Source organism: Triticum aestivum, chromosome 4A (assembly GCF_018294505.1).
Source record: "Triticum aestivum cultivar Chinese Spring chromosome 4A, IWGSC CS RefSeq v2.1, whole genome shotgun sequence".
Taxonomy (NCBI): domain Eukaryota; kingdom Viridiplantae; phylum Streptophyta; class Magnoliopsida; order Poales; family Poaceae; genus Triticum; species Triticum aestivum.
Window position 1 is genome coordinate 34,480,388 of NC_057803.1, and position 72,089 is coordinate 34,552,476.

The window sequence follows — 72,089 nt, forward strand, 5'->3', positions numbered from 1 at the left end:
TCGGCGCGCGGCTAGGTCCGTTCGAACGACCACTTGATGTCGCGTCGATTGGTGGAGTTGGCACGGACGGACTTGGCCGGAAACGGTGCCGGCGACGAGGTTTGCGGCGGAGCGGCTACAGTGACAATGAAACGGAGCTACGGCATGCTACGGCTTGGGCGAAAAGGGCTAGGCAGCTGTTGCGCGACCTGGTGAAGCTAACGGGCATACACCCATGACCAAAAGGTCACCGGAGCCTCGCTGGTGGCGAGCTCCGCGGTGATGCATTCGGGCGCTCATCGGGGATGGCGCTAGGAGGCACGGGAGGGCACGTGTGCAAGAGCGCTGGGCTCCTAGGAACCCCAGGAGCACAACATTGAGCTCGGGCAAGCGTGTCAAAGGCCACAACCTTGACGGCGAGCCTCGCGGCGGAGCTGCATTCGGGCGGCCGCAGCAATGGTGGCTACGGATACTGGGAGATGCCATGGAGAGGGGATATCGAAGCAGCTGCTCACTGCAGGAGTAGGGAAGCGGACGAGGGAGCCGGAGGGAGCTCGACGGCGACGTACGACGGCGGTGATCCCGGGCGGACGAAGGTTGAAGACGACGGCGTGACGGCGCTGTAGCGCCTCCGAGCTCCCGCGGATGGCACCAGGGGGCAAAGCGGACGACAACGAGGATCTACGTCATGGCGGTGACGTGCGTGGCGGTCGGTGGCCACGTCGGAGCAAGGTGGACAGGGACGGGCGCGTTTGGGAGAGGTGGAGAAGGTGATCTGGGGAGAGCCCAGAGGGGAGTGGAGCGACGGAGGAGAGCGGGGGAGTGGGTGCAGGTAGGAGGGAGGAGGAGGCCCGAGGCATCGGCGTCGTCCTTATCTTGTCTGGGCGTCGCCGGCGAGGAGGTGCGGTGGCGCCTAGACACGCCCCTTCCCCGTGGTCGGAGGAACAGGAAGGGGAGCGACCGAGGAGGGGGGACTGGGCCGCTCTAGCTGGGCCAGCTGGCTCGGGTGGGCCGAGGCCCATGGTGTAGGGGGGCTTTCTCTCTCTCTCTGCTTTTCCTTTTCTTTTACTATTTTTTTTTTAACTTCTCTGCTTTCTTTTATTTCCAAAAAGAAAAACAGTTTTATAATTTATAAAACTTACACCTAAATAGTATAACAATTTAGGACACTGTCACAACAAGTTTGAAACCAAAATAAATTATTTTAGCATTTTTTAACTCAAAAGCATTTAATTTAATTGCTTTAGCCACTGTTTAAAATAGTTTAGGGTACTTAGACATTTTGCAAAAATGTTGGTTCACCACCAATACTATCAAAAGAATATTTGCCACATGATGAACATTTTAGTTTTCATGTTTCAGAAACGTTGAATTTCACTTAACATTTGAGTTTGAATTTGACTGGAATTTGAAATGAGATATTGATCGAAGTGACTAAGCACTGCTTTAGCAAAATGATTTGCTTGATCTCAGGGATTACTGTAGCATCATTACATCGGGGTGTTACAAATCTCCTCCACTACAAGAAATCTCGTCCCGAGATTTAAGAGGTGGAATAAAGAGGAAATTTTTGGTGTTGAAATTCTAACGGATCTTCTCATCCTTGGTTGCTCTTCTCGAAGAAGTTGATCCCTCTTGTTGATGTCTTCATTTCGCTGCATCAGGGCATCATGATGAAGCCATCATCCTTCCTTTAGGATCTTCACCGTACTTACAAAAGGATAAGAGGGGAAAACTCTATAAGGACACATTTTTAACAAGATTGAGCATTGGACGGTTAACTCAGGGGAGGAAGCATAAAGTATCTCTCGAGTTGAATAGTTGAAACACGTCGAGAGAATTATAAGAGGGTACGGAAGTTTCAAACGTGTAAGAAATCGTTCGATGCCTGAAGTAGAGTGTGAAGGGGCTTCAGACCAACGAAATAAGTATTGCGGCTGAAACCAAAATAGATCATCTCTAGGAAGGTGGCTCTTGATCTACATACGAAGCGAAGCATGAGGAATAACCTTGGGAATAGGGTTGTAAAGGAGAGTCAGGTTTCGATCATGTGGAACTGTGGGTTATGGGCCCACCATGTGGATTAAAAGTAGGAAGGGTGCTGACATCTTGCACGGTCATGATAGCAAGGCATGCCAGAGGATAACCTGTCAGTTATGTTGGCAACAACGTTGGTACCAAGAGCGAGGGACGAAGAGAACCATTTCCTGCTTGTTGAAACGAGGCGGACCAATAGGCAAAGTTCTCACCTATCGGTGGTTACCGGAATGTTAACAACAATAGTAACAGGGTCTTACTGATAGAGTTGTACACCGAGGTGCTTACATAAGCAGGGAATTATCACTGCTCAGATGAATCAGCTTATTAGAAAGGTTAAACAAAACAATGAAAAGGAAAATGTGATTATACCCAAGTCTCAAGAGTATATCTTTCCCAAGGAAAGGCAGAGCATGATATACATGACAAGACTCCAAGTAGGTAACCATTTAGGGAAAAGGGCGAGGAAACTCATGATGTTACCCATACAATGGTGTTTGGATAATTTATCAAGAAACATTTAGCATTGTGCTTACAAGGTTCTTGTTGATGTTTGAGTACCACGGTCATGCTTCGGGATAGCATTGACATGGTCATAAGGTAAAGGTGGGACCTTGGGATCACAAAGGATCCATCAGGAATTTCTAAAACATCTCATGCAATTTTATCAGGGAAAAGGTGAGGATGTGGCCGATGGGTTCAGTAGCAACCCATCGGCATGCCAAAAAGGGTGTATTTCCAAAAAATTATATGAACAAGTTAGTGTTGGGGCGGGACAAGAATGTTGTCGATGATTCAAATCATTGAGCGGCAAGGATGGTTTCTATCATCATGAACTCGATTGATATCCTAGAAGAGCTCAAATGTTGATGATGATCATGACACAATCGTCGAGAGATTTCATGAAGATGTAATTGATCAGCGATGACATCAAGTCAAAGAAAGGATGAAGCAAAAGTTTAATGGAACCACTGGTATGACACAAACTCGGAATCAAGCTTGTTGTTCAAGGCAATACGATATGATGAGGAAGATCGACGTAAGCTTAGCTCATCATCGAAAATTGTGCTCCGGGAAGAAGGACCAGGTAGTAGAGTTAAAATTTAGCACGATAATGATATAGCCGATCAGGCTAGGAATGACTTGAAGGATTATTAAACTCGCAAGCAACCAAATTACTTAGAGTTATTGAATTAGGGTGTGGAATCGATTCACTTATTGGTGTTCTCGAGTGACTAATAACTCAGAACCCAAGGAAATATGAAATCGGTGAGAAGCAATACTAGGTGAGAACTCATAGGAGGCAACACAGTTCTTTGTTATTCTCGAGATACCTAGGGGTAATACTCGAAGGAATATCAAAATAGAGGTTGTAGACATGCATTGATCTGCATAAGACAAGTGCTTTAACTTGTCCGAGAAATGGAATCAAGGAGAAAATATGGTTGGAACCACGATTGCAAAGGATCAATTCACAGATACCAGATGATATTACATCAAGAAAATAGTTATTGTTACAAGAAGCTTCCATGATACGGTCTACATCGTGTCCATGGGCATGAACACAAAGTTCAAGGTCGACTCCCGGTTCTTCAATCCTAACCTTTCATTCACTTCTCATCTTCGAAGAAGCTGTAGTGTTAAAAATTTATCTGGCATAACACCAGTAGAGTATGAACCGTAGAAGTTTCCGGGTTCACACAGATTAGAAAAGGCATAGGTTCAATCCATATGGGCATCTTAGGAACATATACCACAAACTTTAGGAGTAATTAAAACAAGCTCGAAAGTAGAGCATGGTTGTCAAAGTAGAGAATACAATTCTCCAAAGTCATAAGACACGATTTACCAAAAGGCATTATGTATCATGGGAAGAACTCACAATGTTATTGCATATGAAGGACGTAGTTGGATAAAATCCAACAAAGGATCTGATGGTCAATAAGGGATCTGATGTGAGCATCAGTACTCAACCAGAAGAAGGAATGCAGGGAGATCAGATTATAGAAACAACAGACTAAATCGAAGCTTAAAGGCAAAGGAATCATGATTTCCAATTCAAGGGATTAGAAGCAAACACTCTGATTAATGATGGATAAGTTGAATAGACTTATGGTTACAATCGATGACATTTTGGTTGGCGAGAACCAGCTCATATCCGGAATGACGTCTGAGCTAGAAGAACAAAGTCTAGTTCAAGTGATGATTGTGAGCATTCATAAATATATCCAATCAAAGGCTCAAAATGACGATGACAAAAGGAGGCTCATGAATATTGCCAGACATATGGAAAGTATCCATAATGCAAGAAGACAACTATTTGCAAAGCAATAGTTGGAGAGGATTATCGGAAGATCGATTAGTATTTCAAAGTATCTTGTGAATCACTTGATCAATTAGGAATGAACAAATCCTCGATAAGTGTGAGGAATTTGTTGGGGAACGTAGTAATTTCAAAAAAAAAATCTTACGCACACGCAAGATCATGGTGATGCATACCAACGAGAGGGGAGAGTGTTGTCTACGTACCCTTGTAGACCGGAAGCGGAAGCGTTATAACAACGCGGTTGATGTAGTCGTACGTCTTCACGGCCCGACCGATCAAGCACCGAAACTACGGCACCTCTGAGTTCTAGCACACTTCAGCTCGATGACGATCCTCGAACTCCGATCCAGCAAAGTATCAGGGAAGAGTTCCGTCAGCACGACAGCATGGTGATGATCTTGATGTTCTACCGTCGCAGGGCTTCGCCTAAGCACCGCTACAATATTATCGAGGAGTATGGTGGAAGGGGGCACCGCACACGGCTAAGAAAACGATCACGAGGATCAACTTGTGTGTCTATGGGGTGCCCCCTGCCCCCGTATATAAAGGAGTCGGGGAGGGGAGGGCTGGCCCTCTCTATGGCGCGCCCTAGGGGAGTCCTACTCCCACCGGGAGTAGGATTCCCCCTTTCCTAGTACAACTAGGAGTCCTTCCAAGTAGTAGGAGTAGGAGACAAGGAAGGGGAAGAGGGAAGAGAAGGAAGGAGGGGGCGTCGCCCCTCCCCTTAGTCCAATTCGGACTAGTCAATGGGGGGGCGCGCGGTCTGCCTCTCCCTCTCCCCTAAAGCCCAATAAGGCCCATATACTTCTTCCCCCGTATTCCCGTAACTCTCCGGTACTCCGAAAAATACCCGAACCTCTCGGAACCTTTCCGATGTCCGAATATAGTCGTCCAATATATCGATCTTTACGTCTCGACCATTTCGAGATTCCTTGTCATGTCCCCGATCTCATCCAGGACTCCGAACTCCTTCGGTACATCAAAACTCATAAACTCATAATACAACTGTCATCGAAACCATAAGCGTGCGGACCCTACGGGTTCGAGAACAATGTAGACATGACCGAGACACGTCTCTGGTCAATAACCAATAGCGGAACCTGGATGCTCATATTGGCTCCTACATATTCTACGAAGATCTTTATCGGTCAGACCGCATAACAACATACGTTGTTCCCTTTGTCATTGGTATGTTACTTGCCCGAGATTCGATCGTCGGTATCTCAATACCTAGTTCAATCTCGTTACCGGCAAGTCTCTTTACTCGTTCCGTAATACATCATCCTACAACTAACTCATTAGTTTCAATGCTTGCAAGGCTTAAGTGATGTGCATTACCGAGAGGGGCCAGAGATACCTCTCTGACAATCGGAGTGACAAATCCTAATCTCGAAATACTCCAACCCAACAAGTACCTTGGAAGACACCTGTAGAGCACCATTATAATCACCCAGTTACGTTGTAACGTTTGGTGGCACACAAAGTGTTCCTTCGGTAAACGGGAGTTGCATAATCTCAGTCATAGGAACATGTATAAGTCATGAAGAAAGCAATAGCAACAAACTAAACAATCAAGTGCTATGCTAACGGAATGGGTCAAGTCAATCACATCATTCTCCTAATGATGTGATCCCGTTAATCAAATGACAACTCATGTCTATGGTTAGGAAACATAACCATCATTGATCAATGAGCTAGTCAAGTAGAGGCATACTAGTGACACTCTGTTTGTCTATGTATTCACACATGTATTATGTTTCCGGTTAATACAATTCTAGCATGAATAATAAACATTTATCATGATATAAGGAAATAAATAATAACTTTATTATTGCCTCTAGGGCATATTTCCTTCAGAATTATCCGTAGATATGTATTCACATGGAAAAGGAGCTGCAAGGCAGCGAGCACAATGGATTCTCGAAACATCAAAGTGTATTAATTTCGATGCAACTTGTAATAACAAGAGCAACGGGAAAATGATGTATGAACGATGGGTTTATGCAGTTATTCATAGGGGTTGACAATGGAAGGGAACTGCAAAAGCGATGAGCACATGTTCTCGGGAGAACATCAGAAAGTATCTTCGAAGTCTTCTGGTGAAGCAGACAATCGTCTGGAATGAAGGGGCTCTCCGGAGGAAGTAGTTATGAGAACCTAAAGTTAGAGTTAGCAAAACCATTTAACCCGAATAGAAGAGAGATCAGAGTCCCAGAGTAAGGACAAGGAATAAAGATCCTAATACCACCCAATGGCGACGTGGGCCCGTAAGACACACAGCCATGTTAGTAAAAGTTTTTCAGTGACTAGACTCAACTTCAGCCAAGGAGTTGGAAAGGGGGATCCTACAGGCAGTCGGCTTTGATACCAACTTGTGACGCCCTTGATTCAATCGTACACTAATCATACACGCAAACGTGTACGATCAAGATCAAGGACTCACGGGAAGATATCACGACACAACTCTAGACACAAATTAAAATAAAACAAGCTTTATATTACAAGCCAGGGGCCTCGAGGGCTCGAATACACAAGAGTCAGCGGAAGCAACAATATTTGAGTACGGACATAAGATAGACAAGTCTGCCTTAAGAAGGCTAGCACAAAGGCAACAACGATCGAAAAGGCAAGGCCTCCTACCCGGGAGCCTCCTAACTACTCCAGGTCGTCAGCGGCCATCACGTAGTAGTAGGCACCCTTGGGGTGGTAGTAGTCATCAGTGGTATCGTCTGGCTCCTGGGATCCATCATCTGGTCGCAACAATCTGGTATGGGAGAAAAGAGGTAGCAAAGAAACCATGAGTACTCATCCAAAGTACTCGCAAGACTTACATGAGATCTAAACTAAGTATGCATCTGTATCAAAGGAATGGGTTGTATCTGTGGACTAAACTGCAGAATGCCAGAAGAGAAGGGGGAAGTCTAGCCTATCAAAGACTAGCATCTTCAAGCATCTTCAAGGATCTTGCAGTATTTTGAAGAGTACAAATCAACATAATGTAAAGTAGTAGTAGTGTCATCAACCTCACCCAGAGATCCTTCCTCGACCCCCTGTGAGAAAGCAATCCCAGAGCCATACTATCAATTTCACATCACAAGTATCTAGTTCTAGTTGTATCCATCAGGATACAACTCCGAGCATCTGTTATCGTAGGACAGGCTATCGATAGATGTTTTCTTCCCTGCATGGGTGCACCAACTTACCCACCAGGCTCGATTAACTCCCTCCGAACACATTCTACTGGGTCATGCCCGGCCTCGGCCAAACGATACGCCGCAACCCGACCTAGGCTTAATAGAGAGGTCAGCACGCCGAACTAAACCAATGCCCCCAGGGGTCTTGGGCCATTGCCCCGGGAACTCCTGCATGTTGCTTGGGCGGCCGGTGAGCAGACATAGCCTCCCTTATACAAGGCGAGGCATTCCAGTCCAACCCGACACGCGCCACTCAGTCGCATGACGTATATTAAGCTTCGGCAGATGCATACGACGCAGAACGCCCATACTATGCCCATGTGATGGTTAGTGCTATCAGGCCAGAGACCCCTCAGGTCAAATATCCAAATCGTAGAGGATTATGAACGCGCGGTAACGAGCAGAGACTCACGATCGATGTGACCCCATCGCCCCGTCTCGAGGACTCGCGGCAAGGGCTAAGAATGCCCGGCCACGCCTCGTAATTATCTCGCGGGCACCTTCCAGGTCAACCCGACTCCACATCACTCGCAATTAAGCTCGCGCGAATACCCCTCAGGGCCGACCCGTCTTTAGTAACATGGTTCAGTGTAAAGTCATAGTAACCATAGTAACCGTGTGTCTGAAATAGCAAGAGGGGAACCTGAGGAATCACCCTCGATTGATCCCGCTCGATGTAACCATCAAGGTGGATTTGGAGGAATCACCCTCGTTGGTCCACACTTGAGGGGTTGCACGACAGAGTCATTATCGGGAGTGGCCAAGGAGGAATCACCCTCGACGACCATGACCGAATAGCTACACTATAGGGTTAACATCAGAAGTGCTGATGAGGTATCACCCTCGGCACTCGATAGTAACTCTGCAGAGTCGTGCAACTAAGGGAGTGGTGATGTGCGATGTCAGGGCCTGGACGTCGATCACGTTGATCGAGTCATCGAACATAAAGCAGGGGCAACTCAGACAAGGTGGGGGTCACTGATGGATCTCTAACCAACCTATACTAAGAAGTTTAGAATAAGCAGGTACGGTATGATAGCAGGTAATGAAAACAGGCTATGCATCAGAGTAGGATCATACCGAAAGCAGTAGCAGTTCTAATGCAAGCATGAGAGGGAAAGAAATGGGCGATATAGAAATGCTCAAGGGGGGTTTGCTTGCCTGGAAGCTTTGTTGTAAAGGAAGAAGGGTCATTGGAGACGTAGTCGATCAGAGGGGCAACATCGGTCTCGGGGTCTATCAAAGAGAAGAGGGGGAAGAAACAGTAAATATAAGCAAGCAGAGCATCACTAAGCATGACAGATAATACGACATGCCGGGTGTGACCTAACGTATGTCTACACGGATAGGTGAAGGGGGAATTCAACCAGGAATGTATTCCCGGTTCCGGATCTGTGTCAGAAAAATGACCGGAGGGGGAATGTTCCATGTTCAGATGGTTAGAGGCATCCGACAGGTAAACTAACTGTGTATTCAGATTCGTCTCATTTTTTTGAGCAACTTTCATGTAGAAAACATTTTCATCCGAGTTATGGTTTAGTTTCTATGAATTTCTAAATTTTAAAACATTTTCTGGAATTATCTAAATTAACAGAAATGGAATTATGACGCTAGCATTACGTGTTGGTGACGTCAGCAGTCAACAGACTCGCTGACCAGGGTCAAACCGGACATGTAGGTCCAGCGGGTCCCACATGTCAGCGACCGTGGCACTAACAGTGGATTAATTTAACTAACAGAACTAATTAGGGGTGTGGGCCCCATTAGTCAGTGACTGATTAGTGATTAAACCTAATTATCAGATTAATTAACATTTTATTTATTTATAAAACCTGTTTAATTTACACTGGTCCCACATGTCAGTGGCACTGGGCTGCCCAGCCAGCACGTTGACTGGGTCAACCCAGTCAACGGGTCCCGCTGGCAGTGACCCAGGGGTGCCCCATGTGTGCCACATTGGCAGTGGCCGGCGGTTGAATGCCGGCGATCGAAAACACGACGGAGGCGCTCGGGACCTCGTCGGAATCATGTTTTATGATGTCGTTTGGCGCGTAGCTAGGTCCATTCGAACGGCCACTCAACGCCGCTTCGATTGGTGGAGGTGGCACGGACGGACTTGGCCAGAAACGGGGACGGCAACGAGGTTTGCTACGAAGCGGCTACGGTGACGATGAAACGGAGCTACGGTGTGCTACGGCTCGAGCGAAAAGGGCTAGGCAGGTGTTGTGCGACGTGGTGAAGCTAACGGGCATACGCCCGTGACCAAAAGGTCACCGGAGCCTCGCCGACGGCGAGCAACGCGGTGATGCGTTCGGGCGCTCATCGGGGACGGCACTAGGATGCACGGGAGGGCGCATGTGCGTGCATGTTGGGCTCCTAGGAACCCCAGGAGCACAACGGTGAGCTCGGGCGAGCGTGTCAAAGGCCACAATGTCGACGGCGAACCTCGCGGCGGAGCTGCATTCGGGCGGTTGTCGGATCACGGGTTCTGGCAAAACCCTCAAGGTTCGAACACTGGGGTGCGCGCGAAGATCTCCCCCCTATCAATCCGCGTCCTAACTTAGCCTAGATCTCACGAACTAACTCAATGAACTTGCTACACAAAGAACATGAGATTTATACTGGTTCGGGCCACCGTTGTGGTGTAATACCCTACTCTAGTGTGGTGGTGGTGGATTGCCTCTTGGGCTGAGGATGAATAGTACAAAGGGAAGAGCGGCCTCCTCAGGTTGAGGTGTTCTTGTGCTTGGTGCACTTGTGTGTCTGAGGATGATCTCAGATTCTTCTCTGCCTATGGTGGTGGCTAGTCCTATTTATAGAGGCCCTGGTCCTCTCCCCAAATATTGAGCGGGAAGGGAGCCAACAATGGTCAATTTGAAAGGGGACAACTAGTACAAGCTATCCTGACAAAAGGTGGTCTTCGCCTGCCAAAGGCTCTGGTGGTGACGCCGCCCTGGGCTCCATGGTGACCTCCGTCTTGCCGTCCTTTTGGTCTTGGTCTCGTTGCACCAATATGGAAACCTTTATTTGATGCCTCGGTACTCCGCGCATGCGCTTGTACCCTTAGCACCAAAGAGGAAACAAGGACGTTGTGCGCGCTGGCGCCCGCCTGGTCTTGATTGTCATGGCTTACGTCATGAGCACCTCGCGAAGTTTGCCCGACCTTGAACTCTCCGCCCCTCACGAGCCGGCCTGAGGAGGCTACTCCTGAGGATGTCTTGTGTCGTCCGCCCCGCGAGACCTGGCCCCTCGCGAGGGTCTTGATTCCTTGTTGATGAAGATGCGTCGTACAGGCCTGCCAGCAAAGCCACGCCATGGGCCGCAGGAAGGCAAGTCTAGGGACCCCCGTTCCCAAAACACCGACAGTAGCCCCGGGCCCAAGGCGCGCTCGGGCTTGGCTTCGAGGCGAAGCCAAGGGTCAAGTGCAGAGCGCCGCAGGCCCCACTAGCATGCGGCCTCGGTCGATGCGTGGCAGTTGATTGGACGTGGGCGTCTTCACTTCCCCATGCTGCCTCAGCAACTGCCGACTGTCAAAAGGCTGGCGTGGACAATGTTTGCCCTCACTGTTTCCTTTCATCTTGCTCAGATCCCTTTTCTTGCTCCCCACTTCCGAAATCTTCAGATCCGCTCCCATCCTTTCCTACATCAGCAACCCATGGCGCCCCGGAGGGTCAAGCCCGCCTCGTCGCCGGTGTCATCCGCGGCGAAGGCTTGGTACGAACCTGCCCTCGACTCGCCCAATGTCTCGGAGAAAAACCTCGCTGCCACGCGCCTGCTTACGGCGGGGGAGAGTAATGAAAGGGGGAAGACGGAGCTCCGGGTTGCCTCCGACGTGCCAGAGCCAGAGGGGAGCGCATTCTTCCCCTTCTTCACGAGCAGTATCGCTGTCGGGTTGGTTCCTCCCTTCTCCAATTTCTTCTATGAGGTCCTCGACCACTACGGGCTGTAGGCGCTGCATCTCCATCCCAACTCCGTCCTTCTCTTGTCCATCTTCGCCTACTACTGTGAGGCGTATCTGGGCGTGATGCTGTCCGTGGCCCTGTTGCGCCACTTCTTCTTCCTCCGTGCCAGCAAGGGAAATATCTCCGGGTGCGCCAATTTCATCACGGCCGGCAAGGCCAACTCGATCTCAAACACCGGGAAGAAGGCCGACAACCCCACGGCCAAATGGGTCATGATGAGCACCAAGCGTGTCCACCCGCGCTTGGCGCTGCCGACGGAGAAGCCCCAGGCTGACAAGGCGTGGTCCTGCGCGAAGCTCACCGATGAGCGGGCAACGTTGGTGCTGGAGAAGATGAAGTCCGATCTGAAGCCCGGCAATGCGAAGGCAGCGATGATTACAGGGGCCATGCTCCTGAGGGAATTTCTGGCGCTACGCGTGGCCCCGCTACAGGACCGTTCGCGCCCCTTGTGGGAACTCGGGAATGAAGAGGACAAGGTTCGCCCGATCTCGGAGGCCTTGTCCGGCGAGGAGCTGGCCGCAGCTCTCCGCTTCCTGGTCAGGGATGATCAGGAGTATCCTCCGAATGTCTTCACTCCCTTGTTCCGCCACAAGGACAGTGCGCTGATCGTGGCCTCCAAGCCGACCTTTGACAGACGGGGTCTGGTTCCGCCGGTGCTCACCGGGGCCCCTGCGGCATTGGTGTCGGTGGAGCTGTCTTCTGGTGTGTCCCATGAGGAATAAGAGGGGGAGGAAGACTCTGAGGTGACCCTCGAAGGTACGGGGAGACCTCCCCCCTGAGTAAGGCTGACATCCTCCACGCCTTCCCTGACGATGACGAGGCCAACACTTCCGAGGAGAAGGAGGAACTGCCCGTGATACCGACGAGGAGCAGGTCGGCACTGGTCCTCCGAGATTCTGATGCTGCTCCGGTGTCGGCTGGAACCGCTTCTGGTTCAACTGCGCTCCTGCTTCAGCTTCTGGAGCAGGTGCGCCCGCGCCCCAGGTCACAACGGTCTCCGGCTTCAAGCTCACCAAGCGGAAGGTGGACTACGTTGTTGTAGACCAGTAAGTGCCCTGCCTTGCCTTATTCCTGCTGCCGATGCTCGTTTCCGACTCTCTTTGCTTGCTGTGTAACCAGGCTGTCGTCTACGGTGAAGAGGAGAAGGGAGAGCGAGGTGGTGCTGCTTGAGTCTGCGTCGCCTCCTACGACTGTGCCCCTCTCCACGGGAAAAGGAGGGGATGGTGCTTATGCTTCTCCAGCCCGGTCATCCTCGTGAGGCCCAGTGGAGCATCCTCGAGAGGAGTCAGCCCTCGAAGCACCACTGGCTGAGGAGGTGCCGGCGTCCGGCGCGGCTGGTGAGGTTCATGAGCCCTGGATCTCCCAGGCTCTGGTGACAACGTCGCCCCCTTCTCCTGCTGTGCCCCTGGCTAGAAGCGCGCGGCCGCCAGGCGAAGGAGGAGGAGATGAAGGCCCGGGAGGATGCCATCAAGGGCCACGGTGCCGAGCTGGGGGAGCTATCGAAGGCGCAGGCAGCGGAGCACAAACGGCTGGAGGAGTTGGAGCGGAAGGCGAGGGCGAAGGAGGCCGATCTTGACGCCAAGGCGAGGGTCCTTGCCTAAGACCACCCGACCTTCTCGACCCTCGAGGAGAGGTCCCGCGTGGCGCTGAAGGCCATGTACGAGAAGGGCTTGGAGAAGCTGCTGGCCAACGGCGAGGATGGCCCTGCTCAGCTGCTTCCCTTCCTGGTGCAGGCGCTCGAGGAGGTCGTGGAAGGCCTCGGTCCTATGGTGGAGGCAGAGGCTCGCGTCCTTTCCTTAGCCGCGCTGACACGGGTCTTCAACCACCTGCACCTTCGCGACCCCAGCGCTCGTCCTGACGAGCTGCTGGAACCTGTAGCTGACAAACACTGCGCGGCTACCGCCGCGGCCATGAATGGTCAACTAGAAGCCTTGCTGAAGAAGTCCGACGCCTTTTCCCCCGCGCCCTCGACCGGTGATGCAGGTGAAATCAATGCTACCCAGGAAGGGGCACCTTTTGGAGGTGCCGGCGGTGTCCAGGGGTGACTTGCGGCTGCTTTCCTGCTTTATTCCTGCAACATGTACCATGCCTCGTGGAGGCGTTAAACTTGCTTTGATATTGCAAGAACAATATGTATTTTGATATTTGCTTTGAGATTTTGCACCTTTCTTCCTATTTGCTTTGTGTTCTGCATCGGCACAGCCCGACCCGCGCATACCTCAACCATCGTTGGGCCGACCGGAAACCAGGACAGACCAAGGGGCGAGGGGCTACGTGACCAGTTAGGCTCCTAAGTCACGATGCTCAGGAGTCCCCCTTGACGCGCAAACAACATGTAGCAAGGATACGCGAGGATATGTTAATGTTCTACGTCGGCAGAGCCCGGCCCCGCGCATACCTCAACCGCCGTTGAGCCGACCACAAACCAGGACGGACCAAGGAGTGAGGGGCTACGTGACTAGTTAGGCTCCTAAGTCATGGTGCTCATGAGTCCCTGTCGGATGTGGGGTTCCGGCAAACCCTTAAGGTTAGAACATTGGGGTGCGCGCGAAGTCTTTCCTTCCCACCGATCTACGCCCTTGCTTGCTAAGATCTCGCGGACGAACTCGACGAACTCGCAACACAGAAAGACACGAGATTTATACTAGTTCGGGCCACCGTTGTGGTGTAATACCCTACTAAACTATGGTGGTGGTGGATTGCCTCTAGGGCAGATGATGAACAGTACAAGGGAAGAACAACCTCCTGAGGTTGAGGTGTTCTTGTGAGTAGGCTCTCGACCGGGTTGGATCAAGCTAAGATGAGATGAGATGAGATGAGATGCGATCAGATGCCCCTACTATGGTGGCTAGCTCTACTTATACAGGCCCTGGTCCTCTTCCCAAATATCAAGCGGGAAGGGAGCCAACAACGATGGGCCAATTTGAAGGGGGACAGCTAGTACAAGCTATCCTGACAAAAGTGGTCATCGCCTGTGAAAAGCTCTGGCGGTGACGCCGTCTTGGGCTCCATGATTACCTCCGTCTTGCCGTCCTCCTGGTCTTGGTCTTGTTGCACCAATATAGGAACCTTTGCCTGATGCCTCAGAACTCTTCGCCTGCGCTGGCCTCCGTAGCACCAAAGAGGAAGCAAGGACGCTGCCGCGCTGGCGCCCGCCTAGTGTCGTGCGTCATGGCTCACGTCACGAGGGCCTCATGAGGTTTGCCCCGCCTTGATATCTCCGCTCCTCGTGAGCCTGCCTAGCTAGGCCACTCTAGAGGAGGCCTTGCGTCGTCTGCCTCGCGAGGCTTGGACCCTCGTGAGGGTCTTGGATGCCTTGTTGATGAAGATGGGCCATACGACCTGCTGGCTTAGCCATGCCGTGGGCCGCAGGCAGGCAAGTCCGGGGACCACCGTTCCCAGAACGCCGACAGTAGCCCCCGGGCCCAAGGTGCGCTCGGACTTGGCTTCGCGGCGAAGCCAAGGGTCAAGTTTGGAGCACTGCGGGCCCCAAAAGCCTGCGGCCTCGGTTGACGCGTGGCGGTTGATTGGACGTGGGCGTCTCCGCTTCCCCATGCTGTTGGAAATATGCCCTAGAGGCAATAATAGAATGGTTATTATTGTATTTCCTTGTTCATGATAATTGTCTATTCTTTATGCTATAATTGTATTAACCGGAAACCGTAATACATGTGTGAATACATAGACCACAACATGTCCCTAGTAAGCCTCTAGTTGACTAGCTCGTTGATCAATAGATGGTCATGGTTTCCTGACCATGGACATTGGATGTCATTGATAACGGGATCACATCATTAGGAGAATGATGTGATGGACAAGACCCAATCCTAAGCCTAGCACAAGATCGTATAGTTCGTCTGCTAAAGCTTTTCTAATGTCAAGTATCATTTCCTTAGACCATGAGATTGTGCAACTCCCGGATATCGTAGGAATGCTTTGGGTGTACCAAACATCACAACGTAACTGGGTGGCTATAAAGGTACACTACGGGTATCTCCGAAAGTGTCTGTTGGGTTGGCACGAATCGAGACTGGGATTTGTCACTCCATGTAAACGGATAGGTATCTCTGGGCCCACTCGGTAGGACATCATCATAATGTGCACAATGTGACCAAGGAGTTGATCACGGGATGATGTGTTACGGAACGAGTAAAGAGACTTGCCGGTAACGAGATTGAACAAGGTATCGGCATACCGACGATCGAATCTCGGGCAAGTACTATACCGGTAGACAAAGGGAATTGTATACGGGATTGACTGAATCCTTGACATCGTGGTTCATCCGATGAGATCATCATGGAACATGTGGGAGCAAACATGGGTATCCAGATCCCGCTGTTGGTTATTGACCAGAGAGATGTCTCGGTCATGTCTGCATGATTCCCGAGCCCGTAGGGTCTACACACTTAATGTTCGATGACGCTAGGGTTATAGGGAAAGTATGTACGCGGTTACCGAATATTGTTCGGAGTCTCGGATGAGATCCTGGACGTCACGACGAGTTCCGGAATGGTCCAGAGGTGAAGATTGATATATTGGACGAAGGGTTTTGGAGTTCGGAAGTGTTCCGGAGGTACCGGGTGATGACCAGCATGATCGAAAGGTGTTTCAGGAGCCCCGACAAGTGTTGGGGGGCTTCATGGGCCAAGGGAAGGGGGAAAACCAGCCCACTAAGGGGTTGTGCACCCCCTCACCTATTCCAACATGACCAGGGGGTTTGGGGCGCCCCATCTAGGGTTCCCACCTCCTGGCTTGGGGGCCAAGTCACCCAAGGGGGAGATCCCATCTGCCCTGGCCGCCACCCCCCTAGGGGAAACCCTAGGGCGCCTCCCCTTGCCCTTGCCCCTATATATAGTAGAGGTTTTAGGGCTGCACAACACGCGAGTCTCTCTCTCTCCCAAGGCGCAGCCCTACTTCTCTCCCTCCTCGTCTCTCGTAGTGCTTGGCGAAGCCCTGCTGGAGTACCGCGCTCCTCCACCACCACCACGCCGTCATGCTGCTGCTGGATGGAGTCTTCCCCAACCTCTCCCTCTCTCCTTGCTGGATCAAGGCATGGGAGACGCCACTGGGCTATACGTGTGTTGAACGCGGAGGCGCCGTTGTTTGGTGCTTAGATCGGAATTGACCGCGATCTGAATCACTGCGTGTACGACTCCACAAACCGCGTTCTTGTAACGCTTCCGGTTAGCGATCTTCAAGGGTATGAAGATGCACTCCCTCTCTCTCGTTGCTAGTATCTCCTAGATTGATCTTGGTGACACGTAGGAAAAATTTTGAATTTCTGCTACAATCCCCAACAGTGGCATCATGAGCTAGGTCTATGCGTAGTTTCTATGCACGAGTAGAACACAAGTTGTTGTGGGCGTCGATTTTGTCAATTTACTTGCCGTTACTAGTCTTATCTTGATTCGGCGGCATCATGGGATGAAGCGGCCTGGACCGACCTGACATGTACACTTACATGAGACAGGTTCCACCGACTGACATGCACTAGTTGCATAAGGTGTCTAGCGGGTGTCTGTCTCTCCCACTTTAGTCGGATCAGATTCGATGAAAAGGGTCCTTATGAAGGGTAAATAGAAATTGGCATATCACGTTGTGGTTTTGGCGTAGGTAAGAAACGTTCTTGCTAGAAACCCATAGCAGCCACGTAAAACATGCAACAACAACTAGATGACGTCTAACTTGCTTTTGCAGGGTTTGCTATGTGATGTGATATGGCCAAAAGGATGTCATGAATGATATATGTGATGTATGAGATTGATCATGTTCTTTTAATAGGAATCACGACTTGCATGTCGATGAGTATGACAACCGGCAGGAGCCATAGGAGTTGTCTTAATTTTTTTATGACATGCGTGTCAATGAAAACGCCATGTAATTACTTTACTTTATTGCTAACCGTTAGCCATGGTAGTAGAAGTAATAGTTGGCGAGGCAACTTCATGAAGACACGATGATGGAGATCATGGTGTCATGCCGGTGATGATGGTGTTCATGCCGCACCTCGAAGATGGAGATCAAAGGCGCAAGATGATATTGGCCATATCATGTCACTTTATGATTTGCATGTGTTGTTTGTCATGTTTACATCTTATTTGCTTAGAACAATGGTAGCATAAATAAGATGATCCCTCGCAATAATTTCAAGAAAGTGTTCCCCTAACTGTGCACCGTTGCTAAGGTTCGTTGTTCCGAATCACCACGTGATGATCGGGTGTGATAGGTTCTAACGTTCGCATACAACGGGTGTAAGCCAGATTTACACACGCAATACACTTAGGTTAACTTGACGAGCCTAGCATGTACAGACATGGCCTCGGAACATGGAAGACCGAAAAGTCGAACATGAGTCGTATACTGGATACGATCAACATGAAGATGTTCACCGATGATGACTAGTCCGTCTCACGTGATGATCGGACACGGCTTAGTTGACTCGGATCATGTATCACTTAGATGACTAGAGGGATGTCTATCTAAGTGGGAGTTCATTGAATAATTTAGATGAACTTAATTATCATGAACATAGTCAAAAAGGTCTTTGCAAATTATGTCGTAGCTCACGCTTTGGTTCTACTGTTTTGGATATGTTCCTAGAGAAAATTTAGTTGAGAGCTGACAGTAGAAATTATGCGGACCGGGTCCGTGAACTGAGGATTGTCTTCATTGCTGCACAGAAGGGTTATGTCCTTAATGCACCGCTCAGTGTGTTGAACCTCGAGCATCGTCTGTAGATGTTGGGAAACATCTGACATACACGTTTTGATGACTACGTGATAGTTCAGTGCGTAATGCTAACGGTTTAGAATTGTGGCACCAAAGACGTTTTGAAATGTCGCAGAACATATGAGATGTTCCAAAGACTGAAATTGGGATTTCAGACTAGTGGCCACGTCAAGAGGTATGAGACCTCTAACAAGTTTCTTAAGCCTGCAAACTAAGGGAGAAAAGCTCAATCGTTGAGCATGTGCTCAGATTGTCTGAGTACTACAATCGCTTGAATCGAGTGGGAGTTAATCTTCCAGATGAGATAGTGATGATTCTCCATAGTCACTGCCACCAAGCTATCCGAGCTTCGTGATGAACTATAACATATCAGGGATATACATGATGATCCTTGAGCAACTCGTGATGTTTGACACCGCGAAAGTAGAAATCAAGTAGGAGCATCAATTGTTGATGGTTAAACCACTAGTTTCAAGAAAGGCAAGGGAAAGAAGGGATACTTCATGAGACGGCAAATCAGTTGCTGCTCTAGTGAAGAAACCCAAGGTTGAACCAAACCCGAGACTAAGTGCTTCTGTAATGAGGGGAACGGTCACTGAAGCAGAACTACCCTAGATACTTGGTAGATGAGAAGGCTGGCAAGGTCGACAGAAGTATTTTGGATATACGTTATATTAATGTGTACTTTACTAGTACTCCTAGTAGCACCATGGTATTAAAATACCGGTTCAGTTGCTAAGTGTTAGTAACTCGAAATAAAAGGCTATGGAATAAACGGACACTAGCTGAAGGTGAGATGACGATATGTGTTGGAAGTGTTTCCAAGGTTGATGTGATCAAGCATCGCATGCTCCCTCTACCATCGAGATTGGTGTTAAACCTAAATAATTGTTATTTGGTGTTTGCGTTGAGCATAGACATGATTGGATTATGTTTATCGCAATACAGTTATTCATTTAAGGAGAATAATGGTTACTCTGTTTATTTGAATAATACCTTCAATGGTCTTGCACCTAAAATGAATGGTTTATTGAATCTTGATCGTAGTGATACACATATTCATGCCAAAAGATATAAGATAGTAATGATAGTACCACATACTTGTGGCACTGCCATTTGAGTCATGTTGGTATAAAACGCATGAAGAAGCTCCATGTTGATGGATCTTTGGACTCACTCGTTTTTGAAAAGATTGAGACATGCAAACCATGTCTATTGGTAGATGTGCATGAAGAAACTCCATGCAGATGGATCGTTTGGACTCACTTGATTTTGAATCACTTGAGACATGCAAATCATACCACATGGGCAAGATGACTGAAAGGCCTCGTTTTCAGTAAGATGGAACAAGAAAGCAACTTGTTGGAAGTAATACATTTTGATGTGTGCAGTCCAATAAGTGCTGAGGCATGCAGTGGATATTGTTATGTTCTTACTTCACAGATGATTTGAGTAGATGCTGAGTATATTTACTTGATGAAACACAAGTCTGAATTATTGAAAGGTTTAAGTAATTTCAGAGTGAAGTTGAAGATCGTCGTGACAAGATGATAAAATGTCTATGATATGATCGTAAAGATGAATATCTGAGTTACGAGTTTGGCACACAATTAAGACATTGTGGAAATTGTTTCACAACTAATACCGCCTGGACCATCATAGTGTGATGGTGTGTCTGAACATCATAACTGCACCCTATTGGATATGGTGCAAACCATGATGTCTCATATTGAATTACCACTATCGTTTATGGGTTAGGCATTAGAGACAACCACACTCACTTTAAATAGGGCACCACACAATTCCGTTGAGACGACACCGTATGAACTATGGTTTAGAGAAACCTAAGCTGTCATTTCTTAAAAGTTTGGGGCTGCAATACTTATGTGAAAAAGTTTCAGGCTGATAAGCTCGAACCCAAAGCGGATAAATGCATCTTCATAGAATACCCAAAAATAGTTGGGTATACCTCCTATTTCAGATCCGGAAGCAAAAGTGGTTGTTTCTAGAAACGGGTCCTTTCTCGAGGAAAAGTTTCTCTCGAAAGAGTTGAGTGGGATGATGGTGGAAACTTGATGAGGTTATTGAACCGTCACTTCAACTAGTGTGTAGCAGGGCACAGGAAGTTGTTCCGGTGGCACCTACACCAATTGAAGTGGAAGCTTATGATAGTGATCATGAAACTTCGGATCAAGTCACTACCAAACATCATAGGTTGACAAGGATGTGTACTACTTCAGAGTGGTACGTAATCCTGTCTTGGAAGTCATGTTGCTAGACAACAATGAACCTACGAGCTATGGAGAAGCGATGGTGGGCCCGGATTCCGATGAATGGCTCGAGGACATAAAATCCGAGAGAGGATCCATGTATAAAACAAAGTATAGACTTTGAAAGAACTACTTGATGGTCATAAGGCTGTTGGGTGCAGATGGATTTTAAAAAGGAAGACAGACAATGATGGTAAGTGTCACCATTAAGAAAGCTCGACTTGTCGTTAAGATGTTTCCCGACAAGTTCAAGGAGTTGACTACAATGAGACTTTCTCACTCGTAGAGATGCTAAGAGTCTGTTGGAATTATGTTAGCAGTTACTACATTATTTATGAAATCTTGCAGATAGGATGTCAAAACATTGTTTCCTCGACGTTTTTCTTGAGGAAAGGTTGTATGTGATACAACCAAAAGGTTTTGTCAATCCTGAAAGATTCTAACAACTATGCAAAGCTCCAGCAATCCTTCTAAGGACTGGAGTAAGCATCTCGGAATTGGAATATACGCTTTGATGAGATGATCAAAGATTTTGGGTTTATACAAAGTTTATGAGAAACTTGTATTTACAAAGGAGTGAGTGGGAGCACTATAGATTTTTTTGATGAGTATATGTTGTTAACATATTGTTGATCAAAAATGATGTAGAATTTCTGGAAAGCATGCAGGGTTATTTGAAAAGTGTTTTTTGATGGAAAACCTGGATTAAGCTACTTGAACATTGAGCATTAAGATCTATAAGGATAGATCAAAAACGCTTAATAGTACTTGTTGGATTTCGGGTTCCGGCAGACCCTTGAGGTTCGAACACAGGGGTGCGCGCGGAGATTTCGCCTCCTACCTACCTGCACCCCTCCGCCATGCTAGGATCTAAACTAAGGAAAGAACAACACAAGAGACACAGGGTTTATACTGGTTCGGGCCACCGTTGTGGTGTAATACCCTACTCCAGTGTGTAGTGTGGTGGATTGCCTCTTGGGCTGATGATGATGAACAATACAAGGAAGAACAGCCTCGCGAGGGTCTGTTCTTGCTGGGGCGATGAACTGCTCGGAGGAGTTCAGTCACCTTTCTCTCTCTCTCTCTGCTTTCCTCCAACTGACCTGATCTCGACCCCAGCTCGTTTTCGGTTGGCTGGTTCTCGATCCCCTATCCCCTGGGGGTGACTAGTCCTATTTATAGAGGCCCTGGTCCTCTCCCCAAATATTGAGCGGGAAGGGAGCCAACAATGGCGGGCTAATTTGAAGGGGGGCAGCAAGTATCAGCTATCCTGATAAAAGTAGTCTTCGCCTATGCAAAGCTGTGGTGATGACGCCGTCTTGGGCTCCACGGTGACCTCCATCTCGTAGTCCTCCTGGTCTTGGTCTTGTTGCACCGAAATGGCAACCTTTGCCTGATGCCTCGGTACTCCGCGGCTGCGCTTGCCCCTTTGCACCAAAGAGGAAAGGAGGAAGCTGCGCGGACTGGCACCCGCCTGGCGCCCTGAGTCATCATGGTTTGCATCATGGGCACCTCGTGAGGTACCCCGCCTTGATCTCTCCGCCTCCTCGTGAGCCAGCCTGACGAGGCCGTGCCTGAGGAAGCTTCATGTCGTTCGCCCCGTGAGGCTTGGCCCCTCGCGAGGGTCTTGGGTTTGTGTTGGTGAAGATGGGCCGTGCTGGGCCCCCCTTTGAGCCACGCCGCAGGCCGCAGGCAGGCAAGTCTGGGGACCCCCGTTCCCAGAACGCCGACAGTAGCCCTCGGGCCCAAGGTGCGCCCGGACTTGGCTGTGCAGGGAGGCGAAAGGGCAAGAGCGAAGCACCGCGGTCCCTAATAGCCTACGGCCTTGGGCGCCGCGTGGCGGTTGATTGGACGTGGACGTCTCCACTTCCCCACGACGCCTCGGCAACTGCACGGATTGGATAAGTCCCTGCATGCAAAAAAACGGGTCATGATTACCTGCGATCGTGGGGGCCGTCGGTTGGACCTCGCCAGCTATAAGTACTGATCGACGCGCGTCCTTCCAGTTTTATCTTCCCTCGTTTCTCCTTCTTCTTCATGGCCCCGTCGAGGAGGTTCTCGGCCGCGGAGAAGGGGAAGGCTTGCCAGGCTGGGCGTGCCTCTCCTCCGCCCATGCGCGGCCGAGGGCGCCCCCGCAAGCATCATGTGGCCACCACGGCAGCTCCCCGCGGTCGCGGAGACGCTTTCCAGCACGGTGGCGGGCGGATTACTGTGACCAGGGGGTGCGCTCCGGCTGCGCGTCCCCCCATGCCGCGCTTTCGTGCTGCCGAGGTGCTGCCGGAGTTCGTCGTGTGGTCGGCGGAGCCGACTAGCACCCGGCTTCCTCTTCCTCGCTTCCTCCTTGGCGAGCTCCCGGCCGGCGCCTCGGGCGGCCTCTAGCTTCAGGCCGACGGCTGCTGCAGCCGGGCCTCATGGGTTTCACTGGAGGTCTCCGCAGCCGGGAGTCTGGCCCTGGCCCGCGGTTGGCAGTCGTTTGCCCGTGCGCGCGGCCTGGGCCGTCGGTGCACCCTACACTTCAAGTTCGACGGTGATGCCACCCTCTACGTGAGGGTGTTTGGGGAAGATGGTCGCCGCGCAGGGTGCTGCCCCGAGGGTGATGACCGCGGCTGGGAACCCGGCTCCGGTGATGATGGAGAGGGCAGCGCTCGCGCGGCCGGCGGCGCTCAGGGTTTCTCAAGCTTCTCCAGTTCTTCTTCAGGCGGCGACACTTCTAGCGGTGGCCGTGGTCAGCCTCCATGTCGTCGCATCTGCTTGGGAGGTGGTAGCGTGTCCGCCCACCGTCGCACCCTCGTGAAGCACGAGAGGGAGTCCGCCTGAGCTCTGGAGGCAGCTCGGGCTTCCCTGCGGGCCGGTGCGAGGCGAGCTGCACCAGATTTGTTCTTCCTTTTCCTTTTTCCTACGTAACAAGGATAGTAGTGTGGTGCCCCGCGGGGGCGTGTATGGGTTATTGCTGTTAATCATCGTTTTGCTTTCTTTATCGTACCTTCTGGCTACGTGCCCACGCGTGGATGGTTCCCGCCCCAGCCATGGGGGCGACCGACCCAGGCCCTGCGTCTGTGTCGCGGTGCCCAAGGGGCACGGACTGGAGGGGTGCTCCTGCAAGGGGCCCAGGCCGCGAACCCTTTGAATGACTAGGATAGGGACTCTCGCGAGGGCGCCCGGCTGCCCCCCCCCCCTCGCGAGGCTTTGCACCAGAGAAATCGAGGCAGGAGAATGAAAGGTCGAAGAACCGCAAGCCAAAGACGGCAACAACTTCAATAAAACTTCGAATGAGAAGGAACAAGCCAACTGCGGAAAGCAAATGAAAAGCCGCGTCCGGCACCTAATCTAGTCTTCGACGTCTTCTCACCAGCGCGGAGCTAAGTGCTACCACTGGGCGTGGGAGGGAGCCCCAGGGCCTGAGGCCGGCACTCCTGAGACTCCGGGGCGTGTACAGCCCCAACTCATTATTACGTGAGAGTGTCACGGGCGGCGAGCTTCACAGGCGTTGGCCTTCTTCATAGGCTCCGGGCCTTTTCTGAAGCGCGATAGCTTCACAGGCACTCGCCTTGCTTCACAGGCTCTGGGCCTTTTCCAAAACGCGATAGCTTCACAGGCACTCGCCTTGCTTCACAGGCTCTGGGCCTTTTTCAAAATGCGATAGCTTCACAGGCACTCGCCTTGCTTCACAGGCTCTGGGCCTTTTCCAAACGCGATAGCTTCACAGGCACTCGCCTTGCTTCACAGGCTCTTGGCCTTTTCCAAAACGCGATAGCTTCACAGGCACTCGCCTTGCTTCACAGGCTCTGGGCCTTTTCCAAAACGCGATAGCTTCACCGGCACTCGCCTTGCTTCATAGGCTCTGGGCCTTTTTAGGGGTAGAACCTCTGGAGGTGCTGGATGTTCCATGCATTCTGGACCGGCACTCCCTCCTGAGTCTCCAAGCGCGCGGAGCCGGGCCTAGAAACATGAACAACCTTGAACGGGCCCTCCCACATGGGAGAGAGCTTGTGCAGTCCCTCCCTGGAGAGAACCCGCCTGTGCACGAGGTCTCCTACCTCGAGAGTCCTGGGGCGGATGTTGCGGCAGTGATATCGCCGCAGCGCCTGTTGGTACCTCGCCGCTCGCAGTGCGGCTTCTCGGTGACGCTCCTCCCCAAGCATGAGGTCCATCCCCCGCATGGCGTCCTGCTGCGCCTCATCGAATGCCAGGACCCGTGCGGAGCTACGTCTCACCTCGTGAGGGAGGACCGCTTCCGCTCCGTAGACCAGGAAGAACGGGGTCTCTCCAGTCGGCTTGGTCGCAGTGGTGCGGATGGACCATAGCACGGACTGAAGCTCGTCATACCAACCTCTGCCGCAGGCCTCCAGCTTCTTCTTGAACGTCCTGGTCTTGAGGCCCCTCAGGACCTCCGTGTTTGCCCGCTCGGCCTGGCCGTTGCTTCGGGGGTGCGCCACTGAAGCGTAGCATATCTGCGTTCCAAGGTTAGCACAATATGTTTTGAACAGGTTACTGGTGAACTGCGAACCGTTGTCCGTGATGATGCGATTCGGCACCCCGAACCGTCTCACGATGCCCTTGATGAATTTGACCGCGGAACCCGCGGGAATGGTGCGGACAGCCTCTACTTCAGCCCACTTGGTGAACTTGTCCACGGCAACGTAAAGGTAGCGGTAGCCCCCTGGCGCCCGAGGAAACGGGCCCAAGATGTCCAGCCCCCATACTGTGAATGGCCACGAAAGGGGGATAGTCTGCAAGCCCCCTGCTGGCTGATGGATCTGCTTGGCGTGGAACTGGCAGGCTTCACAAGCATTCGCCAGTTTCACGGCGTCATTGAGCGCGGTGGGCCAATAGAACCCACTGCGGAACGCCTTGCCGACGAGGGTCTGTGATGATGAATGATGTCCGCAGTCTCCGCCGTGTATATATTCCAGTAGTTCCTTCCCTTGCTTCCTAGAGATGCAGCGCAGGGATACATCGTTTGGTCGCTTCCGGTAGAGCTCTCCATCTTTGATGTAGTATGTCGTGGCCTGGCATGCCACTCGCTCTGCTTCCTCCTCCTTCTCTGGCAGGGTCCCTTGCGTTAAGTAGCTCCGGAGCTCCGCAATCCAACATCCCTCCTGAGGTTCCATCGTCAGGAGCAGGCGTGCTCCTGAGGCCAGGCCACAGGCCGGAGCTCCTGAGGCAGGTGGCTGGGGGAGCTCCTCCCGGGGCTGAGCCGTGTTTGGTAATGATGGCAGGGTTGAAGGCTTGAAGAGCCGCTCCTCGAAAACGCCAGGCTCCTGAGGTAACCGCCTGGACGCGCGTTTGGCGATGTCATCGGCTTCCTGATTGGTGCCACGGGGCACATGCTGCAACTCCAACCCCCAGAACTGCTTCTCCATCCTGCGGACCTCCACAAGATAGGCTTCCATGTGCTCATCCTTCGGCTCGTACACCTTGTTGGAGAAGTTGACAAGAAGCTGCGAATCGCCCTTGATGGTGAGGCGTTTCACCCCCAGGGCAGCCGCGGCCTTCAAGCCCGCTATTAGACCTTCATACTCCGCTATGTTGTTGGAGACCTTTTCACCTCGCTGGAAACAGAGCTGCACGGCGTAATAGAGCTTGTCCTGAGTGGGCGATATAAGCACCGCCCCAGCCCCAGCGCCGTGCCTGGAGAACGCCCCATCGAAGTACATGACCCAGCCTTCTGGCGCCTCGCTTCCCGGGGATAGGGACCGATCCTCTTCGGCCTTGAGGCCTGGCGCCCCTGTCCATTCTGCCATCCGCCAACGCTGCTCCCTTGATGACTCTGGTTGTGCTGAATTCAAGCTAAAACGCTTGCAGCTCTATGTTCCACTCGGCGACCCTTCCAGCTGAATTGGGGCTCCTAAGCACTCTCTCCAGGGGGTATGACAAGACGACCTTGATGGGGTGACCCTGAAAATAGTGTCGTAGCTTGTGCGAGGCCACCAGCAGCGCGAGGAGGAGTTTCTGAGGCATGGGGTACCGTGCCCTTGCATCCCGCAACACCGTGCTGACGAAGTACACTGGGTGCTCAACGAGGTGGAGTGCGTCAATGCTGGTGGCTCCCTTCGGAGACCTTGGCGCCTCTTGAGGCAGTGAGGACTCCTGAGACTGGCCAACTGGGAGTGGGGCCTCTTCTGCTTCCGGTGCGCCCCTCTGCGGCGACTGATCCTCCTCAGCCGCTGGAGCAGTTTCTGTGGGCCTTCCCCATTTCTGTTCCGCCTCGTCCCGGGCCGCTGCTGCGGTTTTGATTCGACGCTCCTCTCTGACTGCCACCAAGGCTGCACTGGCGGAGTAGGGAGTGGCGGTGAGGTAAAGCACCAGGGGCTCTTGAGGGCGCGGAGCCACCATGACCGGTGGACTGGTCAGGTATCTCTTGAGATCCTGGAATGCCTTGTCGGCCTCTTCAGTCCACTCGAAGGGCCCCTTTTTCTTCATTAGCTGGAAGAAAGGTAGCGCTCGCTCCCCCAACTTGGAGATGAAGCGCCCTAGCGCAGTCACGCGCCCCGTGAGCTTCTGCATTTCTCTGAGGGTCTTTGGCGGGCTCATGTCTTCCACTGCCTTGACCTTCTCCGGGTTAGCCTCAATGACTCGGTGGGACACGAGGAAACCCAAGAGCTTGCCCGAGGGGACTCCGAACACACACTTCTCTGGGTTGAGCCGTAGGTTCACTGCGTTGAGGCTCGCGAAGGTTTCCTCCAGGTCTTGTATCAAGGTCCTGGCATCCCGAGATTTTACCACGATGTCATCGAAGTAAGCTTCGACATTCTTCCCGAGCTGCGGGCCCAGGGTGATGTGCATCAGCCGCTGAAAGGTCACCCCTGCGTTACGCAGCCCGAATGGCATGCGTGTGTAGGGGTACACCCCACACGGGGTTAGAAAGGCTGTCTTCTCGACGTCTTCTACCGCCATCTTGATCTGGTGATACCCAGAGAAGGCATCCAGGAAGCATAACAGGTCGCATTCCGCAGTGGAATCGACGATCTGGTCGATGCGGGGGAGCGGGAACGGATCTTGCGGGCACGCTTTGTTGAGGTTGGTGAAGTCGACACACATGCGCTCCTTCCCTCCCTTCTTTGGCACAACGACAGGGTTGGCCAACCAATCTGGGTATCGGACCTCGCGAATGACCCCAGCGGCCTCTAATTTGTGGGTCTCTTGGACGATGAAGGCCTGCTTTTCTGTGGACTGCCGCCTGGCCTTCTGCTTCATAGGGCGCACGTTGGGGCACACATTGAGGTGATGCTCAATTACACTCCTGGGGATCCCTGCCAACTGGTCTGGCTCCCAAGCGAATACCTTCTTGTTTGCGTGCAGGAACCCGACCAGGGCCTCTTCCTGCTCGGGTTTGAGGTGGCGCCTATGGTGAAAGTGGCGTTGGTGGACCCGTCCTCATCGACGGGTATCTGCTTGGTTTCCACCTTGTCTTGGGTGAACAACTACTTCTTCTTGGCGGGCGCAGCTCCCTTGAGCTCGGGGGCCTCCAAGTCGGTGGGCTGTGCCGACGCCGCTGTCTTGAAGATGAGCTTGAGCACCCGCAGAGCGTCCCCGGTGTCCCCGTGCACGGTGAGGGCACCGCTACTCCCGGGCATCTTCATGAGGTTGTATGTCGGGTGCATCGCTGCCATGAACTAGGCCAGCGCTGGGTAGCCGAGGATGGCGTTGTAGGGGAGGCCAATGGGGGCGATGCCGAAGTCGACCAGCTCCGTGCGGAAGTTGTCGTAGGTGCCGAAGGTTACTGGGAGCCGGATCTGTCCCAAGGAGCTGGACAATCCGCCCCAACGCCTGAGAAGGGCCGGCTGGGTCGCAGCCGTTCCTGGGGTATGCAGAGGAGATTCAAGGCCTCGACCGAGAGCATGCTGAGGCCCGCGCCGCCATCAATGAGGGTTCTGGTGACGGCCACCTGGCAGGTGGTGGGGGTGCACAGCATGGGGAGCGCACCCGAGCAGGCCGAGTTGGAGGGGTGGTCCTCCGAGCTGAAGGTTAGGCCGGTCTCGGGCGCCGCCCGATCCAGGGGAGCCCCCTGCCGCGTGGAAGCGGCGCTGACCCGACGGATGAACGGCTTGACGTGGTGACTTGTGGGCGGCGCCTGCGAGCCGCCCAAGAGGGCCGCGACGACCGGGGGTGTTGACGCAGCGCGATAGATGGGGGAGAGGTTGCGGGGCTCCATGGGCGCGCGGAGGGCGCGGAGTGAAGAACCAGCTGGGGTGAGCGTGGGAATTGCGGTGCGGCCGCCTTGCCGCACGGACAGATGCCGGGATGATGCTTGCTGCCCATCCCCCGCCGGGCCAGTGGCGGCGTTGACGGTAGGTGATGGGGAACGGCGTGGATGCCCGCCGACAGGGGCCGTCTGGGCGACGCGGGAAGCGAGTGCGGCCCGGCGCTTGGCGCGGGCCCGACGAGCGTCAGACATGGGCGTGATGGTCGGAGGAGAACGGGGCGGTGGAAGACGAATTCCGGCGCACCCCTACCTGGAGCGCCAAATGTCAGATTTCGGGTTCCGGCAGACCCTTGAGGTTCGAACACTGGGGTGCGCGTGGAGATTTCGCCTCCTACCTACCTGCACCCCTCCGCCATGCTAGGATCTAAACTAAGGAAAGAACAACACAAGAGACACAGGGTTTATACTGGTTCGGGCCACCGTTGTGGTGTAATACCCTACTCCAGTGTGTAGTGTGGTGGATTGCCTCTTGGGCTGATGATGATGAACAATACAAGGAAGAACAGCCTCGCGAGGGTCTGTTCTTGGCTGGGGTGATGAACTGCTCAGAGGAGTTCAGTCACCTTTCTCTCCTCTCTCTCTCTCTCTCTCTCTCCCTCTCTCTCTGCTTTCCTCCAACTGACCTGATCTCGACCCCAGCTTGTTTCCGGGTTGGCTGGTTCTCGATCCCCTATCCCCTGGGGGTGACTAGTCCTATTTATAGAGGCCCTGGTCCTCTCCCCAAATATTGAGCAGGAAGGGAGCCAACAATGGCGGGCTAATTTGAAGGGGGATAGCAAGTATCAGCTATCCTGACAAAAGTAGTCTTCGCATGTGCAAAGCTCTGGTGATGACGCCGTCTTGGGCTCCACGGTGACCCCCATCTCGTAGTCCTCCTGGTGTTGGTCTCGTTGCATCGAAATGGCAATCTTTGCCTGATGCCTCGGTACTCCGTGGCTGCGCTTGCCCCCTTTGCACCAAAGAGGAAAGGAGGACGCTACGCGGACTGGCACCCGCCTGGCGCCCTGAGTCATCATGGTTTGCGTCATGGGCACCTCGTGAGGTACCCCGCCTTGATCTCTCCACCTCCTCGTGAGCCAGCCTGACGAGGCCGTGCCTGAGGAAGCTTCGCGTCGTTCGCCCCGCGAGGCTTGGCCCCTCGCGAGGGTCTTGGGTTTGTGTTGGTGAAGATGGGCCGTGCTGGGCCCCCCTTTGAGCCACGCCGCAGGCAGGCAAGTCTGGGGACCCCCGTTCCCAGAACGCCGACAGTACTTTCAAATGAATACATACCGTGACAAGATTTTGAAGGAGTTGAAATAGATCAGCAAAGAAGGAGTTCTTGGCTGTGTTACAAGGTGTGAGTATTGAGTAAGACTCAAGACCTGACCACAATAGAAGAGAGAGAAAGGACGAAGGTCGTCCCCTATGCTTTAGACGTAGGCTCTATAGTATGCTATGCTGTGTACCGCACCTGAAGTGTGCCTTGCCATGAGTCAGTCAAGGGGTACAAGAGTGATCCAGGAATGGATCACATGACAGCGGTCGAACTTATCCTTAGTAACTGGTGGACTAAGGAATTTTCTCGATTATGGAGGTGGTAAAAGAGTTCGTCGTAAAGGGTTACGTCGATGCAAACTTTGACACTAATCCGGATGACTCTGAGGAGTAAACTGGATTCATATAGTAGAGCAGTTATTTGGAATAGCTCCAAGTAGCGCGTGGTAGCTGCATCTACAAGATGCCATAGAGATTTGTAAAGCACACATAGATCTGAAAGGTTCAGACCCATTGACTGATAAACCTCTCTCACAAGCAAGATATGAACAAACCCCATGGGTGTTGGATTCATTACAATCACATAGTGATGTGAACCAGATTATTGACTCTAGTGCAAGTGGGAGACTGTTGGAAATATGCCCTAGAGGCAATAATAAAATGATTATTATTGTATTTCCTTGTTCATGATAATTGTCTATTGCTCATGCTATAATTGTATTAACCAGAAACCGTAATACATGTGTGAATACATAGACCACAACATGTCCCTAGTAAGCCTCTAGTTGACTAGCTCGTTGATTAATAGATGGTCATGGTTTCCTGACCATGGACATTGGATGTCATTGATAACGGGATCACATCATTAGGAGAATGATGTGATGGACAAGACCCAATCCTAAGCCTAGCACAAGATTGTATAGTTCGTCTGCTAAAGCTTTTCTAATGTCAAGTATCATTTCCTTAGACCATGAGATTGTGCAACTCCCGGATATCGTAGGAATGCTTTCGGTGTACCAAACGTCACAACGTAACTGGGTGGCTATAAAGGTGCACTACGGGTATCACCGAAAGTGTCTGTTGGGTTGGCACGAATCGAGACTGGGATTTGTCACTCCGTGTAAACGGAGAGGTATCTCTGGGCCCACTCGGTAGGACATCATCATAATGTGCACAATGTGACCAAGGAGTTGATCATGGGATGATGTGTTACGGAACGAATAAAGAGACTTGCCAGTAACGAGATTGAACAAGGTATCGGGATACCGACGATCGAATCTCGGGCAAGTACTATACCGGTAGACAAAGGGAATTGTATGCGGGATTGACTGAATTCTTGACATCGTGGTTCATCCGATGAGATCATCGTGGAACATGTGGGAGCCAACATGGGTATCCAGATCCCGCTGTTGGTTATTGACCAGAGAGATGTCTCGGTCATGTCTGCATGATTCCCGAGCCCGTAGGGTCTACACACTTAAGGTTCGATGCCACTAGGGTTATAGGGAAAGTATGTACGCGGTTACCGAATGTTGTTCTGAGTCCCGGATGAGATGCCGGACATCACGAGGAGTTCTGGAATGGTCCAGAGGTGAAGATTGATATATTGGACGAAGGGTTTTGGAGTCCGGAAGTGTTTCGAAGGTGCCGGGTGATGACCAGCATGACCGAAAGGTGTTTCGGGTGCCCCGGCAAGTGTTGGGGGGCTTCATGGGCCAAGGGAAGGGGGCAAACCAGCCCACTAAGGGGCTGTGCGCCCCCCTCACCTATTCCCACGTGACCAGGGGGTTTGGGGCGCCCCATCTAGGGTTCCCACCTCCTGGCTTGGGGGCCAAGTCACCCAAGAGGGAGATCCCATCTGCCCTGGCCGCCGCCCCCCCCTAGGGGAAACCCTAGGGCGCCTCCCCTTGCCCTTGCCCCTATATATAGTGGAGGTTTTGGGGCTGCACAACACGCGAGTCTCTCTCTCTCTCCCAAGGCGCAACCCTACTTCTCTCCCTCCTCTTCTCTCGTAGTGCTTGGCGAAGCCCTGCTGGAGTACCGCGCTCCTCCACCACCACCACATCATCATGCTGCTGCTGGATGGAGTCTTCCCCAACCTCTCCCTCTCTCCTTGCTGGATCAAGGCATGGGAGACGTCACCGGGATGTACGTGTGTTGAATGCGGAGGCGCCGTTGTTCGACGCTTAGATCGGAATTGACCATGATCTGAATCGCCGCGTGTACGACTCCACCAGCCGCGTTCTTGTAACGCTTCCGCTTAGCAATCTTCAAGGGTATGAAGATGCACTCCCTCTCTCTCGTTGCTAGTATCTCCTAGATTGATCTTGGTGACACATAGGAAAATTTTTAAATTTCTGCTACGATCCCCAACACATGCTGCCTCGACAACTGCACGACTTGACAAGTTCCTGCGACATGCAAGGAAAACCATCATTACCTGCGATCGTGGGAGATGCCGGTTGGCCTTCTCTTGCTATAAATGGGGAGGGGCGGAGCCCCCGTCGCCCATCTCTTCCTCGCTTGCTTGCTTCTTCCTCCTTGCTCCACTACTGACAACAATGGCGCTGATCAGAAAGTTTTCTACTGAAGAGAAAGGAAAGGCTCCTCATGATGATCCAGGGCCTCTTCCACCGAAGAAAGGTCGACCCATCTCCGTGATGAAGCGATGATGCAGGTGGTGTTGAGGCCTTGGTGCGAGCGGCCTCCCCCGGGGTACCCGCTGCCCTTGTACGCCCGAGCCGAGGGCTCGGGAGGACGAAGTGACGAGTAGCGCCACCCACGCCACATCCGGGGTTGCTGCGCCACGACGACGCGTGCCGTCGCCCCTGTGGTTCACGCCACGGACTCCTCGTGCGAGTTGGTGCTGTGGGCGCCGATGCCTCCAAGCTCCTGGATCCGCTTCCCGCGGTTCTTCTCCAACGTGATGTCGCCGAGGGGGCCTCTCGAGCTCTGGCTGCAGCATGCCGACTGCAGCGCCCTGGAGACCGGAGCGGAGATCGAAGCGGTCCCCACCGGCAAGATCTTCTTGACTCGCGGCTGGGGTGAGATCGCGCGGGTCTACCGTGCGAGGGCGCCCTCGCGATCCACTTTGAGTACGACGATGTCTCCATGTTCTTCTTCAAGGTCTTCGATGCTAAGGGCTGCCGCCTGGAGTGCTGCTCCGGATAGGAGCTTGAGGCTGACACGCGTCCCGCTCACGGCCACTCCAGCAGCAGCAACCCTTGGGAGTCGAGCAGCTCTCCTGAGCTCTGTGAGACTCCGGAGACGAGCGACGACAGCTAAGTGCCCCCGAGCTCTTGCCGCGCTCGGAGCAGAGCTGCGGCGTCCGGCCATCGCCACTGCTGATCTGGATGGGGTTGGTGCCAGCCTCCCGTGGCCCACTGTTGATGATGGTGTCCACCACGGAAGGATGTAGATAGGATTCCCCTCAGTATTAGCTTTTGTTTCCTGCGAAGAATCATGAATTACCCCGTGGGGGCATGTAAGGGTCCGTAATGTATTTTGTGCTTATCTTCCCTGTTATGAGAATTTGGTGAACACATGTCCCGTTAAGGGTCGGTCCCCCCTTTCTTTCCCCGCGATAGATTGTTGCTCTACGCTGACAGGTCTCGGTCCCCAGGCAGGCTACAGCCGTCGCTGGTGTGCCAGGTCGTGTGTCGTGGTCAAGGCCAGGAGGTGTGCGGCCCGAGGTCCAGTAAGAGCCCCTAAGGCATGATGCTCAGAAGGTCCCCCTTAGCGCTCAAGCAGCCATGGTAAGGCGAGAAAGGGAGTCGACGTGGTCGTAATGGGGTTGTGGCAAGGCGTGAGTGACCATTAGGCCCAAACATTTAGCTGATCCGAGTGCGGGACTTATCTTGTTGATCTCGTGATGACTCCTGATGTTGCGCTAGGGCTGCGCGCCTATTCATGCGCCCCTACGAGTTTCCCTCCCCTCATGCTCTCCTTAGTGCTCTATGTCCTCAGGTCCCGGCCCTCGAGCAAGCTCAGCCGCCGCTGGTATGCTAGGTCGTGATGTCGTGGTCAAGGCCAGGGGTGAGGGCTGGAGAGCCCGTAAGAGATCCTGAGTCGCGATGCTCAGGAGCCCCCCTTTTAACGCGCAAGCGAATTGCACGAGAGAAAAGGAGACTCGCGGTGCAGCCTGCTATTCTTCCCACGGGATCCCTGTGAATAGGCACAGGAAGAAACATGATTTGCCGTTACAGCCGTCAGCCTGCCGCTGGTTGCTCTGGATGAGGTGAAGGCACTGAGGGCCTGGTGAGGTGACGTGCGCAGGGCGTGCCGCGAGCCAGAGCTCAACCGCTCATATTTGTCGGCGTGGCAGGGACGGACCCATGCACCTGCATCGTGCCTGTGTGGAGGCCCCGAGGGAGGCGATGATCGAGCAGGTGATAGCAGTTGGCAGGTTAAGCATGGAGAGCAGGTCAATTTGGATAAATGCAGGAAGATGCGTGCCACCGGGTCCGGCCCGAGCGGCTTGGGGATGATGCATCCCGAGGGGCGCCCCCAACAAGGTAAGCTAATGATGTAAGCAAAAGGGATACATACCGCAGAGACGAACCCACACGGCCTGGGAATAATGCAGCCCGAGGGGCGCTCCTAGCTAAACGAGCTTGGAAGATGTCACCTAGTTTGTAGACGAAGTAGAGTTGGTGCAGCTGAAGGTGTGCGTTGAAGAAATGACTCCTCATGAGCCGCCAGAACCCTGAGCCTGGGGAGGCTCTGGGGGCTCAGGAGGTTCCCCAAAGACCGTCTCCATCTCCTCCAGAATGGCGTGGTACCTGGCTTCCTGAGCCGCCAGGACACATTGCATGTTGCGCTGATAGGCCGACGCCACGCTCGGCAAGCCAAAGGGCATACAAACGTAGCTGAGCGGCGGGCCCTCGCAGTGGCCCACACGCAAAGGCCAGAAATGCTCCTGAGACGCGGCCCTGTTGAGCCCTGGGACGTCGATGCAGACACGCAGCCCAGCATCCTCGCCAGGATGCGGAGCTGCGCCTTGTGGGCTGCTGTCGCCGTGCATGGCTCTTGCTTCTTGCAGTTCATGGGTGGTCTTGGTGATGAACTCCTGAGTGGTGCACACTCCTTGCCATGTGCTCTCCTGAGGGTCACGTGCCGCGAAGCACGCCTCCAAGTGGTTCCCAAGCGCCTCCCCCGTGAGGTTGGCAAGGTCGGAGGCCCTCTAGAAGAGAGCCCCCGAGCCTTGCCTGAGGAGGGCGCTGGGCGCGCCTTCCTATGCGATGGAGGGAGGCACCCCTAGAGCGGGCGCTGGTCCTGACGAGGCTCCTGCCGCGACGCCATCCTCCTGAGGTCCTGCACGGCGTGACTGCTTCTTCTTGGGGATGGCCTCCAGAGGGCCTTCATTTCTGCTGTCGGGGTCATCGATTGCTGCGGCTTGAAAGGCGCGCTCGAGGGAGCACACCGCATCCCTCTCTTCACACGGAACCATGATGATTCCTCCGCTTCCTGGCATCTTGAGAACGTTGTAGCCGTGATGAGTGACTGCCATGAACTTGGCCAGGGCTGGATACCTGAGGATGGAATTGTACGGCAGGTGGATGTGCGTGACGTCGAAGTCGATGAGCTCGGTGCGGTAGTTCTTGCGCTCCCCAAAGGTGACGGGCAGGTGGACCTGCCCTATCGGTGTGGTGGAGCCGTCGGTCACTCCTGAGAAAGGCTTGGTGGGATGGAGCTGTTCATAAGGCACTTGGAGGTTGTCGAACGTGTCGATGGACAGGACGTTGAGCCCTACGCCGCCGTCGATGAGGGCCTTGGTGACCTGCACATTGCTGATGACTGGGGAACACAACATAGGGAGGGCGCTAGCGGTGGCTGCGCACTTGGGCTGATCCGCCGAGTTAAAAGTGATGGCGCATTGGGACCACCTGAGCGGGCGCGTGGCCTCGAGTTTGGGGAGCGCCGTGTTCACCTTGCAAGCGAATTGTTTGAAGGTGCGCTGAGAGGGTGGGGCCTAGGCACCGCCCAAGATGCAGGCGATCGCACGCGGCTCCTGGAAGCCCCCAGCCCCCTCGTCCTGGTGGTGATCGTCGTTCCTTCTTGGTGGCGGCAGCGGGGGAAGAACGGCGTTGCCCTGGGGCGATATTCACGCGGCGGGTCCCTCCAGGCGCCCTCGCGAGGCTGGTCCTACCAGCGGTCCTCACGAGGCCGGTCACGCCACTCCTGGCACGGGCCATGGTCGTCCCAGCGTCCGCCTCCACGTCCTCCTCCACGACCGTAGCCCCGGTCATTGCGCTCGGGGCGTCGACCATAGCGTCCTTCTCGTATGGCTCTGAGCTCTTGACAGTCGCTGGTGTTGTGGGTGTTCAGGTTGTGGAAGGCGCATAACGGTCGGTCGTTCTTGGATGACTTGGGCTGATCTCTGCCCCGCTTGATGTCGGGCTCCGCTGCGAGCACAACTGCCTCCTTGCGCTTCACGTCCTTGGCCTTGGCCTTCTTCTCCTCCGCGCCCATGGCTGGTAGCTCAAGGAGAGAGAGGCATCTGTGACGCCCTCGATTCAATCGTACACTAATCATACACGCAAATATGTACGATCAAGATCAAGGACTCATGAGAAGATATCACAACACAACTCTAGACACAAAATAAAATAATACAAGCTTTATATTACAAGCCAGGGGCCTCGAGGGCTCGAATACATAAGCTCGAATACAAACGAGTCAGCGGAAGCAACAAAATCTGAGTACAGACATAAATTAGACAAGTTTTCCTTAAGAAGGCTAGCACAAAAGCAACAACGATCGAAAAGGCAAGGCCTCCTGCCTGGGAGCCTCCTAACTGCTCCTGGTCGTCGGCGGCCTCCACGTAGTGGAAGGCACCCTCGGTGTAGTAGTAATCGTCGGTGGTGTCATCTTGCTCCTGGGCTCCACATTCTGGTTGCACATCTGGAAGGAAAGGAAAAGGGGGAAAAGAGGAAGCAAAGCAACCGTGAGTACTCACCCAAGGTACTCACAAGACTTACATCAGATCTAAACTAAGTATGCATATGTATGAAAGGAAAAGGGTTGTATCTGTGGACTAAACTGCAGAATGCCAGAAGAGAAGGGGAAAGCCTAGCCTATCGAAGACTAGCATCTTCAAGCATCTTCAAGCATATAAAAGAGTACCGATCAACATAATGCGAAGTAGTAGTAGTGTTATCAACCTCACCCAGAGATCCTTTCTTGACTCCCTGCGAGAAAGCTATCCCAGAGCCATACTATCCATTTCTCATCACAATCCATTTCCCATCACAAGTATCCAGTTCTAGTTGTATCGATCGGGATACAACTCCAAGTGTCCGTTACCGTAGGACAGGCTATTGATAGATGTTTTCTTCCCTGCAGGGGTGCACCAACTTACCCACCACGCTCGATTAATTCCGGCCGGACACACTTTCCTGGGTCATGCCCGGCCTCGGCCAAACAATACGCCGCAACCCGGCCTAGGCTTAATAGAGAGGTCAAGCACGCTGGACTAAACCTATGCCCCCAGGGGTCTTGGGACATCACCCCGGGAACTCCTGCATGTTGCGTGGGCGGCCGGTGAGCAGACCTAGCTACCTCCTTAAAAAGGCAGGAGCATACCGGTCCAACCTGGCGCGCGCCGCTCAGTCGCTGACGTCTAATAAGCTTCGACTGATGCATACGACACAGAACGCCCATACAATGCCCACGTGATGGTTAGTGCTATCAAGCCAGAGGCCCCTCGGATCAAATATCCAAATCTTAGTGGATTAGGAACGCGCGGTAACAAGTAAAGACTCACGAAAGATGTGACCCCAGCGCCCCGTCTCGAGTACTTGCGGCAAGGGCTAAGAATGCCCGGCCACGCCTCGTAAGTATCTCGCGGGCACCTTCCAGGTCAACCCGTCTCCACATCACTCGTTATTAAGCTCGCACGGGTACCCCTCAGGGCCGACCCGTCTTTAGTAACATGGTTCAGTGTAAAGTCATAGTAACCATAGTAACTGTGTGTATAACACCAAGGGGAACACCCTCGGAATCACCCCCAGTGAATTCCACTCGATGTAATCATCAAGGTGAACATAAGAGGATCCACCCTCAAGGTTCACACTTGGGGGGTTGCACAACAAAGTCGTATCGGAAGTGGTTAAGGAAGAAATCACCCTCGATGACCACGACTGGATAACTACACTACAGAGATCTCATCAGGAATGATGTAAGAGGTTCCACCCTCGGCACTGGATGGTAACTCTACAGAGTCGAGCAACAAAAGGGGAAAGTGATGTGCGGTGCCGGGGCCTGGTCTTCGATCCCGTTGATCGGGTCTTCGATGATGAAGCAGGGGCAACTGGGACAAGGTGGGGGTCACTGATGGATCTCTAACCAACCTATACTAAGCAGTTTAGAATAAGCATGTAAGGTATGAAAGCAGGTAACAAAAACAGGCTATGCATCAGAGTAGGATCATACAGAAAGCAGTAGCAATTCTAATGCAAGCATGAGAGGGAAAGAACTGGGCGACATCGGAATGCTCAAGGGGGGTTTGCTTGCCTGGCTGCTCTAGCAAGAGAGAGGGGTCGTCAACACCGTAGTCGTACTGGGTACCAGCGGCGTCGGTCTCGGTGTCTAGCGAGAGAAGAGGGGGAAGAAACAATAAATCTTAAGCAAGCAGATGCATAGCGATGCATGACAAGACAAGTATCGGTGCTAGGGGTGCCCTAACGCGGTATGAAGTGGTACCGGTGAAGGGGGGAAACATCCGGGAAAATATCCCCGCTGTTTCGCGTTTTCGAACAAATGAACTGGAGGGGAAAGTTGCGTGTTCGCTATGCTAGGGATGCGTGGCAGATGAACGGGCTGCGTATTCGGATACGTCTCGTCGTTCTGAGCAACTTTCATGTATAAAACTTTTTCATCCGAGCTACGGTTTATTTTATATTAATTTTAAAAAAATTAAAACATTTTTAGGATTTATTTAATTATTTAAATCAACATTATCCAGAATAGTGCATGCTGACGTCAGTCAGCATGACGTCAGCAGTCAACAGAGGTGTTGACTGGGTCAAACTGACGTGCGGGACCCACCTGTCATAGGCTGAAGACTAATTATTACATTAACATTTAATTAGCAGGTTTAATTACAGTTAATTAGTGATTAGATTAATTAAACGTGATTAATTAATTAATTATTTCAATTATTGATTGATTAATTATGTATATGTATTTTAGTTCCTTTTTTAATCATTCTGGGCGTGGGCCCATATGTCATAGGTCCAGGGGGGCTTAACGGGCGTGGGCGACGGGCGCAACCCGAACGGGCGCAGCGGGCGACAGGCGCCGTGTGCAGGGAGGTGCAGGCGCATGCCCGAGGGCGCTGGGCGCGTGCGGCGCACGCCGACGCCGGCGGCCAGGCCAAGGAAGGCGGCGGAGGGACGACTGCGGTGGCGGGCGCCGGTCGCGGGGCAAGCGACGGCGCGAGGGGATCTAGCGGCTGGCGGGGCAGCAGCGGAGGGGGGAGCGGGCGTGGCGGCAGCAGCAGTGCGGTGGCGATGGCGAGCGCGGGTCGCGGAGCCGTGGCCCTAGGCAGCCGAGGCCCAGGCAGGCGTGTGGCTCGGGAGGTCACCACGTGCCCCGGGCGAGCGAGCGTCGGGAGCAGAGCAGGCGCGCCACAGCGGGTAAGTGGCATGGGAGGCGAGCGGCGTGCGGACAGCATCGACAGCGAAGCAAGGCTGGCGTGCGGGCGATGCGCGGGTGGGGCAGGTGCGCGCGTGCTCACCGCGAGCACGAGCACCGGGCGGCGCATGCACGACTGCGAGACGGCGAGAGGAGCAGAGGAAGAGAGGCCAGTGGCCTCACCGCCGAGTCGTAGGGTCAAGGGCAGTGGAGCGTGGGGAGGTAGACGGGGACGACGACGTCGAGGAGGTAGTCCGGCGAGGTGGCCATCGACGAGGCAGGTCGCGACGGTGGCGTTTCGGGCGGCGGCGGCGGTTCGACCCCCCCCCCCCAATCCAATCGGGGGGCAGAGGGGGAGGCGCCCGGAGGAAGACGAGGCGACGACAGCAGGGCGGGCGCCGACGGCGGGCGCCGTCGTCGTGTCGCATGGCGGCGCGGGATCGGGGCGATCCCGATCCAGATCGTGGGGGAGGGGGAGTGGGGTAATATGGGAACGGTGCTAGGGTTCAGTTCAGAGGAGGGGGGTTATGCAAGGGGTCGGAGTGGGCCGTTTCGGCTAGGGGGCCGGTGCTGGCCGGCTGGGCCTCTTGGCCCAGCCAGGGGGGCTTCCTTTTCATTTTTTTGTTTGTGTTCTTTTTCTTTTATTGTTTTAATTTATCTTTTCATTTATTTAGTTTTAGAAAAACTACAACTAGCACCTAATTAGTATTAACTAATAATCCACTACCCCATTAATTTTTGGCAACTAAATAATGTGGTTTTATATCTTATTAATTGTAAAAGGCATTTAATCAATTGTTTTTTTGTATCGGAGCATTTAACAATTTATAAAGGAGTGGTTTCTCCACCACTGTTTGTTTTGAATTATTTGGCTCACTTCAAACATTTTAGTTTTAATATTGGAAAACTTTTATTGTTTGCTTGATTCTTAATTTAAACTAGCGGGGTTACCCGTGCATTTACGCGGCTAGATTTTATTTTGTAATTCCAACAATAGAAATTTATTTTCTTCAAATAATCAGTTATATATATTACTAAGACTATCTTATTTGCTTACCGGAGTAATCTAATTCATCAATATTGGTGTATTAAAAATGATAACTTTTATATGATGCTGCATTGAAATACAAAATGCGGCTATGGTATATTAAAACAAACTCTCTTATTTCATTTAACCATATGATCTAAGAATGCTTTATTAGTGAGATGTATGCAGTGAGGGTGCCTTGTTTGGTTACCTAGTTAGTAGATATATACTCGTTCCCATGTCGTGGAATCCTTCCAACATTATATGAAGTGTGTATTCGTTTTCACCTTTTTATATAATTCCACCTCTATTTCTAATAAAGCAGTTGATAATTTTCGTCGGTTAATTTTCGTCCCATCTTCATCGGGTTTTTTTTGTCCTAAAAAAATCTAGGAAAAATAACCTACGAAATTTAACCAGGACAAGGCCCCTCGCACGTAACGTGAAAAACTTAGACGAACGATGCTCCCTCCCTCCCTCGAACCCTAGCTACCCCTCGTCTCCCCGCCTCCAGCCGCACCCGCCGCCGCACCCCAATCCCCGGTCTGGCTCTCCACCTCACGACGACGTGGTTCTCCCAGCGATGACCCCCCTCCTCATGCCCTCTCCGACGTCCCTCTTCGCACGATACTCGCCCCTGCGCGCACGACCTCCCCCTCCTCCTACCGCGCCGTTCGCCGCCCCGCAAACTCCGGCAGCCGTTATCCGCCCTTCGCCGCGGGAGCCTCCGTAGGAGCCGCTCGCTGCTGGAGCCGCCGCCCGAGCAGCCGCGGGAGCCGCTCGCCGCTGCAGCCGCCGCCCGCGGGAGCCACTCGCCGCTCGCCGCAGGAGCCGGAAGGCGAGAAGGACCGGCGGATCCAGGCCCCGGCGTGGTCCTCTCCCTTCAACTCGCGCCGCCGACCTGGGCTCCCTCTTCTTCCACGGCCACAGCCTGGGGTTGCTGCCGGCTAGACGAATAATTATGTGCAGGCTGCCACGACAAAGGGTTTGACTCCTACATCAATTTCATCAAGGTAAGGTGGCCTGCTAGACGAATTACACTCAGATTAGTTCAATATATAGTGAGTCAGCCAGCAAAGGACTAATAATTATGTGCAGGCTGCTGTTCTTGACACTCCTGATGTTGTTTTTCAGAGCAATGCCACGCTAAGGTATATATTGTTACATAATTTAAATCCAAGTCTTACTGATTCTACACTGCCTAAATTGACCACCGTTTTCTTTTTTCCTTCAGTTACTCGCTCAAAGGGTGACAACCTGCTATGAGGTGGTTCTTTTATTGAACATGTGAGTAAAATAACCTGCTATGGGATGGTTCTCTTTATTCCACACTGCCTAAACTGACCACTGTTTGCAAGCTTTAGTGTTTATTTACTATACCATTATAAAAGCATGAAAGGACGGAAAACCAAATCATCATATCCATCCAAACCTGCGATCTAATGATCTACATCTTTCCAAAACACCAAACGCATTTTATCTAAACTCCTAATGTCTCAGTTGGTAGGTCGCGTTCCGACTTTTACTTTCGTCCCACCATTTTCGTCCGGTTTTTTTTCACCCTTCCCCTCGCACTAAAAAAAACCTACGCTCCTCTCGATCCCCTTGACGCACGCTCCTCTCGCCCCTCCTCTCGATCCACCCCCTTTCGCTGTGTTTTCTCTTTCCCTCGTATCCCACTCCGCCGCCTCCCGCCTTCCTCCGCCGCCGCCGCCCCTCACCCTGCCTGCCTGCCTTGGTTTTTGGGCATCCCACTCCTCCGCTGCCATATGCCGCCTCCACCAAGATCCGAGGCCCCCCACTTGTGGGCCGCCGCCGCCGCCACAGAACCTCGGGGAAGGGCGGGGCAGGGCGCAGTCTTCCTCTTCCGCCGCCATCTGTTCCCCCTCCGCTCCCATCTGCCGCCGCCGCGGAAACGTGGGACGCCGCTGTCGCTGCCGCTGAATCCAAGGGACGTCGCCGCCGTCGCGGATCGGCAGGACGCCGCCGTCGCAAATCGGCGGGACGCCGCCACCGCTATCGCCTCGGATCACCAGGATGCCGCCGTCGCAGATCACCAGGTCGCCGCCGTCGGCTCCGATCTCACACGCCGCCGGCGTGGCCGTGACGACTGATGAGCACGCTCAGCCCCCATTCCTGCCACAGGTCTTCACAATCGAGGCTGCCTCCTCATTCTTGTCTCTAATCTTTCATTCAACTACTCGAATTCTGTTTGTAGATGAAGAAAAGTTTCTGCTCTTCTTAGTTATCTCTGAACCACCGATTCTGTACGGTGTGTGCTGCATAGAATTGCAGGCTCTGTTTGAATGTGTTCCAGCAAAGGAGCATATTGTCTTGTTTGGGGTGCAGCCACTAAATATACTGGCATATTTCGTGGTTTGCGTACTCCTCATTTACGCTTGGTTTGTTAAGTGAAGAAATGGTTTCAGGCTTCGCCTTGGTAGTGCACCTCCAGACAGAACTTGGCAAGCTTCGTAAAAGAGTGAATATGAGCAGTCAATCAGGAAATATGCCGAGGAACCAAAGAATGTTATTAGGCCGGAACAATTTGGTATACGTTATGGGAAGAGCAGACTAAACGCAGAGGAGAGTGAATCCATGCAGGAGATTGTTTTGCGGTGTTCACTGAGTCTTGCGTACTTTATTGATGAATAATGTCACCATTTGTAAGTACATCATAGACTATGGACCTAATGGTGTTCCGATTTGTTAATGCAGGGGAAGCTAGAGGCAGAGAACCGTCGGTCTTGCATATGTCAGTGACGGTCGCTGATCAGGTTGTTGCGCGCGAATGACAACAATTGGTTCATAACGAACCAATAGTAGGACATGCCGTTCGACCTTCTTATAGAAGTGAACAATCATTTCTAGAGCATTATATTAGCTGGACTTTTTATGAGGTATGAGCAAGTTGAGAGTTCCGAGTGGGTATATTTTCTGAGTTCCTAAATATGATCAGTGGGCTGGCGCCGAAGTCCATCTTGACAGGTAGGTAGATTGAGATAATTTGTATGTCTCAAGGTTGTTATCTGGTTCATTAGTGTGCTGAGGCTCTGTAGATCAAAACAGAGCCATGAAGGTTGCTATGAGCAAACTATGTCCAGGGAAGGTCATGGCTAAGGAAACGGGACTGGCGGATTTCCCCCTCGTCGTGGACAAGACGTCATGACACAGTTGTGATGAGGTGTGGCGCAAGCGTGGCTGTAGGATCCCTCCTATGAAGCCAGGCAATGACATCATCGGATCCTCGCTGGTATGCAGAGCTGTCGCGTGGATCCGACAGGTGGCAGGGACGTGTGACTAATCAGGTACATGGCCTTGGTTCCACATTTAATGTTACCAAGTTCTTAATCTGTCATATTGCTTCTACCGTTCAGATATCTGATGCCATTACAGATGGTGCTGAAGGATCTTGTAGTATGCAAGTATGGAGCAATTTATAAAATGGCTTGCATGATGTCACTTGTCATCCTTGGCATCTTATCTCTTTCGCACTACTACCTGCAGCTGGAGGCATCATGCCAAGGAAGGTGATTCCGTACTGTTTTTCTGAAACCTCGGCTGTACTCGTGATTTCTTGTCTCATTAATCTCACGGCTACACAGGACAACTTCTGAATATATTACAGTTAATGCCTTTCTTCTTGGAGCTTTTGTATACTAGACTAGCATGATTTGTTGGGATGTGGATTGCGGTATGTGCAAATTTTAGATTCAAGTGCTGCTTGGGGGTCTGCAACGAAAGCGTTGCAGGTTTTATTTGTTATCTATGGTGTTTGTCTTTCATGCGTTTCCCCCTTCTTCGATTTGAAATAGTGAATAATTTACCAAAACAGTTTGGTGTTTATGCAGCTGATTTCTCAGCCATGGCATGGCTGTATTTAGTGTGGCACTACTTTATGCAACATTTTATGTTTGTCTTGGAGTATAGATTCACCTGATTCAATGAAGGTTACGGACAGTAAGTAACTTGCAAGCATGAATTTTTTCCACCATTAAATCTACTCCTTTTTTCCTATGTTTACATGCCCCCACATATTTACGGGTTCAACTTTTGACCAACTAATCCTGGGTTAGTTCATAAAAATTATACCATTGAATTTCTATTATAAAATAGTTTCCAGCAGTATATATATTTTCTGACATGTGAATCATCTATTATTGGTCAATGTTCAAACACAAAACCTGAGGGCGCCATGTAAATAGAGACGGAGGTAGTAGTTATTAGTTTTCACAATGTATACATTTTTAAACTATCAGTTTCTTTTAAGAATTGATGCGTACGCGTTCAATTGATGTCGCGAATTCAACAAGTGCTTTGATGTCTCTGTCTACAAGTTTGTGAGTTAGATTGGTTCAGTAAATGGCTTAAACTGTTGGAGGAGTCTGTGGTTGTGATGGTACGTTCATACGTTGTTGTTGGTATCGTTCGCTTCCTCCCCCGCAGTGCTCCATCGTCGATGGAAGGATCTCCTCGCCGATTTTTTCCAAACAAACCGCACCCCGTCTGTTTGTTTCCATTCAAATTTCACTCCCATGACATGACAACCGATCCCTCCCCATCCTACTCTTTCCTTGCAAAAGCATAACAGAATCGAAACTTGCCTTGCCTTGACCGACACATTCCCAGCGGATTTCACAAATCAATCTTCATCCAGTCCACCGCAGTTCCCGCTGATCCCCTTTCATCATCCCCGCCGCCCCGCCTTCCAATTAGCCATCTTTCATTGCAATCATCGAGCCCTACCATGCAAGCAGTCCTACGAGGCTACGACTGTCGTGGTGCTGGTGGCCTCCAGCGCGCTCGCCGGGGCCAGGGGTGGACTAAGTTTCGGTGCTGTCTCTGGTGGAGACTACGGGATGCGGCTGCACGAGAAGAACCTGCAGAAGAAGATGCCGGTGTGGACAGAGAGGCGGACGCAGCAGGAGGCGTGTGTGGCGCAAGCGCGGGCTTAACTTGCGGGCGCGGATTAGGGAAGAGGCCATCTCGGTGGCGGCTTGTGACCTGGGGGACGCGCTAGCACGCGAGCCCGGTGACCATCATGTGTGCGTTCTGGACGTACCATGTGGTGTATGCCACAATGCCATGTGGGTTGGGCCTGCATGAAATGCTGATCTGTAGCAGATCCTCCATCGCCTCATCACTGGCTGCTCAAGGGCAGCATCACACACCAAGGCCTGTGACAACATCTTCATGCCCAACTCTCACTCCACATGGGAACGACACTGCTCTATTGCTTGCTTATTTAAGATCATGGCAATCATTTTATCTAGCCTATGTGTTTCTAATTTTCTCCCCTTATTGTTGCAGGTTAGAGTGCAGCTTTCAGACACTTCTTTCTTTGGGATAGTTGGAATACTATGACTAAATATAGAAGAGGCTCAAATGGTAATGCTATCAGTGTTTGCCCCTTCCGTGATTTATGCGTAGCATGTAGACTATCAGCGACAATTTGAGCCTCTTTGTGAAGTAGTTTTGTAGGGTATTGCTTCAAGTCAAGAAAATAGCTTCCAAAGATAGTTTAACCGAAGAGCTTCTGATCTCTACATGTGAATGGTAAACTGCCAATTTTGTACTTTACTATTCTATATCAAGAAAATAAATAATTGCATCATGGTATTAGTGGCTTAATTATTTTTATGTGCATTGAACTATATATTTTGAAGCACTTAATAGTATCTTTCATGGAGGATCTAGGACTCCTGCCAATTTATTGTACGGAGTTGTTCTTTGCTAAAAAAAACTTTGCTCAATTGCGCTTTGCCTCTCAGTGTTATCATTAGTTAATGGCCTAAACTGTTGACAACTTATCAAAAAAGAATAATCATATGCAGATGCAGAAGCATATTAGTCATGCAGAAATAATCATATGCTGAAGGAAGGACTTGGAACTGTAACTAAAAACAAAATGGTAAGTGGAGGGGCTCTGATATTGCAATAAAAAGAAATGATAGATATTTCACTGGGAAGCGAACTCAGGAAGACAAAATAATACAATCCTTACATTTTCAGATTACTCTTATTTTCTTATGCATGTTCCTATACGGATTGGTCCTGAATGTTTGACTTCTCGTAGAAATGAAGATGCATACCCCCAACCTCAACTGTTGTGTCACCATCGAGGACATCTAGCTGCTTGTTATTCTTCAGTTACTATTGCTCTTAAGATTCATGTCTTAGATATTCTTAGGAGAGAAATTGTATGGAATTTAATGATCATTCATCTCAACAAATATACGTGATATTTCCTTGTAAAAGGTTGCCTACCGAATTTATGGCCTACTATTAAAGGGGAGTTTGTTTCCACTTCCACCACCTCTCGTTCGATCCTAACCTCCTTTGGTTTTTTCCCTTGCAGCGATTCCTCACTCCCACCGGTTTGTTTAGGAATGGATGCCTCTCCTCCCATGTCCAGTTTTAGTGTTAGTTTTTGGCTCTAATAATCTCGTTCGACCCACCGCTACAAATAGATGCCACACCGCTCCTTTTGTTACGATGGACTCATGTGAGGCCTCGACAGACCCACTTCCTTACAGCAAAACGAAAACAATCAACCATCAATCAGAAATCTCCCTGATATTTCTTTCCTTCAGATGCATACATAGCAGCCCAGGCCCAGCAGATCTGCATTTCCTTTCCTTTCCTTTTTTTGTTACACCTTTTCTTCTCTTCTTGTTATATCATTTCGAAAAGATTGATCTACACGATCGTCGTCTATTCGAGACTCATCTAGACATGAAAAATATGTGCAGACTCTAGGATACAAATATGCGTCATAGATCTACTTAGTATATGTACGCAATAAAAAATTTAAAAGGCCCATAGCAACGCACAGGATTCTACTGGTTGATGTTACAAATTGTTTAGGCCCTAGATCTCAAGTAGCAGCTCTAACAGGAAGGGAATAAAGTGAACTATTAGTTGCTATTGATGTTACATTTAAACCTTTGCGATTGCTAGACAGTAGAAATAATTGAAAATATTCTCTTCTTTGCTTTCCAATTGGTAGTATTCAAGATAACAAGAAATCCAATATTGTTGTTTCTTGTGAAGTGTAGTTCACTTTATTCCCTTCCTGTTAGAGCTGCTACTTGAGATCCAGAGCCTAAACAACTTGTGACCATAGACTGCTGAGAGTTATCATATTTGATCTTCAAGTGCAATCCTTCAGTTGTTCTATTGCATCTCCGAGCCATATTAGCATACATTTCCAATCAACAATTGACTACTGGGTCAGTTATTACTATCTCTGAGAAATTCTTTCTTAATTTGTCCTATAAACAATTAAATTCATTATTGGCCATGAAGTTCACTGCAAATTTGCTGCGCAGTTTTTATTTCAGAGATACATGTGAATATTTTTTTGTTTATTACTTTTGCCGAATATGAATAGTTCATTTGAGATCCCTCTAACAAAACACGATAAGAAAGGGGAAGAATTAACCTACAGGGAGGCATGATCGAGGTCGTTGCTCATGCATGTTTGATGGCATTGTTTCAGGCGCCCACCGACTGTGTGTATGCCTGTTACCTACGGCGTCGTTGTTTCTTCCCTCGGTCGAGCGTGGTCCACCAGCCACTACCTGTAGGCAATAGCATTAGGCCGGCAACTATCGCGGATCAAGGGTACAAATCAACCAGACTAGGAGAGGGGGTGGTGGTCTACGTAGTGGCAGGGAGAGGAAGCGATGGCTGACACCAAGGCTGGGAGAGGAGCCGGCAGATGACTCTATGGCGGGACAAGAGGAGCAGTGGCAGGGAGAGAAAGCGGGACTATGCCATGTGAGTTGCTGAAGTTGTGCCTTGTGAGGTGGGGATAAGGGATGTGTGTTGTGCATGTGTAGTGAGAGGCGTGGAGTAGCTTTTCCTTTTTGAGGGAGGCTGTTTATTTGTCTAGAACAGATTAGCTTCTTTTCCTTTCTCCCTTGTGAACTGAGAGGAGTGGTTATTATGCCACGAGAGAAGTGTCAGATATTCTAGAAATAGCAAAAAATGTTCTAAAGATAATAGCCAAACAAGTGATCTAGAGAATGTCCTATGTTGCTACAAAGCAGGATGTGACTCACTCCACACATGCATACCATGTATATATTTTGGACTCACTCTACATCACATTTGGTAGAGAATAAAGCTATGAGATATCGAAATTACTGAGATTTTCAAGGGACTTCAATAACGCACTTGAAATAGCATTTCACAACCTATATTCTCTGTCGGCTGATATTCCAATGAGCACAGACAAGTATATTTATCTATTTTATTTTCATAATCAAGATACATGCAATTATTTTATCATCATTATATTTATATTCTAGATAATAATAATTTATTCGTTACAAGAGTGTGTTGGGTTATTTTGTACTGCCGTCGTTTCTAAATATAAGTCCATATAGATATTTCTATACGAACTGCATACGGATGTATATAGACATATTTTAGAGTGTAGATTCACTCATTATGCTCCGCAAATAGTCTGTATTGGAATCTCTAAAACAACTTATATTTAAGAACGGAGGAAGTATATGATTTTATGCTCTTCATGTATATGTTGCCAAATTACATTTTTAATACATTGCAACTAAAAAGAAATAATGGAGATGCAAGTGAAGTGGGAAAATGGAAATACATTGCATCAAGTATATAAGTCGACTGTTACTGGAAATCTTTTCTACACATGTGAAATTTGAAGGGCATCATGTTTCAATATGCAACCAACAAAAATATTAGAAGGCCCGTGGCAACGCACGGACATTATACTAGTATGCTTTAATTACCCACCATACCATTGGGTTACCATCCACAGAAACACGTTCCGTAAAATAAAAAACAATTCCGAACCCTCCTGCGGCCATGCCCTCGGGCAGTTTTTGCCATCGCCCCCACCTCGTCCCCCACATCCTCCCCCACCAGCCACCGTCTGCACGGCCGTCGGACCGCCGCGCCCACGCTCCAGGCGCTCGGGCCGCCACGTCCATGCGCCGCCGGGTCCGCCCCCTCCCAGCCCCGTCCACGGGACGCCGCGCCCAGCCGAGCCGCCGGCGCGCCACCCGGTCCGCCCCGTCCACACGGGCCGCCGCGCCCAGCCGAGCCGCGTCCACTCCCCTCCACCATACCCAATCACGCCTCCACTCCCCTCCACCATCGACAACATTGAAGCCAATCCCACGATCCACTCGGACGTCAACTGCTCCTCCCCAACCTGCCTCGAGCCCTCGACGCCTCCCCACCGCTGCGCTCTCACTCCTTGCCCCCACGCGCCACCGCCATCCCTCCTTCCTGCTACCGTCGTCGTCGCGCCTCGCCCTCCTCCAGGTGGAACGGCTACCAGCATGGTCAGTGTCATTTTTTCCTTCTCTCGAGCGAAACGGCCTTAATATAACTCGTTGTTGCCGGTGAGAGCAAAGCGGATGCAGCCCTAGATCAAGCCAATTGATCTTTCGCGGCGTGGGAAGACGCCGGGGCGCTGGACTCGCCGCCTCCCCTCCCGCATACCTGATTGTCGGCTAGCGCTCAACGACGAGGGATACACCGCCGCTGGCCGGGCGATGTGGTTTTTGTTTTCAGGTCCTAGGGATTTTACAAGCAGTTGTTTGACCCTACTAATTTCCGTCGGATGCACATATTCCAGAGAACAGTACTCTTCTTATGGTTCTACTTGCAGGGATCCCCGTGGGTTGAGGGCGTCGAGTCAATGGAGTTATGTGCGGCCACGGCAACAACACGCGTGGAGCTGTTCCCAGTATGGTCGTGCATTCATTTTACATGTTACTTCTGTGTTCCCTGGATAGGTGTGTTGTGCAGACCTGACATAGGTTGTGTTGGACACTAGCAAGTGTTCCCTGTCGCACCTGAAAAAAATCATCTTTGATGCAGAAAGGTTTGCTCTTTCAAAATCAATGCATTTGTTTGTACCAAGCTTAAAAAGGTTTTTTAGGCAAGCTTAAGAGGGGTTGCCTGAATGTACTAAAACGATCTGAACATCAAACTCTTTTTTTTGCTTGCTTGGTAGTATAATCTGCACTACTTAATAAATCTTCTCATTTCTTCAGTTATAGTCACATCTTTTGAGAAATCTTGTCAGAGGAAGAGATGATGGTCTTTACAGAATTTGAATCACGGGAGAGTGATAAATAGAGGGATGCTTAATTTTGAGGTACGAACGGTTGGTTTATAAAAGTTCGGTACCAAATTTACCCAATTAGAAATAACAGTTGATGGAGCTGGTATGTTAATATGATAGCCCCGACGTTAAACATTTTCTTCTTTTGTCCTGTATATGCACACTTATCTTCTTTCTTCTTGCAATAGTATGTATTAGCAATCTTATTTGCTTTCACATATACACTCCTAGACGATTTTTATTTAAGAGCAGAACTTCATGAACGGAAGAGGTTATAAAGTTTACTCGCATATTCTGGTTTCGGAAACAAAATAAGAAAGGCCAATATGCAGGACCTAGCTGTCCATAGCGGGGGTGACGTAGTCAAATGCTCTTTTCGCTTGCTCATTTCACAATGGCTATGAAGTAATGTGGTGCACACTATACTCTGTTAAATAGGAATTTACTTGTAATCTATGTTTACATGCTGCTTCAGTAATTATCAGTATGATAGTGTGCGCTTAGCGACACCAGAGAAGTGAGAAAGGCTGCCATTTGGTGTGGGCCAGACTACTCACGCATCTCTCTACCCTTATTTCGCATGTTGTGTTGTCTCCAATTGTTGCAATACTGTTGTCTGATTTGATTTTGTTTTTCAAAGTTGAGAAATGATGGATAAATAACAGAATTGTGTTCATATTTTCATTAGTTTGTGCTATTTAGTTGGAAAAAAAAGTTCTTACGCTTAATTCATTAGTTTGTTATAGTGATATTTTGAGAAGAATGGAAATGACTTGGTGCGGATCTGAATGTGCTGATGACATTACTGTCCACTAGAGGAACCAATGTGCTCCTGGTCTGATCCATATTTCTGAAGGTCTTTTTTGGGTGGTCATTCAGGGGCTGGACTTCTCCTCCAGGTTAATGGTATTCTTTCTCACATGAAGCATAGGATTATAACTACCGGGAAGCACATGATGTTGTTCATGAATTCGACAGTAATTTTGGTGAGGATGTGAAATACCCTCCTTCTGCTCCTTCCAATCTTTCAAATTGATTTATTCATTGTTGTAGCTTTCCTTGATCTTCTATTCATTCCGATCAAATTTCTCACCGCTTCTCCTAATGGTCCACCCAATTAATAAGAGAAAATAGGGAGAAGAAAAATGTATGACACAAGAAGAGATACCTCTAGAAGCAGTGGAAACAGGTCTGCCTTGTATCTCTTTCATGACGGATCTTGAAACTTGTACTGACAAGAGAACGGAGGAAGTGAAGAAAAACACTTCACATGACATCATGATAAGCTCTATTCTGTTGTAAACATGTTTGTAGTACCATTTATCATCAATCATTTAAAGTGTCATTAAGAGTAAAATGACATTCTCTATGTGCTCTAGGTAAACTTTGAGTGGATACACAATTCCTGTTTTTTTTGTATTTGGTCAAGCAGAATAATGTATGAGAAAATAAAGCTCTTTCATGTATTCGTGTTATATGTGGGAATATTATTACTGGTTTTGCTACCGTAACATACAATATTGCAAGTTTGGCAGAAATAAGTGACTACTGGTCAGTATAATCATATGAGGATAATATCGGGGTACAAGATCCTTTCCTGTTTTTCATGGAGTTAGAGAACAACATGGTGTGTTGCATGTTGCACATTCAGGATTGCTACATGATTAGCATGTGACTTTAGACAAGTGAATGTCTAACTGACATTGTCAAGTGACAGCGAGAAGAAGAACGTTTCAGCTTGTGGAGTATCTTCCAAGTTAGATATACCATCCCGCAAGGTCAAGATTTACTGAAATGGATTGAGATAAGTGCATATTACACCCCACAACTTTAGCCCTAGTCTAATATACACCCCTCAACTCCAATACTGTCTAAAATACACCCCAACTCTCAAAACCAGCTAGAATTCAACCCTCCCCTCCCTGTTGACCGGTTTTGACCCAGTTTGACCGTTTTGACTGAGTGAACAGTAAAAATAAAAATTTTAAAAACAATTTTCTTTTGAAAAATTCAAAAAAGTTCCAAGTTTTTTCACCGCGTGAACAGTAAATTAAAAAAAAACCTTTTCAGCATGTTTGGACACCTGAGTAAATTTGAGATGTCCGTAAATTCGAAAAAAAAATTCAAAATTTTCAGCATGGTGAACAGTAATTCGGGAAAAAATCCAAAAAAATCACCATGCGCTCAAACATCATCCATGCAAAAAAAAGGGTTTAAAAAAAATCGATTTTACTGTTCACCAAGCTGAAAATTTGAAAAAACAAATCGAATTTACGGACATCTTGAATTTACTCAAGTGTCCAAACATGCTGAAAAGGTGATTTTTTCTTAATTTACTGTTCACACGGTGAAAAAAACTTGAAACTTTTTTGAATTTAAAAAAGTATTTTTGGTTTTTAAAATTTTATTTTTACTGTTCACTTAGTCAAAACCGGTCAAACTGGGTCAAAACCGGTCAACGGGGAGGGGAGGGTTGAATTATGGCCGGTTTTGAGAGTTGGGGGGTGTATATTAGACGGTATTGGAGTTGGGGGTGTATTAGATTAGGGCTAGAGTTCGGGGGTGTAATATGCACTTCTCTCAAATGGATTATACTTAGAGTTGGGAAGCCTTACTTTTAACATTTTAATAAGTTTTTATTCCCTAGGTATGGGCGTTTTCAAGCTGTCCCTCGAGTTTTTCATCATGCTCTGCAATGAGATTTTCTACCTCTTCATGGTCATTGTCCTGACAAGCAAAGTCCAAGATGGGTAGATTGTCGTTCATTCGCTTCGTATCTGGTACTTACTTGCTTACTCTTTTTACTTGTCTGCTGAGTTCACTATCAGAAGTTCAGAATCACAACTTGATGAGAACATTTTGAGCTAACTAAATATAGCACGCTTCTCTTTTTATTATACATTCTTTGGAATACTACATTTATAAATTGTTACTCTTTGCTCTAATTCTCATCTTGCTGAGGATTAAATTCTTCGCAAGTAGTTTGATCAGATAGTTCTTAGTAGCGCATTTTCCCAGTCACAAAATTCTCCTTTATCCCCAAGGATAAGTTAGAGCACAAAAATGAAATCAGAAACTGGGGTGGATATTGTTAGGCATGGCATTGTTGTACATCTATGCCTGCCTTCACTATGCACCATAGCATTCACGTGGATAGGATGCAACATAAATGTATTGTAACATCCAGAAATAACAAGCTAGCTGAAAAGATATACATACTATTGACTTAACAGTTGTGAAATATTTGGAGTTGCCCCAAAAAGTAATAGAGGTTCAGAGTTACAGTGGAAGCCACCACCCACTGAAACTGCAACGAGTTAACTGGGGAAGCCAAGTTCTATCCTTGCATTGTTTTCTTCTACTATTTTTATTGTATATTAGTACGTCGGTTGGTGTGGAATTCCCCATGTTTTGGTTAATCTACTAGGCAGTAAAAATAAGTTCAGTTTGGTAGGCTGTACACTTGTTAAACCACTTTTAACTGAACTTGTACAAGCATCAAATCTAGGATAGCACTAGTTTCATCTTATTGTTCTACCAACCCGAGTTTGAGGTGTATTTGTGGTACTTTGAAGTATAAAAATTGCAGTAATTGTCCTTCCTCTTATTTTTGGTATTCTTTTAGCTCAGGCTTACACTTTGTGACTGGGCATTAAATTAAATTCTTCTGTTTTGCTGTTGCAACGAGAGTAAAAATGAGATGCGCTGCCACATGAAAAACTTGGACCAATTGATAAGATACCAAATCTGGGCACTATGTAGTGGTTCTGCATCTGAAATCTCTTTATATAGTAGTTGAGTATACTGTAGTTAATTCCACTGATATTTGTGTGTCAGTTATTTGGTTATTTGGTCTGAACCTACAATCCAAGGTTAGTAATTATTTAGTCTGAACCTACAATTCCTTTTCATGTCTTGTTGTATAATTCTCTTGACACAAAGAGTTTCCGGAGGTTGGATGGCAATTTGAAAATTCCAGTGTGTGCTTCAAGATGTATGCATCTAATTTTGGACCCTATTCATGTTGGTTCAGCATGTTTCCACCACACTCCATATCTCACAGGATTTAGAGCAGATGGCCTTTTATAGTAAATACTACATAACATAGTGTTGTTTGGTGGGATGCAATATTTTTTGTTTCATTCATCCGCTATCTTTGTTGTATTTTACATAGCTTATAATACTATTTTCTTTGTTTCAGGGGGAGGATATGCAATATAGGAAAACTTGACTAAGCTTTGTGAAATTTTGGTTCCATTGGGTGACTTTTATTTTCCTTTGATGGCTAGGATGCACATGTAAAATCACATAATTTGATCCTCCCGAGTCTGGTAGATTCGCTACCAATAGTCGACTTAGCACTTATCTTGTGCTGCATAATTGTTTCAGACTACCATCCTTGTACAGCAGCAAATCAACTATGTGCCTCTTTTGAGAAGCAAAGATGTTGATTGTCTACCTTGAAGGTTATAGTTGCTAAAGAGTCTACACAGGAGAAATATTTTATCTCACAACTTTCACTTGATCAGTCTAAGAATGAAAGGAAGTATGCATTAAATATACAAAAGTCTCCATAAGGTTAGATTAAGACGGTAGTGTCCTATCTTTAAATCCTCCAAGAACGCTAGAAACTAATTTTATTACTGACTGGACATATCTGTCATGCATGTTTAGTACCTTGACTCTTTAATCTTTATATATAGACAAAGCTCTGTATCGAGAGATGAAGCGTTTGGGAGCCTGGATGAAGAATGCTTCCGAGGCGGAAAAAGGGGAGAACTATTGAGAATGCTTCCAAACCACTCAGAACTTTTGTTCCATTTTGAGTCACGGACTCCTTGTTTGATACAATACATCTGAAGAGCCCTTTTTGTGCACTGTTCAAATAAGCTCTTCATTTTTGTGAGTCTGGTCAAACAATGCACTTCAAATAATGAAGTTATTGTCTCGGGGATACTTAGCCAAATGTTGTACTTATCATCCTAGATAATCCATATTCATTATGTATATATGTATCATATTTTCATTTATTTTCTTTCGGGAATAGCACATCGTATTTCCATGTTTATGTTCTTTAGTTGTTTGGATTAAAAAAAGGTGTAGAAGAACAAAAACTATAGAAAAAAGAACACAATAAATAGAGGTGGAATTTGAAAATGGATTGAATTGCCAGGACGTGCGTTGCATGTGCATGCTTACTAGTTTGTTAATAATCATGGTGTTCGGACCACGGTACTAGCGTCCCCTTGTCATTGGAGGCGGCTTAGGTGATTGATCTATATATCACGAGTCAGGCTGAATCACGAGTGATTAAACTGGTTTTAGCATGAGCTTGCAATATACAAAATCTGAATTTTTCACCACGTTCTATATTAAATAGGATGAACTAAGATGAACCATGTATTTTAGTTCTAAGGAGATAGATCATAATTGTTGTGTGCTAATACTTTGAACGAACTCCTTTTTTAATCTTTGTGTAGGTTTTATATTTCCGCAGAATTATGTGATGGAGCCTTGATATGTACCATGCATGACTTAAGTTCTGGACGTGCATCGAGTAAATGCAGCAGCCTTGATGTTTGAAGTTCCAGGGGCATAGACTCTAATTTGCAGCCACAAAGTTTATACCATTGTTGTGTGGGTCAGTCTGGTATGTTGTTGGCGCCGCCTCCTCTGGCAACGCCGCTTCTTCTTCTTCCTCATACAACTCTCACTTGTAGTTTCTCTCAAGAACACACATGATGAGAAAACTCAATACATACACACGCACACGCCAAGGAAGACACCAACATCAGTTTTGCCAAGAGCTCTCCTTCTTAATCACACAAGCACTACAAATTTACCCAGCCCTCTCGGCTCAACTCCGTTGATCAGTACAAGGGGTTTTATACCCATTCTAACACAGGCGCACGCACACCATTAGCATCGACCCACTAACCAACTAGACGCTAACTGCATGCAACTAATTCCTACGTGCACGTCCAGCCCTCGTCCACTCAACGGATCATAACTAACTAGATGCACCACGTCCGCCGGTCGTGCGGTTCTCCACAACGGTACAGCCACACGTTTGCTAACGCATGTGCTAAGTCAAGATTATGGCTAATAATTCTCCCCGTAATCTTGACACGCCTTGTCGACGACCGTCATCTTAAACCCTTTCGCTCGACGTCATCACGCGCCTCCGCGCCCGCTGCCACGTACCGTGTGTCCGCCGTCGCCAGAGTTAATGCAGCTCGCGTCGTTGTCGTCGTCACGGCTGTGACCCAGCACGCTGACCCGACCTGACGCACCGACGCCGGTCACACCGTGCTTCGCCACGATACCGGCGACACACGCCGAGCTCCTTCTCCGCTGGCGACACACACCCCTCTGCGCCCCACGCGTCCCGCGCGCACCGGCACGCCCGACGAGCCCGACCGCACCAGTGCGTCCCGCACGTCCCGTGCGTACCCAACGCGCCCGACGAGCCCGACTGCACCCGTGTGTCCCGCACGTCCCACGCGAAACCGTCGCGCCCGACAAGCCCGACCACACACGCCTACACCACGGTCCCGCCGCGCCTGACACGCCCGGCGCGCGCCCATACACGCGCCCGACGCGTCCGACACTGGCGCCGCGGCTTATTCCAGCCAACACTCACCCCCTAAGCCGTGGCCTCGCGCACGGCCTGCCGACAGGGGCCCTGGCTCGTCGTCGTCGCCTTGTCGCCATCTACGCCTCCGTTGTGTCTCCGGCACAAGCCGCCGCTCGCTGCCGCTGCAGCAGCCCGCAGTCCCGTGCGCCGCCACGCCGCGTCTCCGTGCCACGCGCCTCCACGGTTGTCGCGTCGAGCCGTCGCGACCTCTGCGCCACCACGCAGGTTCTTCGCGACCTCCTCGTCTCCACGACCGCCGTGCCCTTCGCGCGCACGACATCACACCGCACAACTGTGGACTCGCCGCGCGTTGCCGTCGCCACGCGCTCGCCGCGCGTTGCAGCTGATGCCTCCATGTCGGCCGCGCTCGCCGCGGACGCCACCGCGCGCCACGGCCGTCCCTCGAACCTTGTGGCTCTGAATTCCAATTGTTGGCGCCGCCTCCTCCGGTAACGCCGCTTCTTCTTCTTCCTCGCACAACTCTCACTTGTAGTTTCTCTCAAGAACACACACATGATGAGAAAACTCAACACATACACACGCACATGCCAAGGAAGACACCAGCACCAGCTTTGCCAAGAGCTCTCCTCCTTGGTCACACAAGCACTACATTTTTGCCCAGCCCTCTCGGCTCAACTCCGTCGATCAGTACAAGGGGTTTTATACCCATTCTAGCACAGGCGCACGCACACCATTAGCATCGACCCACTAACCAACTAGACGCTAACTGCATGCAACTAATTCCTACATGCACGTCCAGCCCTCATCCACTCAACCGATCACAACTAACTAGATGCACCACGTCCGCCGGTCGTGCGGTTCTCCACAACGGCACAGCCACACGTTTGCTAACGCACGCGCTAAGTCAAGATTATGGTTAACATATGTTCCTTTCATCAACACATGGAATGCTTTATTCCTCTGTCTACCTTGGCTAACCATATTTTTGTCGGTATTTAGGGAAATTTGCACATCCAACTATTTGATCTGGGAAATGCAACGCCTCGCCACAGAATGGGGCTAGCCCGTCCATGCCCACCGGTCTGGTTGTCTGGGGGCGAGGAGGGGGCGCAGCCGCGCCTGGAGGAGGTCATCTCGGCGCCCGCATTCTCGTCGTCGACATTGCCCACACGACAGGTCATCGCTGCTGATTAGATCCTCTTGGAAATAGTTAGTGTAAACTCAAGTAAAAAAATCCCATGTTGTTTGCTGGCCTCTTTTGAAGTTTATTCTAACTTTCTATTGATTAGATCCTCTTGCAGTTGTGTTGTGTTGTTCCATAAATTGCAGGCTTGATGTATATATCTATGACTATTTTCTCAAGAATAACATGCAGACGACGGTCAACGCATTCATGGTGGAGGAAAATATTGGTGTTGATCCTGTTTGTAAGTTTCCCCCACGTACTGTTGTTATTTATGCTTGATTATGTATGGTTTTTTCTTGATTTGGTAACTGGATATACCGGCATTATTGTTGCCAGGCCAAGATTTTCAAGAATCTTACATTAAGCAACATCATGAGGTTATCCTTGGAATATAACAGTGCCATGGCATTTTCTGAGTACATTAATGAAATGTACTAAGATATCTTCTGGATTGAAGAAACTAAAATGATTTACATGCTTCAATCAAATTAAATAGTGAGGAAACATAAATCAAATTAAAAGTGTGTGTTGCTTTAGTTGTTAAAAGCAACGTAAGTAAGAAAGTACATCTGCCGCCATGTGAACTTACATGTTCCTGAAGACTCAGTTTTTGTAACGCATACAAGAGAAATTTGGATGATGCACATAGATATGAATATTTGTGAACAAATCAGGTTATAACAGCACTTAATATAATGGTTGCATCTGGCCTCATCGATCTTTTTATTAGGTCAATGGTAAAATAACACTTAATATAATGCTTACACACGATATTTGATCTTTTTATACCCTGGAGAATCGATGTGGAGGTGAAAGCATGTAACTCATTAGAGCTTAAAAAAAGTGGAATTTGTATTTCAGTTTTTAGATCTTAAATGTGCTCATACTATAGCCATTTCGTTTGAAATTTAGATAGTCCCTCTGATGTTCTAATTACCGCCACTGAAATCTATGAGTTAGCAATTTGAGGGATTGTGATATCTTTATTTTTGTGGCACCGTCTTCTGCCTTTTTAGGTATGCAAATCCTTAGATGGATGAAATTCCTTTGCATCGAAGTAAGTGGTATGAAAGGATATTCTAATGTTGATGTTGCAGAGCAAAAGTTCGGCTTCGAAGAGAGATTTACTTGAGTTTCCATTAGAAAAACCCATAGTGATACAGAAAGGTTTTTGGCACAGTTTGACATGCATGAAAAATTGCTACGGGTTTACTATTGAACTGAAAGCTTGGACTGATCCTTCTTTTTGGTATGTATTGTTCTGTATCACTATGGATTTATTACTGTCCTCGTCCGTTTTGTAGCCTCCGGTTAGGTAAAATATCTAGCACCGTGTGATAGATGTGTAGTCGACAGTGTATCCCTTGGATGGTTTCTACCACTAAAAGCTTCTGATTCTTCCTCTTCGTAGTTGATTTAGTTCAATAAAAAACAGTCAGGCACTTAACTGTAGATTTGACCGAGCGAATTTGGGTTCTGCCTCTCCAGGATTAGAACTGTAGTTATTTCCTGTCATGTAATATTGTTTTCCATCATATTTATTTATTTAATCTTGAATAGGGGAATTATAAGAATGCAAATTAATAAGAGTTGTTCATATTTTGCTAGCAAGTACATGCTATTATTATTACGGTGGAGTACCGATTGCTGAAATATGTCTTCGACGTCTATTTTGATTTTTTGTTTCAGTTTACTGGATAAATTTTTCTTGCGTGAACTAAAACATAGGAGCATGCGCCAGAAGCTTGGTATAGGCTAAAGTATTGTGATCAACTTCGACCAAGGTCCTGCATTCTATGGAAATTGCAGTGTTGAAGCTGCTTCGACTGATCCCTAATAGATCTTGACTTCACTCAGAAGTGAGGCATATTGAGCTTAATATATCTTGATTGATACCTACGGATTATGTTGGATTAGGTTCCTATGTGCCTATGCTTTTTGTTTTGCTTTTGGCCAATTGGTTTTTATCCATTGTATGAATATTTTGTGTCTTTGTGGTGAAAAAAACCTAACAGCAACATTTAAACTTCTACCTATATTCAATAGCTTATCAGTTTCGTATGATCTGAATTCTCACCTGACTTTTGTGCTGCTCAGAAAATATGTGGGTACGGAGCTCTACCCACAAACCTGGATTCAAGTGATTGGCGGAGGGTTCTAGGTTCAATGGACAAGTCTATCTATAAAAAATAGTTAACTATATAGTGTACTCCTATGCTTCGTTAAAGCGGTGTATGTTGGTTATAGTGAACAATCTTTGTAGCTTTTTTTGTAAAACGTACTAAACCCTGATGTGTTTAGTATAAAAAAATGCACCATTGGCATGTAATGTACTATAGTGCTATGGATAATTTTGTTCTCCGGACCTATCAAATATGAACCACGTCTTGCCGGGTTGGATATGGCTGGGGGCAATGGGGGTGCAGCAAGCTTCAATTCCAATTTTTATTGGGTCATATGTAATGCTTTGGTGTGTTATACTGCACTGAAACTATATCACTATGTTTATTTTTTATATGCAATGCTTTAGTTGCTTTGCTTTTGGAGGCTCCATCAGAATAGAGGCATCGTATTTGTCTACACTTCCTATCCTGAGGCTCAATTAGAATAGAGGCATCTTAGTTGTCTAATTTGTCTAGAGTTTGGACTTTGGACACATTTTATCCTTTTATTATACTCATGGTCGTTCTAGAAAACGGATGCAATGCAAATGTTATGTATTCTGCTTGTGCTTGTTCAAGGACCTCCTAATGACACACGATGGAAACGGATCCGTGGATTAATTCAGATGGCATTAATTGGAGAGAAGGGATCTAGCTAGGTTTGCAATGGCATGTGTACTAACAAAAAATAGCATCCTCAGGTTCTCTCCTGCAAAACTAAAGTTCATGTTCGTAGGGCTAATAAATGTATATGGACTAAAATAAAGATATGTGTATTCACCAATATATATGTATTTCCATCAAGAAATAAGTTTGGAAGAGTAGTAAGTACCATGGCATTTTCTTTCAGAATACAATGGTGTTTATTTGATAGTGTGTTTCTATGACATGCATATGTTGCTTTAATTTGCTCCTCCGTGAACCCCTCAAAATTATCTGAGACAATCTGCTTATACAAACACTTTGAGTTTGGTGCACTCTATTGCTTTGTTAGGCTTGGTGGTGTATCAGATTCAGGAGAATAATACTCCCTCTGTCATCATATTTTTGTTTGTGGTAATGTATGATATTCAACTGGATGTAACAATGTGGCAATGACTCAAGAGGCATTGGACCTGCCTTCTTGGCTTAGGGCATCAGGGGTGGCGCACGCGTCCCACTTGGCTTAGTGTTGTTTGGTGGCGGTGGCAGATCGGCAAGAACAAGGGTGGGGTTGTATTAGGGCGGAGAGCGGGGTGGTTGGCGAGGGACTCCTCCTTGGCGGTCTGTGGGGAAGTAAGGTGAGGTGGGTCTCATTCAATTTTAAAGCCGAGGGCTCCTGGAAAAGGGAAAGGGTGTGTCGTGGGGTGGGGTTTTTGTGTTGGGATCGTGTGCGAGAGATAACATGCCAGATAATCCAGACAATCACATTTCTCCCCCACATATGGGCTCGATTTGAAGGAGTTCGGATTGTCCAAATAGTTGAATTTTGGAGAGCTTGCAAGGCGCCCGTTTGATGTCCTAACGCATCTGGATGTATGAGGGAGAAAGATGTTTTGACCTTGGCGATGACCTTAATTATTTGTTTGATTCATTTATATGTATTGTAGCCTGTAGCAACGCACGTGCCTTCTCCTAGTTTGTAGCTAGTTTGACAGTATGGTTTCTTCCATTATATTTCATGAGTTATTGAATGTGCATTCATTTTTCGCAGTTTCTCAAATCAACACTAATATGACTTGGATGCAAATTTCCATGATGTTGAGTCGGTTGCACATGCCAATGGCAAGGTGTAGCAGGATATATATGCTCGGGAACATATCATCAAATTTAGACTACCGATGGTAGCACAACCAACTTGCATCCTTTTGAGTGAGTTGCTTTTAATGGTAAAATTACATGCAATATGCAAGTTTCATTCTCGTAAAATTACAAAAATCTACTGAAGCTGGTAAACCGCTTATAATTTATTTTCATTACTTAAAATTCAATGGAACCCTTCTTCTGAACAATATGATGAAGAATCATCCAGAATTGGATTCGATGGTGGGATAAGTATTCATAAAAGGAACGTCTACGAAATAGCAGCTTATGATGTAGGTTTCTCTTACCCAAGAAGAGTTGTTCATGGATTTCCAGTGACATTCATCGATGTTGTCTACGCACTTATGGGTCAAGTGTGGCCTACATAAGGTGCTTTTGCATTATCATTGTGTGCAATTTCCTCGCCTTCTTACTCGCAAAAAAATAATTTCCTCGCCTTCTCTACTGTGAAGCCAACACCACACTTTAGATAATTCCCCCCCAACATGTTTATGCTAGGCGTTCCCTAAAAGATGTTTTGTTTAAACATTTCGCATCTCTTACTCCAGACATCAAATTAATATACCGGAAATATCATCTTATGTGTTCACGTAAAAGCTAACATCTTTTGCCCATACTACTTGATGATATTTCACATTTGCGCCATCTACTGCGATTTTTCCGGTCTTTTCAAGCATCAAGCCTTATGTTCTTGCTTGCGCATAGTTCCTCACCTTCACACTCAGCTAGGGCCTCACTAATTTTTTTTGAGGTAAATACACTAGAAGTCACAGAACTTGCACGCAATGTTCAGTTTAGTGCATAAACTTGTAAAATACGTGTTTCTGGTCATCTAACTCGTCATCTCGTGCATATACGGTGCTTCCAACCGTATCCCTACGAGTGCCAACGTGGCAGGGCCACCATCAGTGGCTGAGGCTGTTTTTTTTAAGAAAGGACCCATACATTCTATTTATTTTTACACAAACAATTCTCAAATAAAATGAAAGAAGCTGCAGCGCATGATGGGATTCAAACCGATGAGCTAGCACGATCCGCCTAGCGTAGAGAGCGACTAGACCAACTAACAGTTGACGCTTCCTCAAAAAAGAAAATCTAACAGTTGACGCTAAAATGCACAGTCAAAGCTATTTAACACGTACTGCATAAAAAAATAGAAATTAAAACGACAAAAGGGTTTGCTGAAAAGGGAAAGCCCCAGTTTGATACTATGGCATCGTGTACAAGTGCCAACCATCAGGCCACACCGACACTTAGTAACACAAACAAATTTTATCTTGTATATTGTTTTTTCTATGTAAGATAGATTTGATTTTAATTTATCAGTGATAAATAGAGATAAAAATGATAAAAGTGTTATGTATTGTATAGTATAAAATTTATGTATTCCAATGGCAGTGAGCTATGTTTAATTTTTTTACGCAAAGATAGATCTTTTTTTGCACATAGTACCTAACTTTAAATATATATTCCCGCAAAAAATAGTGCAGAATGAATGAATGCAAATTCTTTTGGACAAACCAACGAAAATTTTGGTTGAATTTGATTTTTTAAAATTATAAAATCTGGATAAAGGAAATAAAATGTAGAATGAATATACGTAAATTCTTTTGGACAAATCAACAAAAAATTTGTTTGAATTCGAATAATTCTAAATTTAAATATTTATATAAAAGGAAATATAGTGCACAGTGAATGTACGTATGTTTTCGGACAAATAAACTCAATTTATGTTTGAATTCGAATAAATGTAAATTTAAAAATCTAGATAAAAGAACGTACAGTGCAGAATGGATGTACATAAATTATTCTGGACAAATCAAATATTTTTGTTTGAATTCGAAAAAAATTAAATTAAAATCTAGATAAAAGAAAATATAGTGTAGAATGAATGTACATCCTCGAGCCCGAGGTCTGAACTTTTTCATAATAGTAGTCCAAGTAACTTTGGTTTTAGTAATGAAAAAATTCGGACAAATCAACGGAAATTTTGTCTGAATTCAAATAATTTTAAATTAATAATCTAGATAAGAGAAAACATAGTTCAGAATGTGTACTTTTACTCTTTGATATATATCTTAGGAGTCTCAAATAGGGTGCTATCTAAAAAAGTGCATGCGGATTACCACCATCTCAGCCACTGACAGTGGGCCCCTCCATGTGGCATGCATAGGGATACGACTGGATCCGTAGAAAGCACCGTATATGAACAAGAGGACAAGTTAGATGACCAGAAACACGTATTTTACAAGTTTATGCACTAAACTGAACGTTGCGTGCAAGTTCTTTGACTTCTAGTGTATTTACCTCTTTTTTTTTCATATGGTTTGAACGTCTGGTATGTTGTACCGGCAAGATTACATTTTATATACCAGAAACATCATTTAATATGTTGACGTCAATGTTTTGTTGAGATTACTTAATGATATTTCGATATGAACACGTTAATATTTGTATACCTTGTAAGCTTGTTTCTTTTTATATTAGGATGTCTCGCCCATGTTTTGGAAAGAATATGTAAAACTTATCAAAATCAGTAATTGGAAAGTTCCGCTAATCTGAGGCGATCATCATGTCTGCTATAAAATCAATAAGTCAATAGTTTAATTTAATAAATTTAATTAAATGCTAATTAAGCTGGTTATCACATTCCGGAGTCAACCGAAGCTCCAGCAAAAACGGAAAAGGAACCAACGCATGGCTTCTCTACACACGGGACAGAAAAAAGATGGCATGCCCCATAGAAAAAGAAGAAGAATTAGAAGGGATTGGCCCATGCATGGCTGGTGTCATATATTACATCAGTACACTCTTTGGCTCAAGTGTGAATACCAATATACGCGATAACCCAATATATATACCTGTAACTGTTTCTCTTTCCCACAAAACCATATTTTTTAAATTTCCACACTTTGTTGTTATAGTGCCTTCAGAATAGCAACAATCTGAATATTTGATAACGTAGGTACTACTACGTGCCTAGGAGGATGGGAGAATGGCAGAAGCGTGTATGGCATCGTGCAAACAGCTCGTACAGTTTGGACGTGGGGGCGGGTGCGTTTGGTTGAAGGTGTCATATGAATGGGTTGGGACCGTCCAATTTATTTGGGATTGAACCATTCAATTCATGCGTTTGGCTGAATATAAGAGATGAGCTAATTATTTAGGACGGGACCACCAGTCATGCATGCAATGGGTGGTCATTTGATTCGACCGATTTGGTTGAGTGGAACGATTCAGGATCTTCAAGGCATATTCTCTTTTTTTGACTTGAACCATTCATGTGCTTTATAACCAAACATGTATATTTTTTGAACGATCTCAACCCATTCATGACCACCCTTGCAACCAAACACACCCTTAACTGGATGGAGGATCACTTCCTCGTGCGCTCGATGGATCATCCAGAGTTAACTTTCTTTAGCTCGTAATATCAGGTTTCGTAGTAATTAAATCGGTAGGGATCTAGTAGTAGCTCATATCTATATAGGTCTCCTACGCTAATTTGTCTTGGCTTAGCTTACAACTCCCCTCTGGATCCAACAGTGCCAATTGGGTTTACTTGGGCTGGACTACAATAGAATCTGAGCATCCAGTGCAAAAGTAGAAAAACCATCCTGGACCACTGGATTGAAGATGAATGATACAGATTTAGGTGGAGGGGTCTGAACCACTTAATGTACGTTTCACAGAAAACCCCTTGTCAATAGTTACATATGAAACAACACATTTGCAGTATAGACCTTGAATCTTCATGAAAATCGAGCCTTTTCAGCTATACACGTGTTGATGCCCATCTCCTCTTAGTTTGATACAAAATATTTATAAATATTTACTTCATGAAATTCATACACATTTAAGTGTCTATTTTGTCCTTTGAGACATCACTAATTTTTCAAGAGAATTGGACAGCTTGGTTACTAAAAAGCGTCTATATGTATCACAAATATTTCAGCACAAAGGAGAACTAAGCCATCCCATATACATATACACGTCAAATGGAAGTATCCGAGTGCATGAGCAACTTAAGGACCGAAATAGTATTTGAGCACATGAGAACATAACACAAGAGACATATACATAGATCATTTTTAGTACATGGCCAGCAGGACCAAGTGTTAAGGACTGAAATTATCGCTGCCCAACAAGCATCTCGATAGTACATGAGAGAAATATCTATCAGTTTGCCTCCTGTTTTAGTGCTTCCTGGTAATCGAGCTTCATCTGCTGTAAGAGATGACAACCTCCATGGACTCCTATACCTCTATCAGTTCAATCTACCTAGCTAAGAACACGAAATAAATAGGTTTTAGTTAGAAACAACTACGAAATAGCAGGAGATGTCTAACAGAGACAATACAAATATTTGTTGCCTCATATTCATTATTCCATTACAGATTATGTTAGAAAACGAACAACATTAAAACTCTTTTTTGGCAAGAGATCAGCATAACACGCATATGTTTATACCACTGGATGGACCTTATCTGCTTGCATAAAAACTAGCCCATAAAAGTTTCATAGTGGTGAAGGTTAGAGAGTGTTACAATTACAAATTTGACTATACCCATATCATAAGGACTTGGACATGGTTACAAACATATTGGGCATGCACAAAATAAATCTTGGTACCTTCAGAAAATAGGAACATAGGCTCCAGTTTCACGCGAGGTTAAAGCTTGCACGAGCATGCATAGACCTATGATCAACATATTACAATTTCAAGGATTAATTAAAAGCATAAATGAGAACGACAAACAAGTGGCATCGAGCAATTTAAAGGGAGTTTAAAGGGGAGTTTTATGAATGCCCTGCAGATGCAGATTATATTCAAATTCGATAGCTGTAAGCAAAGAATTTGGTATGCATTATATTATACCTTGTAATAAAAATAAAACTACCAACAGCACAGGAAAAATATAAATGAACAAGATGGCAGATTGACTCATGTCATGGAAGAATGATTGGTAACACTATGGCTTATACAAAGAACACTGTAACACAAATTGTAAGTTTAATACCATGGACCATGTGTCCCAATCATGATACCATATAGATCTGAAATACTACATGCTATTTACTTGTGAGATCTCATTTTTCTGTCACATCTAGTACTCTAATATATTTCGAAGCAAACTAAAATTTAACTAATATTAGCCAGATGCAATGCACATTCAACAGAATTGTAGGTTGTGAGCAGTATAGATACCTCTTGAGAAAATGATTGTTTCTTTTTTGGAGTACTGAAATCATCGATGAGAAGCATGGGGGAATTGATCTGTGCAAACGAGGTAGCATCACTAAAATCTTGATTTTGATTCCACAGCTACAAACAATTATTTCGCAAACATCATACAAGGGATTAACAGAATGTCAGGTACATCAACATCCTTTCTTAGACCGGTGTTCTCACCTGATAGTGCTGGTGCACATGCTGTGATCATTGTAGCCCCGGGCTCTCCTAAAGGCGGCATGCGCTACTCCCCTCCACTACTGGATCCTGAGATGAGAATTGCAAAGTCAGAAATGATATCATCTTTTCCAGGTCAAACATTAGGCACAAAGGTCAAATAAAGAACACAACAGCTGCATATATGATTTATGAAGAAATGCATGGCGCACAGATCTTACTTGTCAGTCCTGGCATGCTAATGTTGACATTTTTACTTGGCACTGCTCTCGAGGTTTGCACTTACAATTAAAATGGATGAATTACCATCCATCAGCTTTAATACTTTGAGAGCTAGTTCATTTGTCGCAGCTTACTTTTACATATAACTGGAATTGGGAAAACATTGTTATTGCTCGGCGGCCTGCTTAGTGCCACCGATTCTGTTGTTGTGGTTACACATCTAAAAGAGCCTGGATCAAGTCAAAAAGCATTGTGGTTGTTTCGCGGTACCTCCCACTGCAATATTGCTTGTGATGTTTTACCGGTAATCTGAGGCAAGCTCCATATATGTATGTAGCAAAGTACGTACTTGATGCAGATTTGAAGAGACCTTCATAGTTTTCATCTTAAAGATAAGAACATGCTATTAATAGAAAATTCTGAAGTTACATGAATCCAAATTTTGATATGCTGACAAATGGAGCAATTTCAATTTTTTTTGCTGAGTAGAATCAATTTACTTTTTTTCCAACTTGTCAAGCTGTTGACTCTGCGTCAATAAAATGGACCAATTTCAAATTTTCTGCCTATAGTAGAATAATTTACTTTCTTTCCAGCATGTTTTGCTTGTCAAGCTGTTTCTGAACCAAGATATTCAGGTGTTGAGACTAAAGCAGCAGCTAAAATGAACTTTCTCGCACAACAGCAATAGAGTATATTCATCACTAATGGCATGTTTGTGCAAACTGTAATGTTAATTGATGATTCACAATAATTAGGCAAGAGATTTATGGATTGGAAAAATAGAGATTTTGCACCCCCTAGAAATTGTTTTTTCTCTTTGCCCCCCCCCCCCGTCTTCCTGGTCTAGCTCCGCCACTGACGACCACCAACAGTAGGAGCACGCCGACTGCGCCAACACGGTTGCTTCCCTTGACACCAACATCAGGGCTCGAACAGGATCACGATAGATGATATGACGGAGGGGAGTAGCCACATGCATAGAGGTGGTGCACGGAAGGACTAAGGACATGATCGGCATAGCCATGACCACATCTTTCTCTCTCTCTCTCTCTCTCTCTCTCCGGTGTGAGAGTCGAAATAGGACACAACCACTCCTCCAGACCCAGTTCAAGCAGGATGCACCGTTGCCGTACCCTCTCAACTCTTTGTCCGTCCCTCATCTCTATCTCATCAACGGCATCAGGAACATCAAGACTCGAGGAATATATTGATGATTAGGTAGTCCATAGGTGAGCCCGAAATATCTTTTCCCCTAAGAAATACTTCCTCCATTCCAAAATATAGTGCGCCCACGCTTCCCGAGGTCGAACTTTGACCATAAATTTAACGAACGAGACCGACTGCGGCGGGAGAAAAAGTTACATAATTAAAAACTTCTTTCGAATACGAATTCACTGATATAACTTTTGCCCCCGCCGCAATCGGTCTTGATAATTAAATTTATGGTCAAAGTTGAAGTACGAAGATAGAGGAAGCACTACATTATGGAATGGAGGGAGTAGTGTTTATTTTCAATATTTTTTTAAACAAATCTATCAGGAACATCAAGACTCCAGGAATATATTGATGATCAGGTAGTCCATAGGTGAGCCCGAAATATCTTTTCCCCTAAGAAATAGTATTTATTTTCAATATTTTTTTAAACAAATCTTTCCAATATTTCAGTCACACATCTTTTAAGTACTGTAACTACTAATGTATTCATAATTAATATTAAGATATGGCAGGCTTAAACAGCAGCCAAGTAAATTGTACTATGCTAGCAGAGATCGACACCTAGCTCTACGCAGAAAAAGCAGAGACCGACACACAGCTCTACGCAGAAAAGCAGAAGAAAAACATCGCATCGTTTAAAAAAAGCAGTAGCAACCAGCACTCAATCCCACCGACAATTCCTTTTCCACCACTCAATTCTTATCTTCTTCACATCCATCACACCCAGCGCCACTTCTCCATGCCAGGAGCCCATACACAGCCCAGCCGCGCTGCAACAACGTCGCCGCCCGTACGCCGCCTCCCGCACCAACCGCGCCCGAGCAAGGAACTCCCCTCGACCCCCGGCGCCTGCAGCCCCTCCTTGCCTCCCCCGTCCAGTCCGGCAACCGGCACCATGGCCGGCTACCCCCCTGCAACTCCGGCCCGCTGCTCCGCTAACCTTCCCCCTCTCCATTCCCTTCCCTAACTCCCTCCCTCTGGATCTCTCCCTCACCTCTCACCCCTGTATCTTTTCTGTACAGGGAGAATCACACCCGCGCCATGATCTTCGACCCCGACGCTCAAGCTCCCGCCGCTGTTCAGCGCCAGATCCGCGCCGCCCCACCTTCTCCGACCGTGTCGGGAGCTGTCGTCGGCTTGTCGCTGCCTGCTTCGTCTGGGCATGGAGACGACGAACACGAGGATCACCCGCGACGTCCAGCGCCAAGTCCAGCTCGATAGAGACCCTCTCTGCGCCACTGCGCACCGGTCCCGCTGCCCCCGTCACCCCAGCCATCCACCGGAGAGAGAGGGGCTCCCCCCACCACCACCCAGCGCCACTCCTCCACTTCTCCATCTAGCGCCCACGGCTCTATTCCGCTTCTCTGAGGCAAGTCCGCGCTGGTGATGCATTGGCCTTGAGGGAGGATCGTTTTATCTGATCTCTCTCTTATTCTCTTGATCAGCCATCTCTGCTTTGTTATTCGGCTTGTTGATTGTCTACTTTCGAACATATATAAATTTGTAGGATTCGATATAAAGCTACGAGGTGGGACTAATAGTCAATTTAAAGACTGCTGATGTGGGGAAGGACTGATGCATCGGCGGGTGGGTGGGTTATTTCGTTTTTTCTCCCGTCAATATCGGTTGGAGTCGACTTATTATTGTACTGCGGGTTGAATACCCAAAATCGCGGGGGCTTTTATGCAAAAATGCCAATGACGTACCACCAGAAGCAGTAACTGCTTTATTACTACTAGTACAAATGCCCGTGCGTTGCACCGGGCGGTAAAATGGACATAACCTGCTTCATGTGTCACTGCGCATCATTTTTTTATATCCATATTAATACATGTTGATAATATGGTTAAACATGGGAATTTCCTTATTTTTAATAAAAGTTAACGCTTTAGAGAAAAGCCCGTGTGTTGCAACGGGTATGAAATAAATTCCGGGGTTTGCTTGATATTCAAGAGTGTGTCTATCATGGTGAAATACCTCTATCTCTCAATCTTTTAAATTCTTTCTCGTCTTATCATGAATTCATATTTTATACTTGATCACTTCAATGATAAGACGACCCATTAGATAGTAAAGAGCCTGCTTCATGTGTCATTGTGCATCATTTATTATAATCATTTTAAATACATGTTGATAATATGGTTAAACGCCTTATTTTTAATAAAAGTTAATGGTTTAGCAAAAGAGCCCGTGCGTTGCAACGAGTATGAAATAAATTCCGGGGTTTATCTATCATGGTGAAATACTGAGCTCTATCTCTCAATCTGTTATATTCTTCCTTGTCTTATCATGAATTCATACATGGCCACTTCAAAGATAAGACGATCCATAAGATAGTAAAGAGTTTACAATGCTTTGGTGCTCACATTGACTACACCAACACGGCTACTTCCCTTACACCATCATCAGGGCTCGAATAAGATCAAGATTAGGACATGCAGAGTTGCGGGTGAGATGATATGACGGAGGACATGGTCGGTGTAGCCATGACCACATGCTTCTCTCTCTCCCCCCTCCCCCTCTCCCTGTCTCCCTGTCTTCCTCCCTCTCCCCCTCTCTGGATGCACCATTGTTGTACTCGCTCAACTCTTCGTCGCTCCCTCCTCTCTATCTATCCATGTCTCCCTCCCTCTCCCCCTCTCTCTGGATGCACCATTGTTGTACTCGCTCAACTCTTCGTCGCTCCCTCCTCTCTATCTTATCAACGGCATGAGGAACATCGAGACTCTAGGGATATATTGATGATCAAA

The 72,089-nt window shown here is 48.2% G+C and overlaps 4 long non-coding RNA genes across 5 annotated transcripts; 2 read left to right on the forward strand and 2 right to left on the reverse strand.

Annotated features, from left to right (window-relative positions):
- Positions 1-36,592: 36,592 nt before the first annotated feature.
- Positions 36,593-48,450, reverse strand: LOC123084944 (uncharacterized). Its single transcript, XR_006439470.1, has 3 exons — positions 48,287-48,450; positions 48,069-48,203; positions 36,593-36,860 (listed from the first exon to the last, which is right to left on the reverse strand). It is a non-coding gene; the product is annotated as an uncharacterized lncRNA (long non-coding RNA).
- LOC123084943 (uncharacterized) lies at positions 42,233-55,383 on the forward strand. The gene is made up of 10 exons (XR_006439469.1): positions 42,233-42,765; positions 43,339-44,150; positions 44,472-46,176; positions 46,455-46,531; positions 46,697-50,497; positions 50,670-50,773; positions 51,620-51,726; positions 51,866-52,518; positions 53,388-53,520; positions 54,942-55,383. It is a non-coding gene; the product is annotated as an uncharacterized lncRNA (long non-coding RNA).
- A 2,929-nt stretch (positions 55,384-58,312) lies between these two features.
- LOC123081686 (uncharacterized) lies at positions 58,313-60,830 on the forward strand. The gene is made up of 3 exons (XR_006438765.1): positions 58,313-58,514; positions 58,640-58,765; positions 59,622-60,830. It is a non-coding gene; the product is annotated as an uncharacterized lncRNA (long non-coding RNA).
- Positions 60,831-66,605: 5,775 nt separating this feature from the next.
- LOC123081687 (uncharacterized) lies at positions 66,606-68,001 on the reverse strand. Of its 2 annotated transcripts, XR_006438767.1 has the most exons (4): positions 67,903-68,001; positions 67,699-67,815; positions 67,122-67,188; positions 66,606-66,774 (listed from the first exon to the last, which is right to left on the reverse strand). It is a non-coding gene; the product is annotated as an uncharacterized lncRNA (long non-coding RNA). The 2 variants fall into 2 exon arrangements; XR_006438766.1 differs by lacking the exon at positions 66,606-66,774 and having other exon boundaries at positions 66,975-67,188.
- Between the last annotated feature and the right edge of the window lie 4,088 nt (positions 68,002-72,089).